We start from the raw sequence: 72,089 nt of genomic DNA, 5'->3' as shown, positions 1-72,089 counted from the left end.
TCAGCATGACAATTGAATACAAGGGAGCTTGCAGGGATGAAAAACCAAACACTATAGCAGGGCTAGAGGGATGTTTAGAGACCAAGCCTAAGTATTATCCCCCATAGGAACTAAACTGATAAACAACAAACTTAGGGGTCTGAAATTAGAAATCCAGTTGTGATTCTATGATCTTGTCACCATGTCAATTGTACATGGGAACAAGCAAAGTAGATCTAGCAGACCATATCACCAAAATGTGAAGCACCGGTAAGCGTAAGTCACCCCTAGTTGAGGATTCCCATCAAAAGTCTTGTATGAATCAATATTCTCATTTGGTAATCCTTACCGGGTATTGTGTCTCTTGATCATTGAGACCACTAGCATACCCTGATAGCCAGTTCGGGGTAGCGACCCACAATCACAAGGTACTACCACATGGTGTTGATACGATGGGAATGAGCGTTTGATGTGAGACAACGCAACTGACTAGGGTAGCCATCCCTACCCTTTGGCACAGCCCCTCCTTCGAATGTTCCGATTGGGTGGGGTTTTACAGACTTGATCAGTGAAATAGGAGGAACGAAGGAAATTCGGTGCCTCCCCCTGACTCAGTCACAGTCGGAGACAACGACGGACAGGTAGGAATACAGCTCCACCATTCCTAACCTAATTGATTTACATCTAGGCTGTTTTCCAGACTGTCCACCGTCGTTTAACTTTTTGATTATGTCAGAATAATGTGAGTAGAGACCTAGTTCATAGCTAATAATGGAATGGATAGGAGGTTAAAGTAGGAACCAGTTGGTGGTTGTTAGTAAACTCCATGTATAGAAGACCTTATGACTTCGTATTTTGCACATGGTCAGAGCAGATCAATGTTTTGATCCCTCTGTTCTCTGTATTTATGAAGTCGGTTTCTATCCTTGTAGAGCGGGGTCTCACATATCCTGAGCCAGGTCCAGGAAGAGGTGAGGTCCACTCCCCGGACACTCTGGGTGAGTAATGAAGTTGTATATACTTGAGAAACGGTGTATCTCTTTTAACAGACCATGTTAGTTGACTGTGATCCATTTGTACGTTTGTCCCCAACAGACATTACTAAGTCACCAGGTGCCGAAGAGAGGAGTTTATACAGATGAAGGAATATTATATCCTTTACTGGTTTTGGACTTGTGTGTTGTTTTGTATAGTTTTTCACACTTCTTTCACTCACAAGCAGTAGCATATATATAGAACAGAGACCCTGAAGAAAGCCTGGGGAATCTCCCGGTGTGGCTGAAACATGTTGGTCTCTTCGCAGCTATTTGTGTGGACTGCGATGATTATGTTACACTGTTCTTGTTTTTAAAGGGCAAGGGGCTAATGTTTATTAAAACTGGCTTTTGTTAAGTTCCCTATCCTGTTTTAAATCACCACCTATATGTTTTTTGCACTGCAAATTCCCATCGTATCAACACCATGTTGTAGTACCTTGTGATTGTGGGTCGCTACCCCGAACTGGCTATCAGGGTATGCTAGTGGTCTCAATGATCAAGAGACACAATACCCGATAAGGATTACCAAATGAGAATATTGATTCATACAAGACTTTTGATGGGAATCCTCAACTAGGGGTGACTTACGCTTACCGGTGCTTCACATTTTGGTGATATGGTCTGCTAGATCTACTTTGCTTGTTCCCATGTACAATTGACATGGTGACAAGATCATAGAATCACAACTGGATTTCTAATTTCAGACCCCTAAGTTTGTTGTTTATCAGCTTGCAGGGATGGCCAGGATAAATCTTAAAAACACATTCTCTACCTTTTGTATTTCATTGCACTTTTCGATACCCCAAATACCTGCTCTATATATTGCTGTGCTGATGCACTTGGCCTGGTAAATTTTAAGCAAAATTTCTGGAGGTCTCTTTCCCATCTTTTTAGAAAATGACATAAGTGCCGCAGTAGCTCTCTTAAACATCAAGGTCCTATTTCTGATGGTAGACCCCCAAGACCCAGTTTCTTCGAGTACGATGCCCAAGTAAGAAAAAGATTTGGTGGTTGAAATTTTTTCTTTCCCGGCAAACAAACGACAATCTTTATTCCCAAATTACCACTCGTCATTACAAATGTTTTGGATACGTTAAGTTTTAGGCCCCTACTGTTCATAAAATTTAGGTAAGTGTGCAAGGCCGCTTGTAATCCTATTTGAGTCTGTGACATAATCACGGCGTCGTCCGCATATAGGAGGGACGCAAGTTGTTGATGGGTAACCTGGGGGGAGTCGCTACTTTAGCCACTAATTCTTTTTCTAAGTCATTTGTGTACAGATTAAAAAGAAATGGGGCGAGTACGCACCCTTGCCTCACTCCCCTCTTTACAAGGAAAGGCTTGGTACATTCTCCTTTTGTGCCGAACCTCACTTTAGCCCTGGCCCCAGCGTAGAGTTGTCTTAAAAAGGAAATTAGCACTTCTTCCACCTTCAAATCCCTCAGGATCTCCCATAAGCCTAGTAGCTTGTCTGTTAATGAAATTGTTTTCTTGAAACAATTGCTAACTATCCCTGCTCTGTAAAATATAAAAAAACACCTCCTGCCGTTTTCAGTCGTCCCTCTTTAAAAACCGGGACATGAGCTAAATTTTTTTAAATCTGCCAGGACAGCTGATGACAAACGGGGACCGTCCTGGCAAATCTGGGACGCCTGGCCACCCTACCTTGTGTTTGCTTTGTTCACCCTAAGTTGGCTGGGTATGCCCAGACGTTTGTCCCTTGTACACTTTGCCTCTGGATTCAAGATAGCCTGCCTGATGAGGGCTGCTAGCCCGAAGTCGATCCCAGGATGCTTGTTTCCGGTCCACGGTAAACATGGCTTGGCAGTTCGGGTTGGACTGTTACCATGAGGCACAGGGTCAAGACTGATTAGCATATAGCTGTGTCTGAACTGGGGTGGTGAAGTGAGCTAAAGAACAATGATAGATTCAACCCAGATCTGTGACTGGGGTGAGTGTCTGAAAAGTTTCAGCGCTCCGTCCATCATCTCCTTGTAAAATTGAGACGAGTGGAGCTTCCAGGCACATTTCTTCCTTCAGGGATTCTATGTCTTTTTCTCTTAATCCTTTTAGTTTCTTCTGCAGTGCCTCAAGTTTCTTCTTAGTTTCATTTCTTTTGTAGTTCCTCTAGTTTTGTCTTCATTTCTTGTTCCTCATGCATGGTTTCTTTACTTGATCGTCACCAGTGTTCTAATGAAGATAGAACCTTGTATGCTTATAAAAGAAGAGGTTTATTAAGCTTGGTTCAGGTTACAGATAACGCCCCACTAGCAACTGCCACTCATCCAAACACAAACACTCTCAACATTCTCTATGACCTCACACACAGGCTAAGCGGCAGGGAATTGGAATTCTGGGGAGGATGCATAGTATCCAAGATAAGTCACAATACATATGACGTGAACACACATACAGTAACAAATCCAGAATATATTAAGAGCTTGCCCACTATGAAATGTTCAGCTTATAGGGTGAGCATGCACGAAATGAGATGGCCAGCACATGAGATTAGTATCTAATGAGATGAACATAACATCAGGGGGCTGAAATATAGAAAGTCTCCTGTCAGTGCTGCAGTGACCTTTAAGAAAGGTGCCCCGGGTGCAGACCAGGGTAGAGAGCCCTATTACAATCAATGTGCTCCTGCCAAGGCCTCTGGGAACTCGTACGTGCCCTGGGGTAAGCACATTACTAAAAGGAGGAGTGGCTATTTGAAGCAGCTTCTCCATTTACAGTGCAGGTGTCACTCGGCCTGCACTTCATAGGGGGACAGGAAACCTTCTACAGGTAGGTGAAGTGAGTGACAGCAGCCACCAGCATAGGAGTATCTGGGTATCCAATGGACCCCTTTTATTCCCTCTATGGGTTTGACCCTAGGGCACACTAAATGTATGCTACCACTTTGGGGCACACAGCCTGTGTGCCTTCTGGCTGCCTCTTTGCCTCTGTGCTGATGCCGATAATATGGCGTGGAAACCGAGAAGAAGCATTACCCTCATTTGCATGGGAAAAACCCCTATGCAAATGTGGGAATGTCCCTTTAAGATAATGCTATACGTGCACCAGCACTATTTGAACTAAAGTGGCTGCATAAGTGTCGTGGCCCCTTCTGGAATAACAAAAGTGCCTCAGGAGCACATAAAGCAGGGACATAATGCCATTGTGCTTACAGGGGTCTTTATGCAGTATGGCCCCAAGTGAGCATTCATATAGAATGAGATGTTCAACAGATGAGGTAAACATCCAGTAAGATGTAGAGCACATAAAGTGAACATTCACATACAATGAGATTTGTAGCCAGAGAGGTAAGCATGCGTACAGAGTGGTACAGCACAGTTGTATGTCAATATTTTGAGCACCACTACATTGTAGGGCAACTCTTACACATACATTGATCCTGGGTCATTGCACCTCCTCAAGGGGATGAAGAACCCTGCTCCTCTTTTGCAATTTATTTAATTCTTACTTTTATCCTTTTTCACAATCAAATTAACCCTTAACCTTAACTAATTTATATTACTTTAATGGTGACTCTGTATTTTAAAATGTTTTAATTGTGAGGACGAATAAGTGTTACTTTAATATACGATCTTACCTGACAGCACTCTGCACTTTATATAAAGTATGTACTGTATGATTAGCAAAGCTTTTATGCACTTTAATACTGCTTGCATATATGCACTTTGAACGCTATCCACAACTTTCCTTTTTAGGTCTCGCCTGCCGATGCGCTTGCGCATTGAGCTGGCGAGAGATTAAGGGGCTTATCCAGAGTTTAACCAGACTGGCGGTGTGATGCAGTGCATGTGCGCTTTTAGCTCAATGCGCAAGCGCAATGAGTTAAAATGCGAATGCACAGCATCAAATCGTCAGCTTGGTGCCGCCAGTAGCTCTTCCCGCTCCGCCCCCTGCAACATCAAAGGCTTTGCGCTCTGCCTCAGCCCAGCCATTCTCCTCCCCTAATTGCCCCCTGCTGCATCAAAGGCTTTTTCACGGCCGGCCGGCCGTGCTTTTAGTTTCACGGCCGCCAGGCCGTGTCTTCTTTTTTTTAACTAGCAGTGGCTATTGACACATAGGAATTTGGTTTCCTAGTCATTCTTTCCATTAGTTTACTTCTTGTCATCATTTGTTTGTTTTGTAGGGATTACCGTTTGCCTTCCATTTTTTTTTTCTGTTTGTTTTCTTGTTGCTGTTTTATTTTGGTTTGGTGTCATGTGAGTTGCTTTGCAGAGAGCATGACGCCCAGCCCAGTTCGCCCTCCGGTTGGGTGACTTGGCAGTGTGGTGGACGTCACGGATATGTGTTGCCCTGGACTAATGCAGCCGTTAACACAAAACTGGAGTTTGGGAGGTGCTTGGAACACATGAGTAGGACGTTTTCATGCGTCACTGGGGAATCTAGTGAGTGTGCGCTTTCCAAAACGAACCTATTCAAAACAGGCATTTAATTTGTTTGAAATCGATGACTGGGACGAATTACCTGATAACAAGGTCCAGTTTCTTTCTTTTTAGCATCACATGGTAGTCTGAAAATCGAATTCTTAATCAGTGTTGCAGACTTGTGCAATTTAATGTTTTTAGATCTTGCGGACCGACAGCTGTAGTTATTCATCAGAGATGCCATTTTACCACACAGTACAGAGAGAGTGTGCTTTTGGTTCAGCCATTTGCTGCTGCCTTTTTTATCCGCTGGTACGATAGTCATGGCAATGTAAGGAAGGCTGCATGAGTGTGACATTATTTTCCGACTGGGTGTTGTGATAGGGTGAGGTTATATTAAGATCCTTTTCTCTGTGCAACAGTTCATTCTGCACCTCTTCACAGCTCAGTGCCCTGTTGTGCAGGATGTGGCCCCTCTTTCAGCCGTTTAGCTTCTGCCTTTGCCAGTGCTTGTTGAATTGTGTCGTAAGCACAGTCCATTGCAACGGCGGAGCCCAGCCATTTGAGGTGTTATTTTTTTTCATACAGGCATACAGCCAAAGGGACTAAGATGTTGCTTCACACAGTACCAAGGCCATTTCACCCCCTCATCCTCACACACCCTCACTCACCCTCACACCCTCACCCCCCTCACAACCCTCTCACCCTCACCCTCACACACCCTTGCCCTCACCCCCTCACCCTGACACACCCTGTCACCCTCACCCTCACACCCCCTCACCCTCACCCTCACCCCCTCACCCTCACCCCCCCTCACTTACCCTCACACCCCCTCACTCTCCCTCACCCTCACACCCCTCACCCACCCACATATACCCTCACACACCCACCCACCCTCACACACCCTTACCCTCACTCCCTCACCCTCACACACCCTCAGTCACCCTCACACTCACACCTCCTCACCATCAGCTACCCTCACATCCTCTCACCCTCACTCACCCTCACCCACCCTCACACCCTCACCCACCCTCACACCCCCTCACCCTCACTCACCCTCACCCCCTCACCCCCTCACAAGGCTCTCACCCTCACACACCCTCACCCTCACACCCCCTCACCCTCACACACCCTCACCCCCCTCACCCTCAACCCCCCTCACCCTCACCCCGCTCACCCTCACACACCCTCACACACCCTCACCCTCACACACCTTCAGTCACCCTCACACCCCCTAGCCCTCACACCCTCACACACCCTCACACACCCTCACTCACCCTCACACCCCCTCACACACACTCACCCTCACACCCCCTCACACCCCCTCACCCTCACACCCCCTCACTCACCCTCACACACCCACACCCCCTCACACCCCTCACCCTCACACCCCCTCACACCCCCTCACCCTCACCCACCCTCACCCTTACCCCTCCTCACCATCACATACCCTCACATCCTCTCACCCTCACACACCCTCACTCACCCTCACCCACCCTCACCCACCTTCACCCCCTCATCCTCACACACCCTCACTCACCCTCACACCCTCACCCCCTCACAACCCTCTCACTCTCACCCATCCTCACCCTCACATCCCCTCACCCTCACACACCCTTACCTTCACCCCCTCACCCTCAGTCACCCTCACACCCCCTCACCCTCCTCACCCTCACACACCCTCACTCTCCCTCACACACCCTCACCCACCCTCACACACCTTCACACCCCCTCACACACTCACTTACCCTCATACCCCCTCACCCTCACACCCCCTCACCCTCACACCCCCTCACCCTCACACCCCTCACCCTCACACCCCTCACCTTCACACCACTCACCCTCACACCCCCTCACCCTCACACCCACACCCTCGCCCACCCTCACTCACCCTCACGACCCTCTCACCCTCAAACACCCTCACCCTCACACCCCCTAACCTTCACACACCCTCACTCACCCTCACACACCCTCACCAGCATGGCATAACAAAACCTAGCATAGCAAAACATAGCATAGCATAACAAAACAAAGCATAGGATAGCAAACCAAAACCTAGCATAACAAAAACAAGAAATAGCATAGAAAAACACAACAAAGCATAACATAACAAAACACAACAAAACATAGCATAACAAAACATAACAAAGCATAGCAAAACAAAACATAGCATAACAAAACACAACAAAACATAGCATAACAAAACATAACAAAGCATAGCAAAACAAAACATAGCATAACAATACACAACAAAACATATCATAAGATAAAACATAACAAAACATTGCATAACAAAACATAGCAAAACACAAAGCATAGTATAACAAAACACAGCATACATAGCAAAACATATCATTACAAAGCATATCAAAACATAACATAACTTAGCATAACAAAACACAACAAAACATAGCATAGCATAACAAAACACAACATAGCATAGCATAACAAAACAAAGCTTAGCATAGCATAACAAAACATAGCATAGCATAGCATAACAAAACATAGCAAAATAAAACATAGCATAGCAAAACAAAGCATAGCATAATAAAACACAACAAAACATTGCATAGCATAACAAAACATAGCATAACAAAGCATAGCATAGCAAAACACAACAAAACATAGCATAACAAAACATAGCATAGCATGACAAAACAAAGCATGGGATAGCAAAACCAAACATAGCATAGCATTAAAAACAAAGCATAGAATAGAAAAACAAACCATAGCATAGCATAACATTACATAACATAACACATAGCATAACAAAACACAACACATAGCATAACAAAACATAGCAAAACACAACAAAACATAGCATAGCTTAACGAAACACAACATAGCATAGCATAACAAAACAAAACAAAGCTTAGCATAGCATAACAAAACCTAGCATAGCATAACAAAACATAGCATAACAAAACATAGCATAGCAAAACAAAGCATAGCATAATAAAACACAACAAAACATTGCATAACATAACAAAACATAGCATAGCATAACAAAGCATAGCATAGCAAAACACAATACCACTCAGTGCCACATAATTATATGCTACATAATTACACTGCACTCAATGCAACATACTCTCCAAATACCACTCAGTGCCACATAATTACACACCACATAATTACACTCTACTGAATGCAACACACTCCACACAATACCACTCAGTGTCACATAATTACACGCCACATAATTACACTGCACTGAATGCAACATACACTCCAAATACCACTCAGTGCCACATAATTACACTCTACTGAATTCAAGACACACTCCACACAATACCACTCAGTGCCACATAATTATGTTACATAATTACACTGCACTCAATGCAACATACACTCCAAACAATACCACTCAGTGCCACATAATTACACGCCACACAATTACACTCTACTGAATACCTCAAACACTCCACACAATACCACTCAGTGCCACATAATAATATGCTACATAATTACACTGCACTCAATGCAACATACACTCCAAATACCACTCAGTGCCACATAGTTATATGCCACATAATTACACTGCACTCAATGCAACATACACTCCAAATACCACTCAGTGCCACATAATTACACACCACAAAATTACACTTGACCGAATGCAACACACTCCACACAATACCACTCAGTGCCACATAATTACAAGCCACACAGTTAAACTCTACTGAATACAACATACACTCCTCATAATACCACTCAGTGCCACATAATTTCACGCAACATAATTACACTCTACTCAATGCAACATATACTCCAAATACCACTCAGTTCCACATAGTTACACGCCACATTATTACACTGCACTCAATGCAACATACACTCCAAATACCACTCGGTGCCACATAATTACACGCCACATAATTACACTGCACTCAATGCAACATACACTCCAAATACCACTCAGTGCCACATAATTACACTTGACTGAATGCAACACACTCCACAAAATACCACTCAGTGCCACATAATTACAAGCCACACAATTAAACTCTACTGAATACAACATACACTCCTCATAATACCACTCAGTGACACATAATTACACGCAACATATTTACACTCTACTCAATGCAACATACACTCCAAATACCACTCAGTGCCACATAATTACACCCCACATAATTACACAGCACTCAATGCAACATACACTCCAAATCCCACTCAGTGCCACTTAATTACAATCCACATAATTACACTGCACTCAATGCAACATACACTCCAAATACCACTCAGTGCCATATAATTGCACACCACATAATTACACTGCACTCAATGCAACATACACTCCAAATTCCACTGAGTGCCACATAATTATACGCCACATAATTACACTGCACTCAATGCAACATACACTCCAAATACCACTCAGTGCCACATAATTACACGCCACATAATTACACTACGCTCAATGCAACATATACTACAAATACCACTCAGTGCCATAGAATTACACACCACATGATTACACTGCGCTCAATGCAACATACACTCCAAATGCCACTCAGTGCCACATTACACGCCACAAAATTACACTCTACTGACTACAACTTACACTCCAAATCCCACTCAGTGCCACATAATTACACACCACATAATTACACTAAACTCAATGCAACATACTCCAAATCCCACTTAGTGCCACATAATTATACGCCACATAATTACACAGCACTGAATGCCACATACACTCCAAATACCACTCAGTGCTACAACACATATTGTGTTACAATAGGTGTCACATTTGCGAAAGATAAAACTATTGGCATTGTAAATAACAAAGCTATTAATTTTTGAAACATTGTGATTTGTCAGATCAATACATGTAAGACAGGGGAAAACTAAACATGTACCTTTACTAATGCTATAGATGTAACATTTGATGATTTTATAACTATTGGCATTTATAATAACAAAAAAAACTTTTATAATTTGCACAACATAAAAAAATTAAATAATATTTAAATTTACCACACCAAAAACTCAAACGTTTCTATTGCGAGACCTATTGCATTTCCAATGCTTGTTCTGTTTGGATTCTTATGAGCAGGCCATCAATTCAATACTATGACAGGCTTATTTTTATAAATGCAATGTAGTTTTGAATGTAATGTTTCCTTTTATGACATTAAGTTGCCGAATAAAGCATTCTTGACTTGACTTGACTTGACTCACTCAGCAGGAATTGTAATCAAATAGTGATAGATCAAAATCCAAGAAACCACAGTTAATGGTGCCTGGCACAGCCTTCAAACACATTTGCCTTCCACCCATCTGAGTTGCACACAGCTTCTTCAGAGAATTGCCCACCGGCCAATCCAGTCCAAATCTTTGTGAATGTCAATGGCTGTAAATATCAACACATCTGCTCTTCATGGAATCCAGTCAGAACACCTACTTCCCTCTTTTCTCACAGCTGATCTTCCTTAAAGTAAACACATAATCCTCTCTTTGCACAGCTTCTCTTCAAGTGTCCAATCCATTCAGAACTAGACTCAGTTTGACTAGAATATTCACAAATTAGCTGCCCGTTCTTATCCAAACCTATGCCCCGATTATAAAACAGATATTAAAGAAAATGTTATGCAAGTACTGAAAGAGAAAGACATGTTAGTAAAGTAAGATCTATTCAGTTCTGCCTTTTGCTTTCACTTTAATTGCAATTTACTGCTTGTGGTAGGTTAGTCTGTGCCTATAATCTGATATACCACTTTTATAGAGGTGTAGATGAAACAACTGCGGGGCATATTTACAATAACTGGTGCATCCCTGCATATCAGCAGGGATGCGCCAGTTATTGTGCGCCACCGCTCCGCCACTATGGATGCACCGCATTTACAATGCGGAGCACCATGGGGCAAAACCACGTCACGCATCTGTGCTGTAAAGGTGGCGCATTGCTGGAGTTGCGTCGCTAGGGGGACCTATCTTTACAATGCTGCTTCAATCCTTATGCCTGCTTCAAGGAGGCGCAGGGTTTTGACGCAGCATGGGCTCAAAAGTGTCTGAGTGAAATCTTGTAGATTTCACTCACCCACTTTTGGAAGGCGTTCCCGCACCAGAACACCCCCCCAACGCAGGAACGTCTACTTCTGGCGCAGGGCTTTACAACATGACGCATCTCCTAGATGCGTCATGTTGTAAATATCCTGCAGCATGGTGCATCTTTTGCGCCGCCGCTGTGTCACAAAAGTGACGCAACAGCAGCATAAAAGAGGCGCAAGGGGCTTGTAAATCTGCCCCTCAGTATTTTGTGGTCTTTGGTGAGTCATTTCAATCTACAGAAGTGTATCCAATATCCCTTAGTTACATTTTTTGTTTGATTCTGACAATTACTTGGTTCAAATTGTTAGGGTTTCCGAATGCTAGTAGTGGAGTTTATGAAGGAACATATCTCACACTTTCATCTTCCAAAAAGAGGGTTAGATGTTGCTACAATTATTTTGTATGATTTTCAGCTGGAGATGAAAGTCAGCACTAGAGGGACTCAGTCATTGCCCTCTTATTGCTCCTAAGACTATTTTGGGGTATAAAGAAGTGCCAGTGCATTTGGTGGTGTGCAACCCTGCAGCAGTAGGGACCCTTTGGCAGTTCCTTCCTGAGGGCATTTTTCTTTAGGTTTCTCTCTGCTGTATCATGTTGTATGCAGTTGTAACATTGTCTGATAGCTGATGGTGGCTTTTTTGTGTGCTTAGAGTGAAAACCTATACTTTTCCTACAATAAGCATATTGCTTATTTAATCTGTCATCCTTGCAATATTACTCATGCTACAAGTACATTCCTTACATTTTTCATGATTTCTGCAGCTTTTCTAATGCCTATAGTGATTTTGCTGGTGGTACAAGAATATAGATTGTGCTAGCAATTCATTTTTCATTTTAATATCTGAAAACAAAATGCAAATGTATTGAATTAAAGTATCATGAAGTATGAAGGTTATTTGTGCAATATCACACGAGGTGAGCTCAGCATTTGTTAATTTAAGACAGGGGGCTGTATAGCATAAAGCAAGCACTAGGAGCACAAAGTTTAGATTCAAACTCTGCCCCACTTTTGGGCTGACAGGTGTCTAAAGCAGTTGAAAAGCTGGAGCAGCACTATTTTAACACATTAGACCTTGGTAAATTGGCTGATTGTCACCATACCTTTAAAGGTATGTGCAGCTGTTATAGCTGAAAATGTAGCAGCATTTGTAGAAATATCTAAATTAAATAAATAACAGAGCATAAAACAGTAACATACTTAAAGCAACATAACAACACAATTGTAACATAACATATCACATCTCAACATAACAGGCAAAACAAAAAGCAGAAAAACTGCTGCAGTACAATGCAACAAAATCACATTGCAGTATGCAGCACAAAACAGAGCAACATAAAAAAACAATAAAATACATCACAACCACAATAAATATGCATAAATGTTCTTACCACACAGTCCCATCTCAGAATCCTGTCGCCATAATACTGTCATAGAAGGTATTTAGATCAAGCACCACCTTAACATACCATCAATGACATGCAATAGGGAAAGTCAAAAATGTTTTGTGATCCTGCCTCTCACCTCTCTCACAATCTTGGACTGACTAGTGTTTTAAATAGTTGAAGAGCTTGAGCATTGCTTTTTGATTACCTTGGACAGTGATCAATGTTTGCTTGTCATCGAAACTTTGAAGGCATGTCATACCTTTAGCTGGATATGTAGTGGCATTTGTTAACATGTGTTAAATAAACAGAAGTGAATAGAATATAACGCAATAACATGCACAAAACAACATAAACACAATTAAAATGTAAAAGGACACACAAAACAGTCAAGAAAGAGAATTCAACACAATAACCACAGTACAATAGATCACATTGCGCTAATGTACACAAAACACAATGGAGCACATTACCGCCATAACAAAATGCGACACAGCAAATAAGCACCATCATTCTTGTCATACATTAGCACCTTTAGACACCTGTTTTCATAATGGGTAGTAAAAGATGTTGACACCAAGCATATCCTTAACTTATCATCAAGGCCATGAACAGTGCCAATGAAAAATATTTTGTGATTCAGCCCCATGTTTGTACGAATATACATATTCAAAAAAATTCTTGACAAATATTTTTGTTAAATAATTCAGTTCTTTAATGACTAAAACATTTTGACAAAAAAATTTACACAGTTCAAGGTCCAGCTTGATGTCCAAACCTACAAAAATTCACAATAGCAAGTGTTCCTTTCCAGCGTTATTAGCTTTTAAAGTTTTGAAAACATTTGTTAAATTATCTGTTCTACATCATGTAATATTAACCTGCCTAGTCTTGTTAAATTTTCATGAAGTACTGAGTTGTGCGCCTTGAGATCTTCGTCTGAGGCCAAGGTGAACCTTTTTCCACAAAGTGGAAACTAAACCATCTGACCACAATTCAAAGGTCTCACATCACTACACAGCCATCATAACAACCATGACATGAATGAAACCTATAAAATCTCTATTTGTTTTATATTACATCTTTGAAAAAACACATCCACACAAACAAGGACACTCACACAGATGGTTAGTGTTAGACACAAAAATGTTAAACCTGCTTGAGTTCTAGTACTATTCCAAATGTTCTTAACAAAAAGTGCATCGAATCATAAAATATGTTCAGTTATAGAATCTACCGAACTAACCTGTATACTAAAGGATTATCTTTTCAGATATTTTACCACAAATTATATTGTTTTGATTTTCCTCCGTAGATATCATTGAGTCAACGTTCTACAATATATTTTCTTCCAACAGAGTGACACCCTACCTGTACTCAGATATATGTGACTTTATAACAATGACAATTGAGTAGTTGGGGCGTACACATTCTAACATAATTTTGAATTCAAATTCATTTAGTCACACTTCTTATTGGACTTGAATCTCAAAAACCCATTCTGTAACATCAAGAATACATGTCCTCTTAGACAGTATGCTGTCGGAAACCCTAAGCATTAAAAAATCTTATATAGTATCAATTTGTGTGCTCACTAAAGTATGTTGCTGTTGTTGTCTTTCTTTGGCAAGTTTGTGATGCTCCAGGGCAGAACTGGGACTGTTCAGAAAATACTCAAACTCCATTTGCTGGGAATGGATTCCAAATCCCTAGTTTAGTCATGTTTTTAAGCAGAGCGTTGTTCTGAGGCAGAGCAAGATTTAGGCACAGCTTATTCATAGCTGTGTCCACAGACTATGAAGGAGTCAGAGTAATACAAATACTGGATAAGGGATAGTGATATAAAAAAGGAAATTATTAACCATAGACATGGAAATCAACAGAAATATGGTGAGGGAGAAGAGGTTCTCAAGATCCTTAACATGATTGTTTTAATTTTAATGCCTCTCCACTTGTCTGCAAGTTGGTTCTTTAAAATCTTAAATAGGAGATCATTTGGGTGTGTGCTTATGTGCGGAAGAGAGAGAATTTTTAACATTTAGAACCACTGAGTGGCTTTCATAAATATTTCCAGCTATTTTAGAAAACAGGAAGACCCCTCAAACTTCTCCCACATCTATGGTAACTTTCGCTGATTAAATGTGTCCTGTTGCTTTGACTCCATTGGTTGTTGCACGTTAAATGATCCTCACTGCCATTCTAAAGCGTACTATGTGAAAAATGGCTGAATTGTACAAGAGTAATGCTTGCCCAAGAGGACTAGCAAAATCCTTTTTGGGATATGCATCCGTGTAGGTGAAAATTACATTTTGGGGGAATTCTTCAGAGAATACAAGCTCAATCAGTTCTACTAAAATCCTCAGAGACTTTAGAAATCACTCCTAGTGTTACATAAAATGGCGTGAGCTCCAGGGGAGAAAATTCAAACTTGTTGCATATACAGTGGTCATTGCAAAAGCTAAAGAGTTGTTGGAAGAGATTTTTCCTTAATGTGAGTGCTGCATTGAATTGTGTGCTACTGCCAGCCATTAGGGTCACTGCATTGAATGGCCCAGTGGTACTCCACCCTTGATTAATGATGCAGGAAATGAAATTTCCTTGGATCCTTGACTAGATCTGCCACAGCTAGGGTTTAGAGACTGGAGGAGGTCATTGTGTCAAATGGTTGTTACAAATGATATGTTAAGTTTATGAAAAAACTGAACTACAAGCATAACAATATAAATACTTTTCAATGACTGTAGGGAAGATTTAGGGAAGATTGTTTACAAAATCTGAGGCTGCTTAATGCATTCCTGATGACTTATTGATGAGGGCATCATTTTCTGAGTGTATGCTGCATAAAGCTGGTTGTGATTTTTGTAACAGCCCTTCTTCTATGAATTAAAACATGAAGCAACATAAAATGCACCATGATGTATTTTAACACAGTAGCTAATGCCAAAGTAACATTCTTGGCTTGCTTGTGAGGCTAAATGTAAACGTTGGTCTTCACTACAAGCTGAAAATGACGTGGTAGGGCTTTGGAGAGATATTTACATATTACCATTAAATGTTACTATTCATAGTACATAGAATTAGAATTGAAGATCAAATATGCCAGTGAACTGAGCTTTGATTGAACAGCAGATGTATGAAAGTTGCATTTAATGACACAGATTGGAAATGTTGTGACTAATGATGGGAATTCCCCAAGGAAAGTCACTATTTTGTCAAATAATTTTTAATATGCTAATTACTGGTTTAGAAATGAATGTACAGAGCAGGGGTTGAATTGCTGTTGGGTACAAATCTTGGACAGATAGTTATTATAAAGTCATCTCTATCAAGGTTAGGGAGGAGGAATATGTGTCCAGTCGTTTCCCCAATTTTGACATGTACTATCAAGAATTAGACTAGGACACTTGTAACTACGTTACATGGAGTGGTATAGAAAACCCTCATAAACGCTATGATTTTTCGTGAGTGCGGTATGTTCTGGTTCTCCGCCCCTCATAGACGTTTGGCATTCGTCATTGGGTAATCTATTCGTGCAGCATGCCAGCCTCAAACCATGAGGACCACTCTGGAGCGGCGTAGCAGTGTCCAGAAATGAAATTGGCCGTTACCACTTTTGGTGAATGTAGAGGGTTGAGTTATATTAAAAAACAAACCTGCACCCAAGTGACCATTTAATTCAAAAAAGAGGAGTGTGGTTTGTGGTAAAAAGGTTAAATGTATACTTTCAGATCGAGTTACTGGATCTAGGTATATCTTTTAGAACATACAGTCGACATGTTTCAGCTCCGTGTTACCCAGCCGGGTCTGTGAAGCTTTCGTCAGGACAAAACAACAGAAAACCCAGAGGAAACTCGACCTAGAAAACAGCAAGGGAAACTATTTCTTGCTGAACTAAACCAGTGGAAATAACTAAATCCACAATCATATACTACACAACTAGTGTAAGTATCTTTTCTGTTGTTTTGTCCTGACGAAAGCTTCATTGACCCGGCTGGGTAACATGGAGCTGAAACATGTCGACTGTATGTTCTAAAAGATATACCTAGATCCAGTAACTCGATCTGAAAGTATACATTTAACCTTTTTACCACAAACCACACCCCTCTTTTTTTAATTAAATGGTCACTTGGGTGCAGGTTTGTTTTTTAATATAACTCAACCCTCTACATTCACCAAAAGTGGTAACGGCCAATTTCATTTCTGGACACTGCTACGCCGCTCCAGAGTGGTCCTCATGGTTTGAGGCTGGCATGCTGCACGAATAGATTACCCAATGACGAATGCCAAACGTCTATGAGGGGCGGAGAACCAGAACATACCGCACTCACGAAAAATCATAGCGTTTATGAGGGTTTTCTATACCACTCCATGTAACGTAGTTACAAGTGTCCTAGTCTAGTTATTATAAAGTGTCAAATAAACAGCACATCCTTAGAGAATTGGGAAACTCATATCATAGTGAATATACCCATGGCTATGCACTTTAATCCCTATCAAACACAAGGCAGGTGAAAATAGTTTTACAACTTTCTATACAAGTCCATAAAATAATTGTAACATGATTACGAACAGCTAGCTACACACAACTTCTGAATCTGATACTAACTCTTTAAAAGGAACAGCTGTATCATTCTAAAGTTAGTTCAATAAAAAGATGGCTTGCAAATCTATATATCGACCGCAGAAGGCTCTCCGAAAGGTCAAATTTAAAATGTTAGGTTATTTTGAGGTCCTAAACAAAAAGGATCTATAATTCACATGAGAAACGTTCAAAGATGGACAAACACATTACTTATAGAAATTAAAGACCTGAGATCTGAAGGAAATCACTACCACTTTCATTACACAAATAAAATCAGAGTTAAAGTGATTTTCTCTGTACCATGCAAAGATTCTCATAGCAAAATTAAAGATAGATTGCTTTGAGGAAGAACAATTGAGCGAAAATAAGGCCTCTCATGAAAGCCTGGAAAAACCAAAGGAATACTTACTGTAGTGTAACATGATATTTTACAGGGAGAACAGTTACAGTATGTTATTGATTCTCGGCAGACGCAGTCCTTGTAGTTTTAGAAAAGCCAATGGATACTACAAAGTTGCCTACAATGTTACTTTGGGCTGGTACTAACACTGTTATAGCAACAATTATAATGGAGTCAGAAAGGAAACAGTGTCCTCTTTCTTTGAGAAAGGTTTGGCTAAGTTTCAAACTAAGAAGTGATTTGAGCTTCCTTCTTAAAATTGTATGAAAGATCAACTCTGTCTTCTTTTTTCTTGCAACTACAGTAAATGTGTAAGTGTAAAATATATATACATTTAATAGGCCACATCCTGTGGGTAGACTTTAAAATGTTTTCTTTCCCAAGTCCCTCCAATTTCATTTCATTTATTTATTTACCCATTCTGATAAATTGCGCTTTGCCTGAGGATATCAGTGTGCTGTACATACAACTGTGAGAAGTTACACTGAACATTGTCTCAATTGCCTGATACCTTTATTTACATTTTGTGATATGGTAAGTGAAGGTTTCTCGTTGGCTGCAGTGAGTATCTGAAAAATCCTGCTACCCACTCCATGGATAACAAGTACAACCAGGCTTTATGACCAATAAATAAGTGCACTTAAAACTCTGAATTACATCACCCAATAGTTATTTGGGATATTGTATTTGTATTTCCACTTGTTTCTTTAAATATCTAATATAGATGAACATGAAATGATGTTTAATAATTAACTCAACACATAGATAGAAAGATCTAAAGTCTGCCAAAATGTTTGGCTGAATGTAGAATTTGTAGCAGTGTGATGAGCAGGGCTGTTCATGCCTGAACTGGATCACCAGAATCTGACCAACATGTAATGAGTGATGTGTGACTTTTATGGCTTTTGTTTCTCAAATAGAATTTTCAGAGTGGTTTTATGCATCAGTAAATTATATTAAACATACAATTCTATGTACCTGCAGAGTCAATTTCTAAAAGGCGATAGTTCATTTGCAAGGCAGTGACATCGCCAAGGCCACACCCAAAACGGAAGTGATGAGGCAGCATTTCCTGGGTATAATCAAGTGCTCCCAATAGAGACGTGAGAGACTCAAATGCAACCTGCCAACAAGAATATACATTTTGTATCTTGAAATCTTTGTCTTTTTGAACCATTCTTATCTGGTTCTTAACTGATGTGAACATCTCTATACAGGGGCTAAAAGCTGTGGCAATTGCACACCAGACCTGCGTATCGCTTACTGGCCATTACTGAATTTTAGGGCATTGTTCTCAGCATGGCACTTCATTTCTTCTTTCTAGGGATCCTGAGTGCTTAACTGACAATTCATACACCAGTGTAGGATGTATGTCTAATTTCAGCTGTTCACAAGAAACAAGAAGGTTCGATACTAATGAAGTTGCAATGACCATCCAGACAGGAGCGCCTTTTAATATGCTCACAGCACATGCAACCTGACATGCAATCACATAATCAGTGCAAGTGTTCAACTCACAGAAAGATATTGTACATGCACCATATGGGGCTATTCACAAAGGCATTTTAGAGTATGTAAGGTAGAGCTCTTTTATGTACCTGTGCATGTCTTTGTGAATTGATCACTTAACATTTATAATGGAACTACAACAGCAATATTCAAGGAATATTTGCAATAAATTAGTACAAATAGCATGGTCTGGGCCCTCTTCCCTCTTTCAGTAATAGGGAGCTAGATATTAGAGTGCTGCTTCACAAAGACGTGTCAAATAGTATCAAAAAGTACATAAATGAGTACTCCTTTCTACTGCTTCCCATATGTTTACATGTCAATCAGCCCCAATGTTTTCTACAAAGTCACATGGAAGACCATGCATTCTAGGAACACTATGAGAGAGAATTCACATCCCACTAACTTCTTACATTTTCATTAAATATTAAAGAATCTCACATACAGGCACATTCTCATCAGAGCACCCAAAATTAATTTAAAAACGCATTTATTGATCCATTATCCCAATGAACTGGGAATGATGTTTGAGGCTTCTTTTTCATGGGAGGCAGGCCTCCATATCAGCTGCTGTGTCAATCATGTCTTCAGGGCAGAAAGTGGAACTGTATTCATGTGCATTATGAAACCGTATAATCTCTGACTGCACACATACACTAGATTGATGCCATTAAATTGTTTACACAAAGACAAGCCTTTGTAACATACCCTTGTAAAGAAGTACAATTGTCAAGGGCACAAAAGGTGCCAAGATAAATGACCAACCGGTCCTGCAGTTAACTTGTTCATAAAAGCTAACACGCAAGAATAAGGGAATGAGAATAGGGCACACCTGGGATTTTCCCTGCTGCAAATTCAGCTGCAAATTTTTATCATCTCAAGAAGGATAGGTCTTACCCGCCCTCTGACTCACAATCACAGCCAGGCAGTCTGCCCTCTCACCATGTACATCAGATACCCAAACAAAAAGTTATTGTGTTCTCACAACCTTTGGTTGTCAGACATAGATTGGAATCAACAACACAATTGATACATGGAACGTTACGTCATGACCTTGACACCTATCATACGATATCATCTCAGACTGCAGGTTCCTCTTCACAGTAACCATTTCTTTGCAGCCAGAAGATGAGCCACTGCAATTGATTTATGAACATCTGAGGTGCTGTGCATCCCTTTCTCGTCACCAGTAAACTAAATATATCAAGAACAAGCATGATCAGCAACATCTGCAACTAACACCAAGTTGTTACCACACTCTGTAATTTGCTTCACTCACCACAAACGTTTGTCATACTCACAAAGCTCACTGACTAAGAGCCAGGTAGGTGTCCTATTCAGGGACAATGACCTATTCCTGCAAGGACTGAACATCAGTGACAGCATGCTAAATCTGCAATTTTGGAGACCCATTTCTGAAAGTCATCTGGCGCTTTAGACATAGGTCTTTTTCAGAGGCTCAGTCTAGGTAAAATGTAATGCACACACTGCACAGTGGGAATGTTTCTTGGAAGCACCTACATAGTGCCATATATAATTACAAGTTGGTGTGCATCAGCAACCATTCTAATTAGTTTTTTCAATAGAGGTGGGGAATGAATGGATTACTATTGTTGGAGCCTTAGCTAGTTACCCAGACAGGAACCCCTGTCCTAGCAAGACATCCTCCACAGGACCACCAGATTGTGGTGGTCGGCTGACCTTATTTAGGGCTGGTCTACCATCACTGATTTCCCAGACCAGTGTCCAATATGGAGGCAGAATATTGGGAGTTAGGGTCTCATACTGGGGAACCCATAGGAAGTGGCTGAAAAAAGAATTCTTCCAGGTTGGCTTCAAAGGAACATACTTGCAACTGTATTATAGAATATATAATCTGGACCACCATTACTGACTGGTCTGTTATTCTGCTACTAGTTTCCACCAAGCATACTCTGTAACACCTACAGTGTTCAGAAGCAAGAAAAAACAATGAGCAGTGCTCTAGAAATCCTCCAAACAAATACTAATAAAAGACTAATAAATAACTAAAGGGGTATTTGTGAAGGTGGACATTTTTTCTGTAATGTTTTGACAGTACAGCTCACAAGGCGATGTGGTATTTGGTTATCACACATGTCATCAGTAGAAATATGATTTCTCACCTTGTCAGCTTGTGAAGCACCATGGCGTGAATGAGGATCCAGTGTTAGAGCATCGTATATGCACTTACGGACTGTGGTGTGCATGCTCTAGCATACATTAAATATTTAGGAACACCATAGGTAGCCTTTGCAACAACTCACAACTTCTTGAGTAAAGTCACACATGAGTATTGGCTTCTATTCTGCGTACTGATGTCTTCCAGGTAGATTTTCAAATGTGAGCTAGTTGCGGACAGCAAAATATGAGTCAAGAAGCATGGCCATGCTTCACCATTGATACTATTGCAAAATACGTTTCCACCATGCTTTCTAAAGCGCTTCATACCTTGGGATAGGTGTCTAAGCAATTCAGAACGGCACAGTAAATATTACTGAATGAAAGTGTCACTCATTTTATCTTTATCAAGTTCAAAAGGATTAAAAGTTGAGTGAATTTCGGTTGGGGAATGAACCCTACTTTCAGGGGAGGGGATTCGATTTCCCTGATCCTCAAATTATAGCTGCGCTGTTGTAGCTGTACTCACCTACTTGCCTAACAGGCAGGTACTTTCATATATCTAGCAGTGAAGCTATGTGTGCTGCTGGATAAGTTGCAGCTACATACGTGACTCTGTCACCATTTTACCCTGTCTGATATTTTTTATCATTGAATGCCTCACCTTGTGGTTATGACTAGTATGCTATTTGCAATGATGCTCTGAGTTCTACAGTACCTCCTCCCAAGCCTCCAAACAAACTGCAAAGGATCTGCAAGGCAGAATCAACACGGCACCTCATGGGTCAACAAACGCGCCAGTGCATTGGATGCAAGGCCCGATGCAGACATCAGCGTTGCTTGGACAGTGAAATTCCCTCTGTTGTGAATGTGATGCACTGGAAGTACTTGTTAAAATAAAGTGCAAAAGACACCAAGGTCCCAGGCCTGTGACAGCATGAACACGGTGTGAAAACGGTCTTGGTTTGATTATCCGTTAGTGGTATCATTGCGTGCTGGCAGTCCTAGATGTGTACAAACAATTCACGTGGAACATTGAGTTTTGCAAATCTCTTTGACCTCCTTCTCCTCTGGCCTGCTACACATTACTCTCTACCATGTGACCAAGCTTTCTGATAGACTTTCCATGGAGAGATTGGGAGGTCATGTGGGCAAATCAGTTGCACACAGGCAATAAACAGATGCATTTGGGAGGATATGTCTGAGCAACTGAGCATATATGCTACTTTTAACCAAGTACAGGCTTATACTTGCATGGCTCACCTAGCCATTTACAAAAACTGCATTAACTACTGCTCAATTTGAGCAAAACATTGATGTGCATGTGCACATTTTTATCAGTCTTCGTGAATTTTGTTCAGTGGCATCTTTTCACTTGCTGCTGCAAAATTCAGCTTTTTCTGTGCATGGGTGCGGATTAAATGTAACACCCAGACATATTTCCCATGCGTCTCACCAATTGCCACAGTCGAAACATGCTAATTAATGAAATGTCAAAACGTGTCAACATACAGAGGCCAAGATCAGAAACATGTAGGAGAGCCATGTGAGCTGGAAAGGTGTCCCAACAGACAATTCTGTTTCACACTCTATAGAAACTCATGCACTGTTAACCTGTGAGTTGCCAGTGAAGTAGAATCTCCTATTATGCTTTTCTTTCGCTTGTTCACACCCAGAAAAAATGTTCACATAAAATAGAATTTGCTGAAACCCAGTGTTGTCTCGAAAAAACTTCCAGTTACTTAAAAGTGTCCAACCAACGGCGGCTAATTTAAATAGTGTCCTTTCACTTCTTCTCAAGTGCCAGCATGATTCGTCGAGTCCTTTATGTCAATCTTTTGGTCGTGTCTTCTGTAGGTGACATTTTTGAATGTTGTGGTAGAGCCCCGATACAGTGGATTTGTTCCCTGTGTAAACAGAAAAATGATGTCAACAAAGCAGCCTGACAGTATGAAATCAACATGAGCGAGGGTAGTGTGTTCATTTCAATAATATCACGTGATATTTGAAGTTTGTGTCGGAGAAGTGATTGATGTGGTGGAGCAACGCACATTAGCACCTACACTGGAACATTGGGAGATAGACAACCAATCAGAACTCTCTCTTTAGGGCTATAGCTACTGGAATTGCCTGTTTCCTGTATCCCAAGGCAGCCAGCTCACTGTCCCTTCAGTGTGCTCTCTCTGTAGGGATAGGCTAATGAATATTGCTAGGAGCCCCCATAGCCCATCCTTCTGCTTGGTTGCATCCAAGCATTGGGAGTGCAGTGGAAACTGGCGCTACCAGGGGCACAAACCAAGTCCCTGCAGCTCCTGGGATGCAGGGGGGGAGCAGACCTTCCAGCGGCCCCATATCCCTTTAGGGTGCCCCATTCAGCCCCAGGTCAATAGTTATCTGTGACATTTGGAAAACCGAGGGGCCTTTTTTGCATTCTGCAGGGGAGGCCCCATGACCTTGTGTTACATTACTGGGAGCTGCACCACATCGGATGACCCCCATCACACCGCAGTATGTGGCTCCTGCCTTTGTGCCCCACTGAGAGACTGTGAGCCCAACTGCCACTGGGCAGAAATAAAAAAAAAACCCATGGCAGTTCATTAATTTTTTTTCTCTGGCCATCTAGGCGTTCCCTTACCAAGGCACGGTGAGAAATCGCATGTAGCGATTAGCGGCAGAGGTGCTCAACAGAGCTCCATCTGGAGAGAGATACGCAGAAGGACAACAGAGGGCTGTCCTGCCATTTTTCAGAGCCCCTGGTGAGTCATAGCTCTAGCACCCACTGTGTTTCTTTTTGGGTGGTAGATAACTAATAGCTTTATTGCCCTTACCTGCAGAGCAATAAGGCCTATTAATACGCTCTTGCCCATGGCGCAGGCCCATAATTTCAGGGAGGGCAATAAACAGCCATTATTTACCACAGTTACGGGCAATGGTGGTAACAATTGGAATGCTAGGAGCTCCTTTGATAACAATTAAGTGGCAGAACCAATAATGAGTGGTAGAGACCTTCTGCTCCAACGTTTCAATGCTTGTCTTTCGGTTTCCCCCTGTTTAATGTTGACAATACTTTCCCTAGTTGGTGGAATGCTCTAATTGCATTATAGCCTGTCTGCCTCGGTCTATACTGTTCATTTGAAATCCTCTTCTTCATTGTGCGCCTTGAATGAGAGAGCCTTTAATGGCTGGTATTGCTCCTGGCTGCTATCGATAATGCTATATTGTGCGTCGACAAACACAGGTCGTGGTAGAACTCGAACAAAGCAACACACAATTTTCAAATATGTCTGCCAAGAATACAGTCCTCTTTTTAAAGGCCTTGCAACATTGACAAAGATGTAGCCATTGCATCTTTCAATATGTTTTACCATCTTCATTTAACAGTAACATGCTCATTACCTTTTAATCAAGCAATCACCTTTCTTAAACATTACCATTCAATTTTCACTATACTGACATTATGAAGCTTGGTTCCATTTAATGTCTTCAGAGGAACTTAACCTTGCTAGTTCATGTTGAATTTCAAGTCTGCAGAATAATCATGGGAGGAAGGGAACCACTGGCTCCAGAAGCTGTCAGCGGCGGCCCGTGAAGGTAAGAATGGTAAGGCCGGGTGGTGGGTGAGGGGGTGGTTAGATTTGACAAAGAACGACGAGGGAAAAATAATTATTTATTTAATTTTCCCTCCCGGGCGTATGACGAATCCCCCCCCCCTCCAACCCGCCCCACGGTTCTTACCTACACGGGCCGCTCCTTGAAGCTGCATGTTTTAAAGACATTGACAGTGGTAGAGTTCAAAGCAGCCTAGAGCTATTCATGTGTGTGTGCTTTTTGTAAAGGTACCTTCAGGCATGCCTCCTAGATTTGGAGGAGATGTAGTGCCACATCTTCATCTTGGTTGCCTAAGATTTGCAAGGGGGTATATTATCACTTTGGCCAGTTGCACCAGAGGTACAATAACTTACAACCCAGTTTCATCATATTTACGTTTAAGAGTTCACTGGAAGAATATGAAACTAAATGAACTCTGGAGATCTGGCGACTGATATGTACAACAAAGTAGTTGATATCTGTATTTTCATACTATTGTTTTATAGTAGCAAATTCAACCCCTCTGTATACAGAGGTTTATTGAAATTAAAGGGTAAAGAAGGTTTACCCCGAAACGTTTTCCCCGCATGGAATCACAACGCGGTCGTTACAACGACCGCGTTGTGATTCCGCATACCATTACTCCGCAAGTCGGAACAACTGCTGCGGAGGGGGGTGGGGAGGTGTTGGATGTAAAATCCAACACCTTCCCTAGTGTCCGCACAGACTGGAGTTGAAATAGTAAATTATACTATTCCAACATCCAGCGCCCCCCCTCCGCAAGTCGTTGTTCTGACTTGCGGAGTAATGCTATGTGGAATCAAAACGCGGTCGTTGTAACAACTGCTTTGTGATTCCCTGCGGGGGCAAAAAGGCTGCGGGATTTCGACATAGATTCAAATTAAAGAAATATTGGAAAACTGAAGAGAGTCCTTTTAAGTGGGAACATCGATGTATGCGAATACACAAGCTTCTGAGAACTGAAAAACTCAAAATAATAGAGTTTTTTAACTTGTTCCAATTGTTTATATGAAATGACACCCCCAAAAGGATGGTAGCCACGCCACAAATATGACAGTAATGGAACTGATGGGTCCAATATGTGACTTGTGACAAGACAAGTTTTTAGTTTATTTGATGCTGATATTTCATAAAGTAAGGCAAATTTTACAGATATTCATAGAGGCTACTTCTAACTTAACTATTGTAGGTAATACTTTTGCATACCCAATAAGGCAAAGGAGTCAAAGTAATTTTGTGTTCTTGGTACTGTTGATTTCCAGGGTGTTGTTCCTGAATACCAAGAAGGGAATATCGTTAAACATTATTATCCAGACAAAACAACTGAAAGTTAAGTATATATACATTTTCTGTACCCAACTTCACATGTATGTGCCTTGATTATATATATTTATATATTCATAGTATGTAGATGTGGAGCGAAGAATAGAAAATCTACACTTCCTTACACACACATAACTTTCAATAATTTAGTCCTCAATATTTTGACTATGATATTAAGGTATCACAATATTCCTATATTCGATAGTCCAGAGTACAACCTATTTCAAGAGTGTCAGTTTTAAGTCATTGGAAAGATGCAAATCCACATATGATAGTTGAGTGGCATATGAGACTGAGAACCTCAATGGGTCTAAATCACAAACAAAGCCAAGTGCAGGGATTTAATTTACACATACAAATACCCTGGTCTACAAGCATACAGTATATCCAAAGTGACCTTTTTGCCAGCTTTAATATACTCATGTGACACTCCTCGCATGGCGCACCCTGTATACCTCATTCGTCACTGGGCTTATGCATCTACTAGGACAGCAGGGATTTCTCGAAGCCCCTATCTCCATGGAGGAGTTTCAGCATGCCCTGAAGAGCCTCCGCCTTAGTAAAACTCCAGGGCCCGATGTCCTACCAGTGGCCTTCTTTTGAAAATTCCTTCTGCAATTGCAAGCGCATCTGCTGGCCCTATTCTGTACCTTCACTGCTACCTCAGGGCTCATCCCCATCATTGCTGCAGCTGAAACCTGGCTGATGTCAAAAGCAGGCAAAGACCCCATCCCTTTGGGCTTCTGATTCGCCCATTGCACTTTTAAACATTGAAGCAAAACTGTACACCAAAGTCTTAGCTAATAGACTGGAGCTCTGTCCCCTGGGTCCTATAGATCCAGGCAAGTAGGCTTCATACATACCAGACAGGGGGAAAACAATATTCACCGCTTGGTCCACCTAATGGAGAAGTCTCACCGTCATGCTATCTATCCCATCTTGCCTCCTCTCGCTTCATGCAGAGAAGAATTTTGACAGGGCTAGCTGGCCCTTCTTAAAGGCACTGCTCCTGAGGATAGGTACGGGTCCTGCAATGACTGACATGATTATGGCCACCTACACCGCCACAGCTGTGAGAATCCAGGTCAATGGAGGCTTATCCAAAACTATACACTGAAGGCAGGGCACCAGACAGGGCTGCCCCCTTTTGCCCCTTCTGTTTGCTCTAGCAAAAGAGCCCTTGGCAGCAGTGATCTGGAAAATGGAGGATATTGTAGGGATATCCTTTGGGGTTCGCACTCAAAAGATCGCCTTATTCACTGACAACCTTCTCCTGACTCTTTCTCAGCCAGAGACATTTCTCCCGGTGCTTGTACAAACTATTCTTGCCTTTGAGGAATTCTCAGGCTTCATGATCAATGTGTCTAAGTACCAAATTTAACTATCCTTCCCGTAGACCTTTCAGCGCTACTATCCCTTACACCCTTCCAATGGGTCGCTCACTCCATCCAATATCTGGGCCTCCAGCTCACTCAAAAAATGGCATATCAACCCCTCTGGGACATGTCGTGGCTCCCCAGACATGTGAGGCCACCAAGTGCCTATATTGCCATCCCTACAAAAATGGTCCAGGCAATATGGGACAAGCTTTCAGTAAAACGAGGCCCTACCACTTTCTCCTCACCCAACGCTACCCTGGTGCTCAATCCACATTTCTCTCCTGCCCTGCAGCCTCCCTTCCTTGGCAATCTGGGGGGGGCGTGATAGTGATGGATGGTTATTTTCAGTTTAGAACAACATGCTTTCGTTTAGATCACGCTTTTGTCTTTTCTTTTTATCTCAATTAAGTCATTTTTTTCTCGGGAATACGCTGCTCTATCATTACCCCAGTTTTCATGTACCCCTTGGTCAACTTACTACCATATGTGAAGTATGCCATTTATCTCACTGTCTCTGGTAGTGTTTGTCAGCATAATGTAATGGAATACTGTTGACTCTTTTTGTTTTCTCTATACCACAACATTGTCAATAAATTGATGTTTCGTAAAGAAAAAACCCATAAATGTTCAGAATTTTTAAAAACTATCCAACTTTAATCACAATTGTGACAATAGATTAATACCTTATTATTTTCTCATAGGTGAACAAAAACAAATTCATGGTAGCTGAACTTTAAAAGAGAACATGTATTTATTTGAATAACGTTGTGAAGCAAACACTGACTGGCATGAAAAGCTCTACCACCCTAATAATAAAATCCACATTATATCACTTGACAGCAGATACGTCAGTGAGAACACTGGGTAAAATACCTAACGGGTGGATCTAAGTGGCTGCCATAAGTTAATGGTAAAAATGCACATGATTGTCATGAGTGATTTTTATAACTACGTATTTAGATAGGTTTAGATGGGTCTCGCGTTAGGATTGGTAGATTTGTAGGAGTCAATATTTTACTAGTTCTGTGTTGTGCTGTGCAAGGGGATTTCTGAAATTGAAATGCAGAATGAGGTATAAACAGCTGTTGGTGTACACAATATTGTGCAGCAGAACAAAAACAGCTTTAAATAATGAATTGGCTTTAGGTGCTTTACTTTTTTTGCGAGTGCTTTCCCAAAAGAACAGGGGTTTGGTGGTCTTGTTTGGAGGTCTATGCTGTTCCAGTGTTTTGCGACTTGCAACGAGAAGCACTGTACTCCTAGATTACAATGTTGGTGGTTGGGTGAGTTAGTGGCGGGACAACGCCAGACAAAAGCTTGAATGAGGCATAATATTTTAAAATTGATCTGTGCCATGCATGGAGAAAGATCAGATCTCTGAAACTGAGGTCCTGGCAGACCTTTTCTATAGACCTGCACGATATCTGTCCAGCACAATTTAGACGTTTTATTGTTCTGGTAGGCGATAGTAGTGGCAGGTGATATTATTGAGCTTTAGCAAGATGCCATTTGCTGTGGTTCATGGCTCACAATAGATTTGAGCGCTGCAAAAGCTTGGAACGACCTTGCTTTTTAGGTCTCGCCTACGCAGTGCACATGAGCTGCATAGGAGGGCCTTTAGCCGTCATTCTTCACTTTTTCAAGCACTGCACTTGTGCTTGTGGCGGCATCCACCTTGTGGGAGCGCACAGCGGCACGCCACAAGCACGAGTGTAGTGCTTGAAAAAGTGAAGGCTGCTCTCCCAAGCACGTGCACCACTAATGGGTGCACCCCTCAGCCTCTCTCTCCCTCTCTGAGGTCCCTACTGCTGCAGCCTGCACGCTTTATCTTTTACTTTCATCTCGAATCGCCCGTGCTTGTTTCCATACAGTAACTATTAGATAATGGCCAGATGCGATAACAGCAGCCGGTGTTTACTCAGCATTTGCAGTGAGCCCACCTGCCTGTAAATGGCTGCCTTGTGGGACATTACTACTACACAGCAGGACGCTCGCATATCAAGCTGCAAGAAGTGGATTGTTATAATCATCGCGACTTCATCAACATTGTAGCTTGTTTACTTTTTGCTCTTTTTAGACCCAGGGAGAGTGCTTCAACTGACTCCACTGTTTTCCTGAGCTGCATGTCAGTGACTCAACTCGCACTGTTCGGAGTGTCTGCTTTTAGGGAGGTTGTAATGGTTTCTGTCATTTTAATTCTTGGATTTGTATTTTCATGCGGGAATCATCCTTTTGGACTGCAGCATACTGCCTATGCCCAAACTAGATCGTATGTTTACTTTCAGTATTCTTCCAATGAGGGCAGATTTCTCAACTCCGTTCTACTTGAGTAACAGCAGTGGAGGCTGCAGGGATGGGAGCACAATAGATACCGAAGGCACGGAGATATTTCAGATCTTTTCCATGGATGACTAAATTGAATTTCTGAGGACAGCCGGTAATGGTATGCTCCTGTTTGGATGTTTATATGTTCATAACAATGATCTTTTCCCTTTCTCTTGGTTTTTGCTAGGGTTCGCACATTCTGTTCTGGAAATATTTTACCGTGAGATTTTGGCCACTTCCCATTAAATTTTTTTATCCGTTTATGGTCAGCACAGGTGGTTTAGGGTACTTCTGACTTGATTTTTCCATCTTGTGCATGCCTCACTTCCAAAGCCTGTAGAGTCTATCTGCCATATGTCCACTCCTTTTCGTACAATTCAACTGCACGTTATCTGCTTCTATGAATCCTTCTGAGGCCTTACACCTGGAAGAACCTTGTAGATGATGGGGCCATTAAGACTTGCCCCATCTCCTTTCTAGAACAATAGTAGAACAGTTTTCTAATGTAAGCCCACTGCCCACTCCTCAGGATAACCTCAATCTCAATCTCTTTCCGGCTGGCATGTAGCACTTTGTAGAAACAATGGACATTGGCATAGCCAATAGGTCTCACCTTTGGGACCTTATAAGTATTTAGTTATGCAGCACTATATCCTTACTGCAACAACATTAACTGTTGCATGGCTAAACACTTATAAGGTCTCAAAAGCGAGACCTATTGGCTATGCCAATGCTTGTTGAAACAGCACAGACCTCCTGACATTTAGGAAGAGCCTAAAGACCCGGCTTTTTAACCTGTAATAGCAGTCTACCGTTTCTTTACCGAAGGGATAATAACTAGCGCCAGGACACCTCCGGGTAACCGCTGCGCTTTATAAGTTTCTATAACATAACATAACATTTAGTGGAGAATTTATTCAATTGGTTCAGTGGGAAGAAGGCCTTGTTAGTGGTTGGCTATATTGCTGCCACTAGAAGTTACTATTACAGTATTCCACACAGATTTACTCAGTCTGAATGACAGTCAGATGAATACTGTATAAGTAGTGGAGCATGCAGCAAGATCCCACGATTATAGCTTCTATCAATAACTATTTCATTTTTTGGCTACTTCTTGTCATTATTTTGTGGAGGCTACTTTGGTGGTGGTGGAGTTCTTTCATTTGGTAAATCTCTGCGCCATCTACATAGCATTCATGGTATTTGGTCTTTGAGAATGTCCATGAGGAGGAGCCTCCAAAGTCCAGTAGCAATGAGCGAGTGTCTTTGTCAAAGACTGCTGTGATATGGAACACATGTGTATTGTAAAGAAGTTATCAGTTTGGGGTAGGATGTTTTCACACATGGGTAAAACTGAAGTTTCATTGCTAGTTTGTGATGAGGTTGTATAATTCTTAATTACTGTAAATAAATAACTTTTGTAATATTTTGTAACATAAAAGAGGAAACAATAAAGGCAAAGGTTATTTGTGTAAGGGTGATGGTAGGAGAGGAAATGCGAAAGTGGGAAAGCAATTTAAAGAAAACACAAAATAATACATTCAAATTCAATACTTTATTGTTTAAGTTAATAAAAAACATAACTATATTAGAGTGCAACAGAAAGAGAAATATTTGTGTAGTAAAACTTCATGGCTATCATTATCAGTGGAACAGGGTGTTATTGCACCTGAATCAGTTATTAATATGACATTATGAACAATCTTTTAATCCAAGCTTAAACTGCCATAATGTCATCCATAAAGTGCTTTAGTGCCATTAAAATATAGCCAATAGTAATTAAATTAACAATAGAAGTAGCGTTGTTACTTTCATCTAGTTTAAACCACCATAATACCATTAATATATTAATCCACAGAAACATCACAATGCCGTAAAATAAGTTACATGGTATTGTTAATTCTAAAAAATATTAGTTAATTTTAGCAATCAGGAAATCCTCATAATTGGGCCGTTTGTACTGAGGGTTCAAACTGCAAGGGTGTTATATGTCTATAGTGTTTTTAAATTATGCAATCACCATAGGTTGTTGAATGATGGTCCCCATAGAATGCCGTTCTACTCCTGAATACCACAATCTTTTAGGTACTGGTCTTCTTAGGAAAATGATAAACATCGGGATCTGCGGTCTTTAACCAACTGTAGTTCTTATGGGCCAATACGTGGTTATGGCCTTATTAATTTTTCTTATAAAACAAGAATTTAATCATTTTACTATAAAGCTGAGCATCAGTTAGATAAAGACCTTTTATTATGGCCATTCTACATGATTGTATGCCCCAGTTGTTAAAAGCTTTTTTCAGTTATAAAACACGAGCTGTTGTTAAAATTGAGCATAGGCAAATCACATGGGTAAAGAACTCCTTTCCTGCACTGTATATTCAAAATGTCCTTTGGCCATTATATTTCCATGATGGTTGATCAGCCAAGGATGGTAGAGTGCTGAATAGAGTTGCTATTAGCTTTCTCCTTAGATGCACTAGGATGTCGTACATAATAGGTGGCCAGTTTCAGTGTGGGATATGTTTTCAGGACCATCCAGGCGTGCACATGACTGGTTAGTCTGTATATATCATCTAAAAATTAGTGCATTTTGGCAACTTTTCATATTAACTGGCGCAATGCTGGAAAATAGAGGTTCTGATCCCAAAGATCTATACTTGTTGCTGTCAGTGATGATCTCAAGTATTTGCTATGAGTTGAATATGGGTCTGCTTGCTGGGCCAGCCATGCGGCATTATTTAGTAAACTGGCTCGGTTTGACCTGATTTTGTACCATGTGCTTATTGTTGAGTATCTTCTCCCTAGAACATGTTGCGCAAGACCAAATTCCAAGCATATGACACTGTTGGCAGCCGTTTAGCTGCTATGACTGCCAGTAGTGGCTTGAAGGAAGGGCCGCCTAGCTTCTTTGCCAGTAAACAGAATGCGTAAATCAGGGCGTTCTTTTTTTAACGATGTACAGTTTGTGCCTTTGGACGTTTAATAAGGTATCTATGTACAGACCCAAGTATTTGTAACTGTTGACCTTTTGTAGGATTTCTTCACCAAACTTTATTGTGAGATGTGGACCAGGCTGATTCGCGATTAGCATTGTTTTTGTTATACTAATTTCAAGCTTGTTAATCTTGGCATAGTTTGCTAGTTCACTGAGTGCTCTTTGAAGTCCCACTCTTGTTTGGCTGAGTAAGACTCTGTCATCTCTATAGCAAAGATGTGTCATGCATAAAGTGCCCAGACAGGGAGGGTGGGAATTTACTTGATCATGTCCTGGGGAAAGATCTGTCATGAACAGGTGTGGGGCTAAAACACAGCCTTGTTTAAGGCCTAATTCGGTCATGATTCTCCTTGATAGTGCCGTAAGCTAGTTTGACTTGTGTCCAGGTTTTGATGTATAGCTGCACTATGGCTCGAAGTATTCTATCTCGGAGACCCCAAATCCTTAATTTTTTCCACAACAAGCTCCGGTCTACTCAGTCAGAGGCCGCTCTAAAGTCTATGAAGCATAGATGTAACTTTTTCTGCAAGCGCTTGCACTTGTCTGCTATTAATGTAATTGCTAAGATGTGTGTGGTTGTTCCAAATCCTCTGTGGAACCCTGTCTGTTTCACAGGGATTAGATATTTGTTTGACCATTCAACAAGCTCTTCTAGGATCAGCGATGTGAAATATTTAGCTTCAAAGTCTATGAGTGCTATTAGACTATAGTTTGCCAGGTCAGACCGGTCTCCACCCTAAAGACTGGATTTATTATTTATCCTCTCCAGCTTCTCAAAACTGTATTCATTAATGCCACCTCCTTGTATAGTGCAGATAACGTGAATGCCCAGTATTCGGGGTCTAGTGTGAAAAGAGCCAGAGGAATGCATTTAGTCCTGGAGCTCCATCCCTTCATTCTGCTTTTATTACTTTTACAACCTTCTCTCGTTGGGTAATACTGATTAGCTTGCCCAAGTGGACAATCCAGAGCAATGCATGAGTTGCTCATATCTGTTATTTTGAGACTAATTTTACTGTATTGCTTCCTGTGTTGTAGCTATTGTCCTGCTCTGGATAATCTGGGGGTGTACCTTTGGTTCATGATTTGGTTGAATGAACAACCCAGTCTTACTCCGATAAGCTTGAGTTGTTTATAACTTGTGAGACTTTTGTGATGCCGTGCACTGTTTCCCAGAAGGCTCTAGTATTTGATGTTCGCCATTACAAAGAAGTTTTGTCAAAATAATAGAATTTATAAGGAATGTGTAGAATTAATGTGCAAGTTTAAATAAAAGAAAATGTGTTTTAAAATTTTACCTTTTCCATGAATGTGTGCCTGTTTCCATACATGTAATAGCAAAGCGTGTGGGATGCAGTTGAGAATGGAGAACAGAAAACAGTATATGTTGTGAGCAGGGAAAATAACTCTACCAGTCTGACAACACACCTTAGAGTTACCGCATTACATTTTTTGTTGCCTGGATAAAGAATCAGCAACGTGGCAAACACGTAAGTAGAGTGATATTGCATAACGTTATATAAGAGTTAAAAGGGACACAGTCTACTGCTGAGTGCCCTGGTCTGTAAGATTGGAAAATTAATAAAACAAAAAGGAAAGGGGGCTTCGTTGTCATTATCATGGCGAGAGAGAGAGAAAAAGAGAGAAGTGAGGCAGGTAGGTGAAGCCTAATAAAATTTTGAACACAACAAACAGAGGTGCACTACTTTTGCAATATGTATGTTGGTTCAAAGTATATCCACAAAGCTGGATAAGACATCAAGGGCCTGATTCCGATCCTGGATTTTTTTTTCCATACAAATTGGATTTGTAGTTTTTTTCCATACAAATTGTACAAGTTCCTTCCAAACCGTGTAGTACGATTCGTACGGGAAAAATACATACAATACAGATCGGCCCAATCCTTACAAATCGGATCGGGAAAAGCTGTACGACACGGACTTGTAAAAAAGACCATACAAATTGTAAAAAGGCTGTCCAACCCGTCAAGTATGATTCGTACCAGTTTGTCAGCATACGATTTGTATGGAAAATGGCCTATATACGGGGAATCGTACCGGGCAACGAAGCGAACCCCTCTACGCCTCATACCCTCGTATGAATTGTTTTGGGGGTACGACTCATACCGGGGTACGGGTCGTAAAGAGGTATGAGGCGTACAGGGGTCCCCCCACATGCGAGGCATGTGTGTGGTGTGTACACCAAAATCGCATATGTGCGCACCGTACCCCAAAATCGCCCGTGTACGCACTGTACCCCAACATCGTGCATTTACACACCGTACATACGCGATTTTGGGGTACGGTTTGTACATGGCCGATTTTGGGGTACGGTGCGTACATACGCGATTTTGGGGTACGGTGCGTACATACGCGATTTTGGGGTACGGTTCGTACACAGGTGATTTTGGGGTACGGTGCGTACATAAGTGATTTTGGGGTACGGTTCGTACACAGGTGATTTTGGGTACGGTGCTTGTACGGTGCGTACACGACCAGTACCCCTTCATCGCGTATGTACGCACCGTACCCCACTTTCTGTGTCATCCGTACGCACTGTGCATACGCACCGTACCCCTGTATTCATGGGGTGTATGACGCGTACATGGGGGGGTCTGTCTCGTACTGTTTTAGGGGCGTACAAGGCTTTTCCCACACTTTTTGGCTCTTGTAAAAAAAGAGCTGTACCGCACGCTGTTTGTACGAATCGTACTTGCCGGGTTGTAAACTGCTGCCGGGAATACATGGGAACGTCGCGTACCGAGCAATCCGAATCGGAATGGCTTGTATATACGAGTTGTATGGTCTTTTTTACAATTTGTATGGAGTGCCTCTATTTGTACGGATCGTACTTCCTAGGTTGTAGGGGCCTCCTTACAAGTACGAGTTGTATGGAGTACACGCTCCATACCACGGTTTGTACAGCGTTTTTCAAGGATCGGAATCAGCCCCTAAGCGTCTTTTCTTTATTGTAGATGCCAAAGAAATAGTCAACGCTTTTCGCCAATGTGAAAGGGGACTTCTTCAGGGCACAGAAACATTTAGCGAGAATCTATTCCTCATCCATAAATTGAGATGAGTCCATTCATCAATAAATTCAGAAATAGTCATAAAAAAATCCTGAAATGGCCCATCCAAAGAGACAGAAATATGGAAGCAATCAAAAAATACACGATGTCTCCTTCATCATGGACATCATTGGATCTGTATATTCTACAGTCCGGATAGGTGTATAAGAAAAGAGGGGGAAGATCCACCCCTCGTCCAGCACTACAGTTGATGCAGATCCCTAGAGAAATTGACACTATGCCCAGTCCCGTAGTAAAAGTGAAAGTTAATGAAATGTTGTGTTGAATCCTGTGGACTTTTGTGAAGGAGAATGCTTTCTCCCACATCCACCAAGGGTCTTGGGGCAAGATCAGTCAAGTTAACCAGGAGGGAAAGAGCATGCATTGTATTGTCCAGCCAGGTTTTACAATGTATCTGACATTCTCGAAGCAAGGAAGAATTTTTAGTTGTGAATGTGTATATTTAGTAGGCCTTTTTATGGTTAAAGTGTGACTGTTGCCCATGGCAGGCAATGGGCTGATACCCACTGAGATGTGGAGTTAGATGGGATTGATGGAGCAGGCATTTGTTTATATGTACTGGACATTCTTATCAGTTTCCAAGTCAGTATTTTATTTACACTTCTGGTGGTGAAGTCAGAGGTGAGGGAGATTGGAGAGTAGATTATTCACACAAGTCATGTATTTGAATAAAATAATTTGGCTTTGACATTGAATACACATTTGTGGCCCTTGTTTCTTGTACTTTGAGTCATCTATGTTTTTTTGGATAAGAGGGTGATGATGCATTCTGTCCAGGTCAGAAAATTGTGCTGAAAGAGCTGAGTAACAGATTTCTGAAAGGTGCAAAGTCTAGACAATGAGCTTCACAGGGTATAAGTGAAGATGAAAGGAGTGAAATGTAATGAAATATTGTCACCACATTTTTAACATTGGTGCAAGCCTAGGCAGTACATATGGTGATGATATTTCACAACACTAAAATATGGACAGCTGTCTGGGTTCAAGAGACCAGATACCTACCAAGAGGCATCAGAGAGGTATAGCGTTTACTGTGGTACGAACATTAAGAGAGTAGGGTTGTTATACAAACGTTGAGGAAAGTGAAATAAACGTATCCTTGATTTCAGAAATGTGAATGAGGTGGATCTGAGTTTGTAGCACAAAATATAGAATATAAAATTTACTTACCATTTCCCACTTGGCTTTCGATCTTTCAGCTTCAAATTTAGCAACCTCTTTACGATCATGAACCGAAACAAGTAACTTCCATATGCATAGGAAAAATATTCCTATAAGAAGAATTGCAAGTGAAACACCCAGAACTATCATTGGGATATTTGGAGGCTCAGGACAATCTGCAAGAGGAAAGCAAAAGCTCAAGTAATATGGTAAATACATTTAAAAACGCCTATTTCTCTGCAATCAGATAAGATAACATAATCAAATACCCAGTCAGTGATTGACGTGATTGTTGAATAAGACCCTTTACATAGGTATTTTACATTGTTTATGTAGTAAACATGTGACACATACAACATTAACAAACATTTTATTAGCACTTACTAAGAATCAGTTAGCAATGAATGCTATCCAAATTAAACAGTGATGATTGTATCTGTACCTGCAGGGATGCAACCCCCAAAACAGTAAAGTACCTGTTGATGCTTGATGTGATCTCTTGCAACTCAGCGGTACATACAGAAGACCACCAACATGGCAGTGCGCGCGAGATAATGCACAGCCTACCTAGAAATCTGACAGGCTAATACTTATGCCTGTCTTGGCCTTTGCACTATATCTGCTGACATCCATGGCCTGTGTGATAATCGAAATTCGTGTTTCTTCAATGAAGGACTGAAGAAGACACATTTTTCCTATCCCCAACTAAAATGAAGGACTGATCACTTTTCAACACTTTCTTAAATTTGGAGCACAGCCTTCATATTCCCTAATGCATGCCTCTCAAATGACTACTTCAATCTTGACTAAAAACATGCTGCGTGGACCTATTCCATTGAGAACTGTTGCAATTGTAAAATCTCCTTTCCCGCCTTAACATTATCTAAGCCACTTTCCTTTCAGCTTCAGGAGATGGAAACATGATTGACCTTTTCCTGAACAGTCTTTCTGCTAAAGCTAAATCATTTTAGGATTCACATTCATAGACCTACAAAGGGCAAGTCAGTGCCCTTTCTGACTGATGTTTCATAAGACAATAACACCAAATGATGTAACATTTAATCATAACTCTGTTTCCCTTGTCCTTGAAATAATGTATTTCCTATTTGTAAAGTTTTTCAGTTCATCAATATTCTTTAGTCCACATTATCTGAAAATCGAAATTATATTTGAAATGGCTTTGCACAATGGCAAAATGTCTTCGCCAACTACTTATCCTATTTAGCATTTAATGCAAGAAACAACATACATTTGCTTGAAAGCTGCAGCATAGTAACATGCTCTCTTACCCACCACGTTATTTATGAGTCCCCTGATCCTGGTTCTGGCTTGCATTCTCAAGAGTCAGCCCATTTAGTTTTGTGCTTGATCTGTGCATGTTTGTGAATCATTTGTATCACCTGCACCTTCCCACATTGATTCACTGTTGCTTGATCCAAATAAAAAGATGCCCAGACGAGTTGTTAACATTAGTATTAAGTTAATATTAGTGTCATTTACTCTGACTTTAAAATCCTACTCACTGGTAAGTTTTTAAATCACAGGTGGACGTTTTCTTCTGAATGTTTTTTTCAAATGTGTTTGGTTTCTTCTTGTGGGTGATATTTTGTGAGATTATCCAACATGCTTTGTAGTTTTGAACTACCACTTCATCTGAAGAAGCTATATTTAAGAGACACAATTCCTCTAAAATGTCCTTGCTCCCTGAGTCAATAGATCATTTTTTAGCTATACCTTATTAAAAACCCATCTTATGGCTTTAGTTCCATTCAAAGACATATTTATATTTAGTTAGGGTGACCAGAGATTCAAAAGGAAAAACGAGGACAGGCCAAACATAGAAATAGGACTGGGTGGCAATGAAAATAAATGGGCATGGAGATTCAGAGAGGGACAGAAATTAGGACTGGACACCAAAATTAAAGTGGCCCATTAGCAATTATTAACAAACCACTCAAAGCCTGTTATAAAGTCTCATTAGAGAAAGGACTTAAATACTCAAAGACACTTCATTCTTATACTTGCGGTTGCCTCTTAAATGCATTTGAATCTGAACTTTCAGAAAATAGTGCTCGAGTTGAAGCCATACCTCACAACATGTGAAACTGATCCCTAACACTTTTTATTTAGCAGGTTGCTTTAGTTTTGCGTGTACCCCCTTGTTTATTTAACTTTAGTCATTAGATGCTTTAATTCTCATCTTCTCCTGAACGTTTCATAACTGATGTCAGAGTATATAGAAAAATGGTATTCACTGGGAACTTGAATGGTTCTTCTCTTGGTAGACTGCATAGGAACATTTTATTTTATTCAGGAGTCCATAAAGATCGTATGTGGCCTGGCAATTGGTTAGGGTTGGGGAAAGGTACACAATGTGTTCTTCAGAGTCTGTATAAATTCTTTCACTAACCTATTTCTAAATCAAACTGGACATAAAGTTAATCATATCTTGGCCTACTTCCTTGCCCTCTGGAATACCCACAAACCGGACCATTTTTCTAAATCCTCCAGTTCATTTTGCAATACACCCAGATCTGTAGAAATGTATAAGCTCTGGGAGTGAATTTGGCCATGGGTATCTTCAATTACTAACACAAGATATTCAAGCTAATCAATGCACCCATGAATTTTAGATTGCTAATATTGTCAATCTTTATTTAAATTATATACACTGTCTATGATTGGGTGGATTTAATCCTGTGACTCTCCTGCAGTAGTTCATAAAGTAGGTTCAAGATCCATGTCTCTGGTACTATGGTGTCAGTTATGTGCTGGTGTTCCCCTGCAAAATTGGACCCCACTTCGGGATTTGACTCAGAATTTTAATATGTATTCATCTGAGTTGCCATTATTTTTGTAACCAAATTTGTAGGAGTGCCACCATTTTGATCAAGTTACTAAACTACTGAATTATATAAATCTGTTGTTTTTAACAACGTGAGATTTTTTGCTAATGAACTTTTTGGTGTGCTTTTTGATAGAAAAACCAAATAGTCTAATGCACTGAAAGTTGCAGCAATGTTTACTGGATAAGTTGTTTCGTTGTCTCTGTCCTGTATTAACCCCATTGACCATTCTTTCCTATTAATAGGTTTTACTCCACATTATACTATAGAGTTTGGTAAGGCTTTCCCTGTGCCCAAATTCTATCTACGGATATTTGAAACCTCAGAAGCCATTACGATGTCTACAGTTATGTTCTTTTTTTCTCCTAATCAGAGGTATAGCATTTGGGGGGGGGGGGTGTTCCGCCCCGGGCTGCTCTGTTTTTGGGGGCATCGGGGGTGAGCAAGTCATGTCTGTCAAATACCACCATCCCCCAGCCCCCCAAGAACAAGTCATCCGTCCGCCACCCTCTCTGCACTTACCTGCACCGGATGGCCAACTTAGGGTCTGTCCCAGGTGCCAGTAGGTCTAGGTATGCCACTGCTCCTAATGGAGAATCTTGGCTACCTGGAAATGCATGCATATTATGATCCAAAGAGTCAGCCAATAGGAAGGCACAAGCTTGCTTTAAATAAATAGACTCTGTGCTGTTATTTCTGAATAAATCACACGAGCAAGTGCTGCCATATAGCTGTACTATGTGTTTTTTAGGGCTGTTGAGTGCTAAAATAGACGAACATATTTCTTTCTGAAGCTCATTTCTGGTAAGCATTGATCAGTAAACAAGCAGGAGCTACCACATGGAAAGATGTTAAATTTTGTCTTTTTCCACTGCAGCGCTCTAAACTCATTTATAATTAAGTAAGCAAAAGGGAAGCAGCTACACGGTTTCTTCTCAAATAGAAAAATGAAGTGAAAACAATATTTAATAAAGCGCACTGCTGCCAAGCGGCTTCCTGGCGCTGGGGGACCTGGGTCAGAACTCACAGAGGGGGACACAAGGGAACCTAAGAAGGGAAAGCCAAAGAAAAAAGAAAAGTTTTTAAGGCTTTACGGAAATGGCTAAGAATAGGAATGGAGCGAAGATGAAGTGGGAGACTATTCCAGAACTGGGGAGCCAAGACGGAAAGACGAGTGCCCCCGGACCTGGATTTGCGGAAGCGGGGAATGTGAAGAAGGGAGAGAGAGGAAGACCGGAGGGTGCGACTGGGAGCATAGGAAGAAATGAGGGAAGTGATGTAAGCAGGGGCAGAGCGAGAGTGGGCACGAAAGGCAAAGCAAGCTAGTTTGAAAAGGGATCTGAAGCGGATGGGGAGCCAGTGAAGGGATTTCAAAGCCGGGATGATGTGAGAGGATTTGGGGAGGGAGAGAATGAGACGGGCAGCTTAGTTTTGAATGGCCTGTAAACGTCGGGATTCGTGGGAGGGGATGCCCACGTACAGGCCATTGCCGTAGTCGAGGCGAGAGATGACTAAAGCCAAGACTATGGTTTTAAGCGCGTCGATGGTGAAAAAGCGAGAAATTTTCCGAATAAGACGGAGGGAAAGGAAACATGAAGACACAACAGAGCTGATCTGGCTGTGCATGGTTAAGTCAGAGCTGACTTTAATGCCAAGGGTACGAACAGAGGAAGAGGGCGTGGGGGGGGGGGGGGCAAAAGAAGGGGGCCAATGTGCAGGGGACCAAGGGTTAGAAGGGCCACCCGTGAGGACAAGTTCCGTCTTATCGGGGTTGAACTTAAGATGGTTGGCGCTCATCCACTCAGAGAGAAAAATAAGGGTGGAACTGAACTTGGGAATAGAATCGGGAGAAGAAGACAGATCAAAGACAAGCTGGAGGTCATCTGCGTAATTATATACAGAGACCCCCAGCTTGAGAAGAGACGAAACAAGGGGACAGATGTACCGATTAAAGAGGAGAGGGGAAAGAGAGGAGCCCTGAGGAACACCACAGGTGACCGGACAGGAGGGGGCAGAGAAACCAGAGAGATGAACGGCCTGATGCCTATCCTGAAGAAAGGATGCTAGCCAGGAGAAGGCCGCGCCCCGAATGCCCGCAAAACACTGGGCCTACAAAGCATTCGGCCTTCCTTATTGCTGTTCAATTGATTGTATCAATAGCAGATAAATAAATAGAGTTCAGGAGTGAAATCAATCAATCAATCAATCATGGCATTTATATCGCGCAGTACTCACCCGGAAGGGTCTCAAGGCGCATGGGGATGGGGGTCTGCTACTGCTCGAACAGCCAGGTCTTGAGCTGTTTCCTGAAGGCGAGGTGGTCTTGGGTCAGTTGCAGGTGGACTGGCAGGCAGTTCCATGTCTTAGCCGCTAGGTAGGAGAAGGATCTTCCTCCAGCGGTGGCTCTCTTGATGCGAGGCACGACGGCGAGGGCGAGGTTCGCCGATCGCAGCTGGTGGGTGGGCATGTAGAAGGTCAGGCGGTCGTTGAGGTATCTAGGGCCCAGGTCGTGGAGGGATTTGTGTGCGTGGGTGAGGAGTCTGAACGTGATCCTCTTGTTGACAGGGAGCCAGTGTAGGTCTCTCAGGTGGCTCGAGATGTGGCTGCGTCGGGGGACGTCCAGGATGAGTCGGGCGGAGGCATTCTGGATGCGCTGGAGTCTCTTCTGAAGCTTGGCTGTTGTTCCGGCGTAGAGGGTGTTTCCATAGTCCAGTCTGCTGGTGATGAGGGCCTGGGTGACCGTCTTCCTTGTCTCGGCGGGAATCCATTGGAAAATCTTGTGGAGCATGCGGAGTGTGTGGAAGCAAGACGAGGAGACGGCGTTGACTTGCCTGGTCATCGATAGGGAGGAGTCCAGGATGATGCCCAAGTTGCGTGCGTGGTCTGTTGGCTTGGGTGCGGTGCCTTGGGCTGGGGGCCACCAGGAGTCGTCCCATGCAGAGGGGGATGTTCCCAGGATGAGGACTTCTGTCTTGTCCGTGTTCAACTTTAGGCAGCTGCTGTTCATCCATTCGGCGACGTCTTTCATCCCTTCGTGAAGGTTCGCTTTGGCGGTGTCGGGGTCTTTGGTGAGGGAGAGTATCAGCTGGGTGTCATCGGCGTAGGAAATGATGTTCAGGTTGTGGTTGCGGGCGATGGCAGCTAGTGGTTTCATGTAGATGTTGAAGAGAGTGGGGCTGAGCGAAGATCCTTGTGGGACGCCGCAGATGACTTCGGTGGCCTCCGAGCGGAACGGTGGGAGGCGTACTCTTTGTGTTCTTCCGGAGAGGAATGAGGTGATCCAGTTCAGGGCCTTCCCCTGGATGCCGGTGTTGTTGAGTCGTTGTACTAGGGTGCGATGGCAAACAGTATCAAATGCAGCGGAGAGGTCAAGGAGGATGAGTGCCGCTGTTTCACCGTTGTCGAGCAGGGCTCGGATGTCGTCAGTGGCTGCGATGAGGGCGGTCTCGGTGCTGTGATTGGCTCTGAATCCGGACTGCGATGGGTCGAGGGATCCGTTCGTCTCGAGGAAGGCGGCCAGTTGCTTGTTGACGACCTTTTCGATGACTTTGGCCGGGAAGGGAAGGAGCGAGATGGGGCGGAAGTTCTTGAGGTCGGTCGGGTCCGCTGTTGGTTTCTTCAGTAGTGCGCTGAGCTCGGCGTGCTTCCAGCTCTCAGGGAAGGTGGCTGTGTTGAAGGAGGTGTTGATGATGTCTCGGAGATGGGGTGCGATGGTGGGGGCCGCTTTGTTGAAGATGTGGTGGGGGCATGGGTCGGTCGGCGATCCGGAGTGGATGGTGTTCATCATGCTTGTCGTGTCTTCGGGGGTCACCTCGGTCCATGTCTGGAGGATGGCGGCTGGGTGCGTAGGTTCGACCGGTGGGTGCGGGGGTTGAGCGCTGAAACTGTTGTGGATGTCGGAGATCTTGCGGTGGAAGTACGAGGCGAGGGAGTCGCAGAGGTCCTGTGAAGGGGTGATGTAGTTGTTGCCGGTGCTGGGGTTGGAGAATTCCTTGACGATGTTGAAGAGCTCCTTGCTGTCATGGGCGTTCTTGTCCAGTCGTTCCTTCAGAAATTTCTTCTTTGTGGTGCGGATGAGCTGGTGATGTCTGCGGGTGGCGAGTTTGAGGCCGGTCATGTTGTCGGTGGTCTTGTTGAGGAGCCAGGTCTTCTCGAGGGTGCGGCAGGCCTTCTTGGAGTCCTTGAGTTCGTCTGTGAACCAGGGAGCCTTCTTGCTTCTTGGTCTGGTGAGTGGGTCCTTCAGTGGGGCGAGGTCGTCAGCACTTGTGGTCAGCCACTGCGTGAGGTTGCAGGCTGCTGTGTTAGGGTCCATTGTTCTGACGGGTGGGTTCTGGCTGAGGGAGGTGGCGAGCTGGTCGCGGGGTGATCTTGCTCCAGTTCCTGTGGGGAACCTGCTTCGGGTGGTGGCGGAAATGTGATAGGATTGGAGGAATGGTGTGCCAGTATGGACCTATACATGGGGGCTGAAAAAATAACTCATGCTGCCAGAGGATGTCCCCAAATATTCACTAACATATGGCGACCATGGCTTAGATATTACAATTTAGAGATTGAGAGGTCTGGACTGGTGTGTACACAACACACCACTCAAGAGTGATATGCAACATATAGACTCTCACACATATAAGATGTGTAGCTATGGGGAGCCAGGTTCAGTCTGAGGAGAGGGAAGGGGGAGTGGTGACGGATGATGGATCTCCCGAATGTAATCTCTATATCGCTGAATGTGCCTGTGGATTGTATCATTGTCAAATCTACTGTATGTAATGCTTAGCTACTGATGTTTTGGCTGTTGTTTAAAATAAAAATATTTATTAAAAAAAAGAAAATGTGAGGGACTATTGCCACAATTTGAAACTGAAACCGTCAACTTGCAGCCTGCCTAGTGGATAGCCAAGTGAAAGCAGCTGCATTCAGATTACTCTGCCTACCGATCTCTTAAGGGAGCCTCTGACTACTCTTTCAGCGCCACTGAAAGCTCGAGCCAGGCTCGAGCTTCATCCCTGTCTGTGGCTCAGCTCAAGGTCTTCATGACCCTTCAAGCCCAAAACGAGCTGAGATTTCATGTGGCTGATAGATACAAATAGAGAGGCTGACACAACCAATTCATGAAAAAAGTGAGTTCAGAATCAAGCGAATACAAGTAGCAGGTCCTGCTTGATGTGTTGGTTTCTTTTCTTTATACATTTTTCTTATATCTATATATAGGTAACTGGTGATTCGTGAAAGATATGCCGACCATTACGCTTCCGAACACGAACACATTTTGTCTTTTGTTCTGACTCCATGGGGCTGTGAGGACACGTGCATGGGCTTTACTTTGCCTATATCCTCGAGTTGTTTGAAGCATTGAGAACCCGTGGTACTACAACTTGTAGCAACTGTAAAAGAGCTCAGAAATAAGAATGACTATCTTTTTGAAGAAAAACACTGTTTGTCCCTACCCATTCGTTTATAAGCCCTGATGAAGCCTTGGATAAGGAGAAATGCATTGGCTGTGCTATGTCTGTGAAAAACAGATATAAGAAAAATGTATAAAGAAAAGAAACCAACACATCAACCAGGACCTGCGACTTTTATTCACTTGATTCTGAACTCATTTTATTAATGAATTGGTTGTGCTTGTCTCTCTATTTGTATACATTTAATGTTTACATTTGGTCAATGAGCAGTTAACCATTGAGGTGGGCAACGCACATTCATAATACACTGTATACGTGACATTATGCCTGCCTCTGAGACTGTCACCTCATGCACCAAGGATTCAAGACAAAGCATTGATGACAAGCCTTTAATGTAAAAGAGACAAGAGAGAAACAGATACCCCTCTAGTAGTCGAATCACACAGTGTAAATGAAGAAATCTCGCTTTTCCACTTGATGAAATTGTGTGATCCCAGGCAAATATTTAATTTCACCAACACACCTTAATATATTATAATGATGGTCCGTCATCATTTAAAAATATAAACCACATATATAGGGTATACATGACAGCTGACTTGTATCTTAGTTCACGAATGGCATTGTAACCAGGGATGCTTTTAAGTTAATGCTGTCTCTTTGAATAAATATTTCTCAATGTGGTTGAAACTCATCCATATGTTTAAGAGTACACTTTTTTGAATTTTTAAGTAAAATAATCATATTTTAACATGACCTTTCTTGCATAAGTTACATGCCAAATATTTTCAGGGCTCGGCTCGTTCATGGAGTCTTAGAGCAAAGCCAAGCCCTTGCTTCGGATCTAGCTTTGCTCTTCATGTTAATTTGTTGGTTCGCCCACCTCTAACCCCATGCAGCATTTCCAAATTCAAACAGAACGCGGCCTGCATCCATGAAAATGCACTTTCACAGACCCCCTCTTGAAAGTCTGCAACAGCCGGCTAGAATTAAAACAGAATGCTATATTTTGAAATAGCTGTTGAAGAGAAAGAGTAGTGTCCACCATAGAGTGAAACCTTCCAGCACTGCGGAAGGTCGGGAGATGCTGTGCTAGGCGTATTTCAAAAACAGAAAGTCCTGGCATTCCACACCAAAAACCTTTTTGGAAATATAAATTTTAATTTAAAAAAATGTATGTTTGAGATTAATATAATACTGCTATAAAATTAAAAGGCTCTTCAAGTTCGATTTTCTTTAAATCGATGCAATCTGAGCAATTTATGTAGTAATCAAAATAAGGTGAAACAACTCTAATGACTGTAGTAGTAGTAGATAAGCTTTATTTGCTAAAAATTTTTATCATAAAAGCATAGCATAAAAAAATCCAATTTGTATTCATATAATCAAAAATCCATTAAAAACCGCCATAATATACATTGAATTCAGGACCATTAAAAACTACAATATATACAAGTTAAAAGAATATACAATAGAAAAGTGGAAATCTATTGTCGTAAGACTAAAAAGAATAGAATCGCAGCTTTTACATTATAAATCTTTGGCAAAATTCGTTTTGACAAATCTATCACCCAGAATCTGTCAGATGTTAAGACCTATTGCATTCTTGCCTGAGACTTTGTTCGTAACAACCAGGCGCATCCCAGAAATTTAGCTACTCCACATATCGGTGTCAAAGAGGAAGTATCAGTTTTCAGGATGCGTAATGCAGCACAATAATCCGTAAGGCCCAACGTTTTACAGACTGGTTTAAGCCACTTAGCTCTAGCCTTCCCGTAAGCCGGGCATGCTAAAAAAAAGTGGGCAATGGACTCACTGGTATGGGCACAACAGGAACAAGGGACTGGCACTAAATTAGGCCCCTTCCATGATGCTATCACATTATTAAGTGGCAGGGTCCCTAATCTCATCTTCATATATAGGGCCCTGTCCCTGGGAACCTGCATGAAGTCGAGATAGGGTTCTAATCTACAGATGTTTTTATGTTCAAAGAACCCTTCTGTAAGTTTCCCAGATTTTGGATTGGATAGATGACGCATCTGCACCCAATCCCAATATTTTAAATTCTGCTTGGGTGGTGGGATCTGACAAACCCATGCCTCACCAAAGCCAATATCAGCCAAGAGCTGCCTAAGGTTCACTATCCATTTTACTTTGCTCCCTGTATCAACGGAAAACAGCTCATCAAGGGCAGCAGCGTAATCGGACAACTCAAAAGAGCAGGGGGCGTAAACGTGCAATATCTTGAATAGAACACCTTCCCATATCATAAAATAAGGGTTTCAGGGGAGTAGAGGTGGGAAGTGAAGTGAGATCTCTTAAAAACTTGTTTTCAGACTTAGCCAACTCACTAGTGTTCTCCATACCCTAGAGCTCTGCCCAGTAAAGGGCCGAAGATAATGCTTTACCATCATAAATAGCGAGCGCCGGGGCGATTCGCCTGCTCACAGACAGATGTTGTTCTCTAACAATCGCCCCAGACACCCGCTTATGATTTAAAAGCATCTTGTCCAAATGGGAAGCCCATTTCATATTTTTCGAAAAACTGATTCCTAAATAATCAAAGGACTCAACCACGTCCAGGGGGGCACCATTCAGACTGATGTTGTTTCTAAAACGTTTAGTGGGGTTGATGGTCATTGATTTGTTTTTACTTGTGTTGATTGTCAACCCCTGATCGTTGCAGAATGAGCTAAATCTATTTAAAAGCTTCTGGAGGCCGCCAGGTGACTTGAAGATCAAGAGAGTATCGTCGGCAAACAAGAGGGTTGGTGTCTTCTCCCCCACCAAAGTGGGAGCGTCTGTTGGCTCCCCATTAAGGTTATCCACCCCCCGTTAATGAATAGTGAAAACAGGGTGGGGGCCAACACACATCCCTGGCGTACCCCCTTGCTTACCACGATCCTCTCTGTCAACTCCCCTTGGGATCCCCACCTAATTCTTGCATAGTTACCACTATGCATCCTTTTAAAAAATCAAGAATCTGAGGGGGGATACCCAGTTGCTGGACAACATACCAGAGCTTGTCCCGAGGTACCAGGTCGAATGCAGTCTTCAGATCTATGAAGGCCAGATACAAACTGCCTTTCCCTATAATAACTGTCTTCCAAAAGATCGTGAAGAATCTGAACACCTAGTCCATAGTTCCCACCTTCTGCCTGAAACCTGCTTGAAAATTGGACAGGATGTTTCCATCCTCTATCCACGTTCTAATCCTCATAAGGAGAACCCTGCCAACCACCTTTTGTATCACATCGATCAAACTGATCGGTCTGTAGCTGGCAGGGTCCTCCCTACTCCCTTTCTTAAATATTGGTACCACCTCCGCACCTTTCCAGGAGTCCGGAACGGCCAATCCTCTTGCTATCAAATTCATAGTTAATAGGATGAATTGGGACCAAAGCTTGGGATCATGCAGAAGTAGGTCCCCGGGAAGTCCGTCGGGACCTGCTGCCTTTCCTGGAGCAATACTATTTATTGCTAGCTCCACCTCATGGAGTTCAAAACTGTCCGCTAACTCGGAGGCACCTAAGATATCTGGGGAAATTTCAACGTTTGGAGACACAAGGCATTCTTCTTCCGAATATAAATTGGAGAAGTGTTCTTGCCATTGCTGGCCTGTTATATGATATGGGGTTGGGTCAGATATTTTCCTATCCCTACAATTAATGAGATCTCAGAATAGGGTAGCGTCCCTCTGCATTGAGGCCTGCTTCAATTCCTGCCTGTGGGCCTCCTCCCAGATACGTTTTGCCTCCACAAAAGCCTTGGAATATTCTCTCCTAGCTATTTTAATTACAGGCGAGTCCTTCATCCTAATTGCATGAGCTAGTGAAACCCTTTTTTCCCTACTGTTAGAAGAGTACCATGGGTTAGTAGGCCTTGCTTGGTCGTGCTTCCGAGCTGATTTCACTTCTACAATAAAAAATGAACTTAGCTTATCAATTTTATCTCGATAAAAATGGTTAAAATTAAATTGCTTCCCCGTTCCACTATAGAGCAACATTAATTCTCTGTTCTTAGCTTCGACAACCTTCCTAATACTTTGCAGCTTGTCTTCTTGTTGGGAGACCTTGTTCCATTTCAGGCGACGCTTACAGTTGGTAGGGATTACCTCTCTGGTTGTGGTCAGGGGGCGGTTACGTGCCTTAGACCCAAGTGGTTGCCAAATGTTATTTACTTGTAGACAGAGCGGATTATAATCACTGTCTATAGATGGCACGACTACCATGTCTTCTAAATCCCCCCAGAGTTGCACATCAATAAGAATGTAGTCTATTCTGGACAGGGAGCTTATCCTATTAAAAGTTTTAGCACCATATAAGTCAGAGTGCGTTCTCCCGTTCACTTCTCTTAGACCATATACCAAATTGAGGGCATTAATTTTGATGGCTCTCTGGGACCACTTTTTAATAGGATCCAAACTAATGGGCGGAATAGCCCATTTTGGATCTTCTTCAGCAATTCCCATAGGATCGCCCACACTCAGAGGTTCAAATGTAACATTGAAATCCCCAGCTAGTATAATATTAGAATGTAGCGAAATTGCCGATAGCGTACTTCCTAAAGAGGATATGGTGGATGATATCTGAGCCTCTTGCATAGATGTTAAACAATTCTAAAACCAGACCATTAGATGAACTTTTAACAGTCAGATGCAAAATGTCCCGAGATGGACAAATATGGGTAGAGATCGTCCTGTTGAGTTCAATCCTAATATAAATTTGCAAACCCCCAGATGGGCGCCCTCTTCCTGAACGAGTTGCAGGGATACAATAAAAAGTGTAGCCGGACTTGTGCAGAGGAATTAAGCTCCATGTCTCCTGAAATAGACGTAGCTCGTGTTTCTCGACAAATCTATTCCATTCAGGGAGCTGTAATTTCTTCTCTAACCCTGCTATATTCCACGAAAGAATATTAAGAGTAGATGGATTAGTCTTTTTAATCATGGTTTCCGCTGCTACGCTATTTACAACACCGAGTATTGCCTGGGCATTTCCTACATCCTGACCCTGTCCCATTGGAATCCCTGGAGATAGTGATTTTGCTGAAGATTTTACCTCCCTGGGCCTTGCTGAGATTAAAGTTGAAGTACTACTCTCAGTGTCCCTGGATTTTAGTCAGTCAACCCTGTTCAACGCAGACCCCCCCACACCCGTTCTCTTGATCTGCCACCCCCAATGTCGGCCAAAGTGTAATATGTCTAATCTGAATGGCTGTATGTTCGGGAGAGGAGGTGCGAAACTCCAGGGCCAGCAAATTATCAACAAGAGTTGCATCTGTTAGCTTTAACTCAATGCAATCTAGCTCTGAGTTTCGCGAGGTAATCCTCCTTGCTCTGGTGATATCCTTGCGGGATTATGGACCTGCAACCCCTTACATAGCGAAGCCAGTGTATTGCCTTGTTACAGAGAGACTCGCTACTTTCATATCCCTGTCTACTCAAGGGTTTTGGCACTCTCACCATATAGTTTAAAGAAAAAGGGGTAACCCTGTGTCCCTCAGAACCTGGGAGAGTGTGGTTAAATACAAAAATGGTTCTGTTGGGTAAGGCAAATCATTTTGACAATGCTAATTAATGCAAAACAAACGTATAAACAAAATCTCTGAAACACATATGCAATGAGATAATGAATACTCAAACAATCTAATAATCAATTTCTTAAAGCCAAGGGGTGATTTGCAACAAATTTATATTGTAATTCAATCATGTTACATTTGAATTGATTCATTCAATAATGACATTAGATACTATTGAGCAGACTGTCAAACATAAGTGAAAATTATGTGACAATTGGTGACAAGTGCTTGGTGCATGAAGCAATGTACAGTAAAACCGAAAATTACATATATACAATTATGTACAGGGGTATAGTTGGCAAGAATCTATTTCACATCCAAGGAATCCTAGCATTCATTTCAAGGATCCTGGAGTTTCTAGACCATAGGTGAGCGTCGACGTTTCGACCCTAATGCGCCCCAGTTGGTGGTCGCGTCGGGTCTTTATCAAGACAGGAGGGATGGGAGTGGACAGTATGGTAGTCAGGAGGATGGATCTCTGCCTGATCTGGAGCCGCACTGTCAGATCCGATCTGAATGGAGGTGGAGACACGGTCAATATCTGGAGAGAGATGAATCAGCAACTATCCTTACTCCCCTATTGAAAACTAATATAAATAACTCCATTGATCATGGTAATGTCCATGCCTCCCTTACGAATGGTTAAGCACACCAATAATAACCTCCCCATTTCTGTCCTTCACTACAATGACAATTACTGCCCTGCCTTTTGAAACAACTAAAACATTTCATTCATAAAAACAATATCTTGCAAAGGTACCTATCAGATTTGGGCTCAGGGTGAAGAATTAAAATCACTATACATAACATGTTATGTATGTTACATATACATGTTAATACATTTTTTAGAGCTTGTAGCAACCTCAGCTATGGGGCTTCCCAGCGCTTTTCACCAAACAAGTATTCTTGACCAAGAGAGAGAAAGAAGGGGAAACAGGACTACCTAATAGATGAAAAGTCAGGTTTTTAGATTTTTCCTGAAATCAAAGTGGTAATGGGTACTTTTCAACTCGAGAGGTAGGCTGTTCCAGAGTGCTGAAGCTAAAACTCGAAAGGAGTGGCCACTGGCTCATTTCCTATGGAACTGTGAAGTTGCAGCCAAATTTAGCTCGGCTGTGTTGAGTGCTCAGTTTGGAAGTTAAGGTTGCATTAGATCAGACAGGATAGGAGCACCTAGTCTTATGAGCCACACTAAGTGCTTTATATTGAATTTTCCTCTACATCGGCAGTCAATGGAGCTTGTGAAGAAGCCTTGAAGAAGCCTTGAAGTGGGGAAAAACTTAGGGGCTTATTACGAAGTAGTCCGTCCGATATCGTATCAGGGAGAGGAACCGCCCGCCTACAAGGCAGCGGTCCCACAGGGGCAATTACAATGCGACCGCCACCATGGTAGTCGTAATGCCCACAGTTTACATTGCAGCGGGAGCAGCTGTCTGCAGCACCCACCGCAATGTAAAAACTGGACTTTTTACATATCCCTGCACTACGTGGCAGGCACCATGCAGTGTCTGCTACAGGCCCCCAATGTTCCTTTCCGCCAACCTTTTCATGGCAGGTAACCCGCCATGAAACAGCTGGCGGAAAGGAACATTGTAATCCCTACGGCAGTGCTTGGTAGACACCGCCAGCATTGTAGGGACTAAGAGCCCCTCCACCACAGACCGTCAGATGCGTGGTGGTAGGTCTTTATGACCGCCACATGCTTGCCCGCCACCAAAATTTGGCAGGTGGTAAAGGTAGTTACAATGGCGGGGAGACCGCCAACGTCAGTGGTGGTCTCCCCGCCATTGTAATCAGCCCCTTAGGGAGGGAAAACAACAATGTGGCTGCCTTGTAGTGGACCTACTGTAACCTGTTTAGGATTGATTCCTTGCAACCCAATTAGAGGATGTTGCCGTAGTCTAGGCGAGATAGAATAAGAGATTGGATTATCACCTGACAATGGTGTGGTTGAAATAGGCCAATAATGAGTTTTAGTCTTCCCAGAGCCCAAAACGACTGCCAACCAGAGTGGTTACTTGTTTCTCGAGACTGAGCAAGTCGTCCAGCCAGACATCCAGGTCTTTCACAGATGATTTGGGTAAAGGGGGATGCCCCAGGCTGTCCAGCCACCAAAAATCTCCCTACGAATTAGTGTGTTTACCGAACAGCAAGATCTTTGCTAAACTGGAATTTAATTTTAAACACTTGTCTTCCATCCAACTGGCCACTGACAGCATATACTCTGGAAAGTAGTGATGTTCTTAGAGGAGTCAGTGGAGAAACAGAAGAGAAGTTGTGAATCTTCTGTGTAAGAGAAGCAGATGATACTCAGCTTATCTTCTCCTTCTCTTCCAAAGACATCACTAATTTCATGATGCATACCAAATGCTTGAGAAGAATGAAACATACCTGCTAATCCTGTTTGGCCTGCTAGCTGCTTTTGACACAGTGGATTATGAACTTTTGCTAAACACAGGACCTTATTTTGAGTTTAGCAAATGTGATACTCCTTCACAAACATGTCAGACATCCCACCTGCTGTATAACAAGTGCCATAGTCTATAATGCTCTTGTAATACGGAAGAGGCGATATCCGCCATGTTTGTAACAGAGTATCCCATCTGCCAAAGTTCAAATGAGGTCCTCAACTTCTCGTGTTTTGGTAGTGGTGGGACAGTTCTTCACTGGGGCAAATCATCACGGATGAATTAATACCAACAGCTGAAAATAAATGACACGTTCTCTCATCTTGTGGAAACACAGTTTGAGGTCCCTCAAGGAACTATGCTAGTCCCCATCATATTTTAAGTTACATCTTGAACTTCTTGAGGATTTCTTAGACTTCACACAGCGGCAACACACATATGATATACAGAGTTACATAAAACTTAAAAACAACACATTCACTGACCACATATAAGACTGTCTCTCGAAAATACGAAGCTGGATGTCCACATGGTATGTAAAACTTAATGAAACCAAATCTGAATGTTTTAAAAAAAATCTTTTTATTAAACAAGTTCATCATACAGTACATAATCTGAAAGCACATTATGAGTACACTGATACAGTATAGTACAAGTGGCACATCATGGAGTGGCCTTACCACATTCCTGAAATATATGAGTAAGGAGTCGTTTCTGTCCTGTAACTCCAGTTTTGTAGTAGGGGTATCTCTGTTATAGTCATAATCTAGTGAATAGTCCCGCCCATGTGCGTGGACCCCGGAGCAATCAAAAATAATCTCTTAAATTGTTAAAAAATTGCAGAACTGCAAAGACACTTCAGAGAGAATTTAAAGAAAGATAATGCAGCCTATATCCACAGGCTACACTGTCTAGTACTTCAACTAGAAATTCCACCAAAAAAAACACACAAACAGCACAGCCTGCCCAGTTTCCTCCACAGAGAAACTTGCCTCTACCAGCAAAAGCCTCTGGAATGATAGAGGAAGGTATAGACAGACACGCCCCATAGGCTGCCATTATATGGCTCAAACAGGATACTGTGCCTTTAAGAAAACTTTCCAGAACTCTCTCAGTATCCCAGAATGCACAGCAGGTCCCTTTTACTTTCAGTTCTTTTTGAAGGCGTAACACGCCAGACCTGTAGCATTCCTTACATGAATATCTTTCTCCACCGGGAAGGAGGGCGGACGCTTATGACTATAACAGAGATACCCCTAATACAGAACTGTAGTTACAGGACAGAAACTACTCCTTCTGTAGTAGGGGACCTCTGTGTATAGTCATAATCTAGTGAATAGAATGGCAAGCCCATCCCCACACCAAAGCGGCGGTGGAGAATCAAGACATAACACCACTACTGTACGAACAGATTTCGCAGCGAAGCCTGCCCAACCTGAGCGTCTGTCCTGGCATCAGTGTCCAGACAGTAATGCTTAGCAAAGGTATGAACCGACTTCCAAGTGGCCGCCTTGCAGATTTCTGCAATTGGAACATTACGCAGCAAAGCAGTCGTGGCAGCTTTGCCCCTGGTGGAATGAGCCTTAGGTTTACCTCCTACGGTCTTATTAGCTTTTTGGTAACACAATTGTATACAGGACACAATCCACCTAGAAATGGACTGTTTGGAGGTAGCAAGACCGGTCCTGACTGATCCATAATTGATAAACAATTGGTCTGACCTATGAAAATCTTTGGTTTTATCCAGATAAAATTTCAACACCCTCCTAACATCCAGGGAATGTAAGGACCTTTCCGCTGGAAATGAAGGATTCTGAAAAAACGTAGGCAAAGTTATGGTCTGGTTGACATGAAAATCAGAAATAACCTTGGGAAGAAATTTAGGGTGAGTACGCATAACAACCTTAGCAGCATGAAATACAGTATAAGGTTCTTGGCAACACAACGCCTGAATTTCACTTCCCCTGCGGGCCGATGTAATGGCCACGAGGAACATCGCCTTCCAGGACAGGTGCTGCAATGAAACCTTATGAATAGGTTCAAAAGGCTCCTTCATCAATCTGGACAGCACCACATTCAATTCCCATGAAGGCGAAGGAAGCCGGACAGGAGGGAATACTTTCTTCAAGCCTTCCAAAAAATCTTTGATCACAGGGATCTGGAAGAAGGAAGTCTGTGAAGGGCATTTCCTGTAGGCAGTCAGCGCAGTGAGATGAACCTTAATGGAATGGAAATTAAGGCCAGACTGCGCCAAATGTAGAAGATAAGGAAGGATGACATCCTCCTTACACGTCGTAGGGTCATAGTTCTTGGACTTGCACCAGATGCAGAATCTCTTCTACTTGTAAGCATAAGAAGTCCTAGTAAAGGTCGCTTAGCCTCCTTCAGTATGTCCATACAATCTTCGGGCAGATTCAAATGGCCATATTGCACTATCTCAGGAGCCAAGCCGCCAAACTCAAAGACGAAAGGTTCGGGTGCACCATCTGTCCCCCGAACTTCGTGAGAAGGTCCGGCCTGCACGGCAACCGTATGTGAGGAAGGAGAGACCGGTGAAGCATGGCCGTGAACCACCACTGTCTGGGCCATTCCGGGGCGATCAATATCATCCGCGCCCTGGAGCGGGACAGCTTGATGAGCACCGCCAGAATCAAGGGAATGACCGGTGACGCCTGTGATGGGTGGGTGTACAGTGGGGTTACAGCACATGGCTGAATACTAGAACGTGTCCAGCCGGACACTACACCAATCGTTGCTTGCTATCAGTAAGGTGAACCAGTAAATCGAGCAGGTTGCAGGCCTCTCTTGAAGAATTACAACAAAGGATGGCTTTTCATTTGTGTATGGGCCGAAAGGGGGCATGGGCCTCGTTTGGAGGAACAGTCCCTTCCTCAGCCCTTTTACACTCAGGCCTACTCATATGTAAGTCATTGTAAAACGAAATGCAGTCTGTCTAAAGGGAAGAGTTTGGAATCTGCATACCCCAATTTTAGGAGTGAAACATACTACAGAACTGTCGAATTTGTGACCCAAGTAATATGCAAATTAACTGGAATTTAAAAGTGGAGGTCTATATTAAAAAAAATATGAAAGACAGTAGAAAGTGGTACACCCTGTGCATTCTTTCACAAAGGTGGGCCAAAAATGTAGGGCCTCATTTATGAGGTTTTGCCGTCTTGTAGCGCAGCTGGCCTTCCTGTTGCATTTCCCTACAGCAAAAGAAAAGGGCAGGAATGCGCAGTATCTATAAGATACAGCACATTCCTGCCCTTTTCCCCTGTGGGCTGCCGAGCACCAAAGCAGGCCCCTTTGCACAATGGTGTAAGGGTGCCGGCCTTGCAGGGATGATTATTTTTGTACAGGAAGGGAAACCTCTCTGTACAAAAATAATCACAAAAGGCTTTTCCTCTTTCTACGTGTGCTGCAGCAGCACACGTAGAAAAAGGAAAAACAAGGAGAAATAAAGATATTTCTCCCCGTTGCGCCTCCCTTAAGCCGAGGCGTAAGCTTTTGGCACTGCCTCAGAGTTACAATTTCTCATTAATCTGGGGCAGTGTCAAAAGGCCATTGATGTTGCTGGGAACGCCCCCAGCAACACCCATTGCAAGCCCCTTTAACGCAGAACACTGCTTTAAAGGGACTGATATTTGTCAGGCAGCATTAAGCCAAAAAAATGTGGCTTAGTGCTGCCTGATAAATATCACGCAGGCTTGTGCGTCACGAAAGTCACAAAAAGTGACGTTCCGATGGCGCAATCGGCCTCATAAATGAGGCCCGTCGTGTTTTGGCCAAAATCAACAGTTAAATCTTAAGATACATGCCAACTTACATTTAGGGCCAGATGTATCAAAAGGTTTTACCCATTCTGTGTCTATGGGAAAATATGTTCATACATATGGCCTTTACTAAACTGTGTTGAAAATATCTCTGGTATGTTTCTATCCTGTGTTGTGTACACATTGGGAGAGCAAATCTTTGCGGTAGTGCCTTCAGGGCGAATACATTTGTCAACAGATTTGTTCGTCTTTGTTGCCTGAAGACTGTACTGCATCTCTTTCACCACCAGAGAGAAGACGTGAGCCATTTCTATTCTTACTGAACTGTTAGCACATGTTAATCAATCACTTTAGTGACTAAATAATTCAGATTCTATTACTGTCCAAACAGCGCAAAACACCGCTTCAGTTTTAGAGTCATGAGTCGAGTTTTGTAATGAGTGAAACGTAACTATAATTTAAATTCCTGCAAAAAATATACACGAATTAGATTGTATTGGCTTTACATTGTATTGGTTCCTGGTGTATTTTTGATTCCTCTGTGTATTTTTCGCGGGTGAACATTAAATCCTAAACGTCAGTTTATAAGCTAATGTTGACTAGGTTGAAAACGAAACACTTGCCGCAACGTCATTACCCATAATTTAGGTTTCGTTCAACTAAAGGTACAGGTCTCTTAATTTTCGGGTTTTAGTTCAGTTACAGAAATCTGAAAACGAATACCTGTGCAGGCATTGTTTTTTTGTTTTGTAAAAGTTGTAATTTGTAAAAAAAAAAAAATACTATGTAAAAATTGGAAAAAGTAATTTGATTTGTAAAAATTGTAAAAATATTTGTAAATAAAAATTAATTTGTAAAACTGATAGAAAATATGCTACTTTACAGACTTGGGATCAAATTGGCTGCCTCCAATTTCTCTCTAATGCAATAGTCCAATTTTTGATTCTTCAGCTGCAACAATTATGCAAAATTAATGTTCTCGTTTAAATCTCGATGCTTTTTTTTTATAGAATATAAGTTTTTGTTTTGATGGGGCTCCATGGACCAGAAAACGAGGAAGCTTCCAAACAATTAAAATGTCGAATAACATGAATTTTCTAGTTAGGTCTGTACAGAGTTCTCAAGTGTCCATGTGTGAGTGACTTTTAGACATTTAGGGGCTTATTTACAAGCCCTGTGCGCCGCCGAGATGTCACTTTTTTTGACGGTCCGGCGACACAGAGTACAGAGCTATATCTGCTTGGTCCCGAAAAGCCACCCTGTGTGGAGGTGTAACAATTGTTTTTGTGCAGGAAGCTCCCCCTTCCTGTACGAAAACAATTGTGCCAACAGCACAGACACCCTTGCACCATGGTGTCTGCGTTGACGCCAGGCAGCCATTTGTGCGCTGGCGCAGTGGAAGAGGACAGGAATGTGCGGTATCCCAAAGATATGGCACATACCTGCCCTTTTCTTTTGATACAGGGCAGTTAAAAAAAGTGACATGCATCTCTGCCCTGCGTCAAATTGTTGTAAATGATGGACTAAGTTGCACTTATTAACTTTCTTACTTTTTGTTCTCCCCGGGAGAATCATGATTTCCCAGGAAGGAACCAGTGTGGCTGGAACATTATTCAGAGTTGGGGTGCTGCCATTAATCCTGTATCACTAAAGGCATAGGGACTGTGAAAAATTCAACCATCACACAAAATACAAGTGTAGCAAATATTTGTTGCCCATACAGCAGCAAAGTGGTAAGGGCGTGGTATGTAGCCGGTTGTTGCATTTTGGAGCACTGGTATGGTAGCCCACTATTATTTACAGGCAGTACATTCGTTGAAAGGACCACTAAATGTTGATATGCAATTTTTCTGTGAAAACCATGTAGCTCACAAATGATAAAGTGTGGAAATCATGCTTCAGCGAATATTTATCATTTGTGCATCACCAAGTACAGTGTCTCGATTGCTTTGATCCTATTGACATCTTTGTTTGCATCACACTTCAGAATTACAAAAAATGTGCTTCATTTCCTCTTTCCTAATTGCTAATAGATTTTGAAAGATGTGTATAGTTCGTTTACCGGTATTTAAATGTTGATGTGTGTTAGAAAACAAAGGACATCCTCACTCTTTCCCTTCATTTCCTCTGCCTCAGCAAGATTGCTATCTAGGTTTACAAAATCCTCTCACTGTTCATTTAGAGAAATAAAAGTAAACACCAGTTTCCAGGTAAGCATCAATTTGTCAGAAAACATAGCCTGGCGTTCGAGCCCTGTCTGCAGTGGCAGCTCAGTGTGGGAGTGCAGCGGGCGGTGGAGTGGGTGGGGAGGGTTAGGGTGCGGGGGGGGGGGGGGGGGTGGAGTCCGACCTACGATGGACAGGAGTAAGGTAAGTAATTAAATAAATAAAACAATTTACCGTGGCGGGCAGCATTGATAACTTGGCGATTCAGCGCGCGTAAGGTTAATTGTTTTATTTATTTAATTACTTACCTTACTCCTGTCCGTCCAGAACCCCCCCCACCCTGCCCCTCCCCCGCTCCACCGCCCGCAGCACTCCCATGGCGAGCCACCACTGCCTGTCCGTGAATGCAAAGGAAATGTGACAAGATAAAAGCTACATTTAAAGGCTTCTTTATTGCTCATTCACCATCTGTACTCCAGCAGAGTTATTTTTGGGGGTACTGCAGCACCCATACAATCAGCGTTTGTGGGAGAAACACTATCACCTCACACCACACCACTTGTTGTGTTATTTGTATCAGTTTCCACCCTGGAAGGGGATTTACTTCTGCTCTTGACAGAAGTGAATCTCCTCAGAATGGGTCAGAAAAGGGCTTGTGACTACTCACAAATGCATACTTTTGTGGGACGTGTACACAAATGTGCAGGGGCATTCCTTCCCTTGAATGGTGGCTCCCTGCCCAGAGTAGATTTACTCACATGGAAACTTAGTGCAACTGAATCTTTTAACAAGGGCAAAACCACTTTCATGAATTACAAAATTATTTTTGGAGTAGTAAAAAAAAGCAATGTAAGCATGCAAGTCTGACTTGGACATGCAAATAGGCTTGTGAATTGGGCCTAATGTGCTGTGTATTCACAAGCATCTAGCCTCTGAACCTTCATAGATTTGACCCGTGCAAGCGATAATGATGTAGTTACGTAGCACCAGCTATGTAAGTAGGGTTCATCAATAATCGTGAAAACAAGCACTTGCCAGAGTTTCCATGTAGCTCCAAATCCTCCTGAGTGAGTCTAGCCTCAGATTCATTATGCTACTTCGGGACAGATGTACAACCCACCAATTTGCGACTCACAAATTGCGTCGTGTTTGCGACTCGTAATTTGTGATTTGCAAACTGGGATGTACAACAGTGTCTCAGACACTGTTTGCGATTCCTTAAGGAGTTGCAAACTGCATGCTTCATTAATATTAATGAGGCATGTGCAATTTCCAACCCCATTAGTAATGGTTAGCACTCACCGGGATGGTGGCTTGCTGGGGTCAGCAGACCACCATGTATGTGACTGCTTTTAAATAAAGCAGTTTTTTATGTTTTAAATGCAGTCCGTTTTCCTAAAGGAAACCACTGCCTGCCCTTAAAAATATTTTTGACCCATTCACAAAGGGTAAGGGGTCCTGGGGACCCCTTCCCATTTACGAAAGGTTGGTAAATTGCGAGTGTTTTGCAACCGCAAGTGGGGACGCAAATCATTAATACATACAAATGCAAGTCCCTATTAGGAATGGATGCCCTTGGCACGCCCCTTCCTAATAGCGAGTCGCAAACCTCATTTTGAGAATTGGTAAAATTTACTGAATCACAAAATGAGGTTTGTACATGGCCATGCCATAAATTACGGTCACAAACGGGCCGATTACCCATTTGCGACCGCAATTTAGGGTCGTACATCTGCCCCTTTGTGTATCTAGTGCAATTAATGTGAATACAGGGTTGCTTCACTAAGGTAATAGAAATAGGTATATCAAGACCTGCATAGTTTACACCAGTGCATGGTCAAATTTATAAGTTTTTGGACATTTACAACAATCTCATCATAAGCTGGCATTACAGTACACATAAAATAATGTATGTGCAAATATGTTATTTTCCTAACCCTGTATTCATGTGTGTGAGCGCATGTGTGTGGATGTTTAACTTACACTGTGAGGAGCGCACTGGTCCTCATAGTGTGTGTGTGTGTGTGTGTGTGTGTGGTTGTCAGTGTGTGAGTGTGTGTGTAAGCGTATCTATTCTGAAAATTCTGTCAATGACTACGAAAGTTGGGCATCTTCCTGAGACTGTGTTTTATTTTCTTGGTGGAAGATGGATGTTTTGGGGCACATTCCCACACTTTCTGCACCTCTTAAGTCTGGACCATATGAGTGTAAGTTAAATGAGCAATTAGAAGTAGGGAAACCCTATTGGAAAATCTTTGTGAATTTCCACAAGGTATGACAGGAGGCTACATGGAAGAAAATGCCCAAAGGTGCTTTTAGTTTATGCCACTTCGCTTGTAGATCTGCTGGTTAGCCACACGGCATGAGAGGAGTGGGGTGTGAACCTCATAGATAGTACAATGCTGATGGACTCCCGTGGGCTCAATACCCCGAATGTCAAGCTGAACTCTTGGCGTGGCTGCTGGCTGGGAACATTAGTGGCCTACATAGAGCCTGGACAAGGTTGTGACATGCTGCTTCTTGGACCCCAGGTACCAGAAAGTTTAGGAACAGATGTGGAACACCGAGAAAGCCTTACCAGAGGGTTGACATTGTCTCCCCGCTGTCTAATGGGAATCATGACCTGAAGACAGTAGGACTGCCACAGGTCAAAGATAGTTGCTCGGCATTGCTTTACTTTCTTGTTTCCAATAGTGTATCTTGTTCCTTGGTTTTGACATTTGCATAGTTTCCAGCTGTTTTTCCTGGTGATATTTTCCTCTATCTGTTCTTGACCCAAAGGTTCATTTGACAGCATGTTGTCTGGATAGATGGAGGTCGCCCTCCCCATTCATTCTCTTCCCTGCGCCAAAATGTGTTCCCTGTTCTTCCACGCCAGCTAAATCTTTTGTACATTATGGCTCAATGCTAAAAAAAAACTTATAGCTAAACCTAGCTTAGAGCAGAAATTATATGGTCAATGGGAAAGAACAAGGAGCTAATAATGGCACAGGGAAGAAAATGAATGAGAACGTGTGGTTTGACAGAAATAAGAGGTTTTCGGATGAAGAACCCCATCTTGCCTACCACTTTGCACCATGTTTGCCCTACTGCTATCTGCTCCCAACTGCCTGCCACCTGCAGCATTTTACCAGTCATCTCTCCTATCATCAACCCTTATAACTCAACAAATTCAGTATCCCGATGTTTCCCCTTACTGGAAACATTTATGGAAGCTCATAAAACATCTGTTTGTCTGGCAAAAGAAAAGGGCAAGAAGAACTTGTAGATTCTTTCCCTTGGGCTCTATTTCAGGACCTTGTGCCCAAAATTCCCACAACGGCATTGCCTTACTGATACTGCACGAATATTTCTGTCAATTGTAACTGCCCCTTGCAGTTGTTTCAATATTTAAGTCCCTTTTTGATAGTAGTTGATTCTGTATTCAACCAATCAATCAATCAATCAATCAGAACATTTGTAAAGCGCACCACTCACCTGTGCGGGTCTCAAGGCGCTGGGGGAGGGGTGCTGCTACTGCTCGAATAGCCAGGTCTTGAGGAGCCTCCTGAAGGTTTGTAGGTCCTGGGTCAGCCGAAGGAGGATGGGGAGGGTGTTCCAGGTTTTGGCGGCGAGGTGGGAGAACGATCTGCCGCCGGTGGTCACTCTTCGCATGCGGTGGACGGTGGCGAGGGTGAGGTCGGCGGAGCGCAGCTGGCGGTTCGGGGTGAAGAAGGTGAGTCGTCGGTTGAGGTACTCCAGTCCGGTGTTGTGGAGTGCCTTGTGTGCGTGGGTGAGGAGCTTGAAGGTGATCCTCTTGTTGACGGGAAGCCAGTGCAGGTCTCTCAGGTGGGGTGTAATGTGGCGAGGGATGTCGAGGAACAGGCGTGCAGAGACGTTCTGCATGCGGTGTTTCAGGAGTTTGGCCGAGGCTCCTGCATAGAGGGCGTTTCCGTAGTCCAGCTTGCTGCTGACGAGGGCCTGGATGACCATTCTTCTGGTTTCGGTGGGATTCCACCTGTAGATCTTGCGGAGCATGCAAAGGGTGTTGAAGCAGGAGGACGAGACAGCGTTGACTTGCTTGGTCATGGAGAGTGTTGAGTCGAGGATGAACCCCAGGTTGAGTGCATGGTCGATGGGTGTCGGTGCTGCTCCCAGTGCGGTCGGCCACCAGGAGTCGTCCCAGGTCAAGCGGGTAGAGCCGAGGATGAGTACTTCCGTCTTGTCTGAGTTCAGCTTCAGACGGCTGTTCTTCATCCATTCGGCGACTGCTTTTATTCCTTCGTGGAGGTTGGTTTTGGTGGTGAGGGGGTCCTTGGTGAGGGAGAGCATCAGCTGGGTGTCGTTGGCATAAGAGATTATGTTGAGGTTGTGAAGTCGGGCGACGTGAGCGAGCGGTGCAAGGTAGACGTTGAACAATGTCGGGCTGAGTGATGATCCTTGGGGTACGGCGCAGATGATCTCGGTGGCTTCGGATTGGAAAGGGGGGAGGTGAACGCTCTGGGTTCGGTCGGAGAGGAAGGTGGTGGTCCATTCCAGAGCCTTGTCTCGGATCCCTGCATCGTGGAGGTGTGTGCATAGGGTGCAGTGGCAGACCATGTCGAAGGCGGCTGATAGGTCCAGAAGGATGAGGGCTGCGGTTTTGCCATTGTCCAGCAGAGCCCTGATGTCATCAGTGGCGGTGATGAGGGCAGTTTCGGTAATGTGGTTGCTGCGGAACCCGGACGGGGACAGGTCTAGGATGCTGCTCTCCTCGAGGTAGCGGGTCAGTTTTCTTTGGATCTCCTCGAGGTAGCGGGTCAGTTGTCTGTTGAGTATTATTCCTATCTTGGTGATGTTCTGCAGATTGTTTCTCTGCAAGATTGCATATTCCATACTTACCAATTTTTGAACTGTCAAAAATTATTAAACATAATTCTTTATGAGCCCATCACCCACCTCACCTCTTAAGGCAAATGTTTTCCTTTTGCCATAGTGCTTAATCCTATCCATTATTCCCAATTCAGTACCTGCATTGGTTTTTTTTGCGGGCCCCAGTTTCACAACTTCAGAGGGGCGTCCTGCATAGGCTGACCACCAGTGTTTGAGTTTGCAAAGTCTGCAAAGAAATGTCCAGCAGCGAAAACAGAAAATATGGCAAATACAGAGGCCAGATGTACTAATATTGGAAATAACGATTTCCAAGTTATGATTTTCTCTGAATCACAATAAGGAAATTACATTTCCTGATGCATGAACCTTTTATTTTTAAGTTATTAGTTACTAGTGGTTCGCAAATCGACCTACCTCATAAATATTAATGAGGTAGGTCGCAGGAAAATGGGCTGCATTAAAAAAATAAAAAATTAACCTTATACTTTACTTTTTGAGAGTAAGCAGTGGACGGTGTGATCACTGCTTACTCTTAAAAAATATACTTTTTTAAATTCTCTAAGGGGTAGGGGCCCCATGGAAACCCTGTCCCATTAGCGAATTGGCTTACCACCTCCTTTGAAGAGATTGTAAAATAGTAAAGTTTTTCAACTAGAATTCAGTCGCAAAACATTAATACATACCTCTGCGATTCACAATTGGAAGGGATGCTTAAACATGCCTCTTCCAAATATATAATTGGTATTTGGTCACAAACTCAAATTGCAATTCGATAACATGTTACTGAATCACAATTTGGGTTTCATACATCAGAAAAAGACTTTGTGCAGTTGCAAACATCCCAATTCTGCAAATCGAATCCTTTGCAACTGCAAAAAGTCTTCATACATCTGGGCCCTGCCATGTTAGCTTGCTCATCATTAGTGGCAGGCTTTGCCTTAAAAACTTGAAGTAAATGTTTCGCCACAAATATGGGGCCCTAAAACAAAATGGGACATGGGATAATAACACCCTCTCTAACCCCTCCCTTATGACCGACATGCACATACGTATATTAACTCTTTGCTGGTCCCACAATAAACCTCGACTGACAGAGCCACTGCCTACCAACAGGCACCGATATGTGGACAACCGCAGGATGATAAAAGATTAACAACTTGTGTGCTAAAACTAAAATTTCCATTTGCACAAATGTTCCCTTTCGTTTTTAATTCTCATTCCTTTAGCCAAGCAAAGAATGGTCAGCCTGATATTAATGAAAATCATTTCCCTGCGTGTAGCTCTTCTCTGTATATTGGCTATTACTAAAACTGCCCTACTTAAATGTACCTGCTCTTTCCACACAGGTGTATGCAATTCTACTAATCATGTTTTTTTTCTCGAGCAAAGTCAGTGCTTTTGTCAAATATAAATATAACAGAATGTAATATAATTGTATTGACTGTGATTGGCCGATGCATTTGAATTCCATTTTCCTCTATGACACTCCCCAGGGAAGAGCACTATTCAAATGTAGGTCAAAACTATGGCTACCCAGTGGCGGATCCCCTGCGAAGGTGGAGGAGCGTCGCACCACAGGAAGAACAAAATGATAATAACGCCACATTATCATAATAATATTAATAATAATAATAATACAGCTTATAAAGCGCCTGGTTACGCCATCTCGGCGTGTCCCCGCGCTGGGTGAGCCACAGCAGCAGACAACAGAATAGAGAACTATGCCACAAACAGGTAGGTCATATTTTTTTTTTCCAGAAGGCTCTGAAGGTGCAGGTCAGGGCTACCCACAGAGAGGGAGGAGGAGTGGTGAACACTTTCAAAGTGTGTGCATGTCGATTTTGCTGGCTGTCCTCTTGTGACAGCCAAACAGTCATGCACACTTAGCATGTTCTACACCAGGATGTAATGCACAACCTAGGTGAAGAACATGCACAGGCTACCACTGCCTGTCTGAGAGGCGAACCATGGTGCTCAGACCAAATCTCTTCCATTTAGCTGCATAGCAGGCCCTTGTAGTAGGTCTTCTAGTCTCCTTAATGATGAGAAATATCTTTATTTCTCCTTGTTTTTCCTTTGTTTATGTGTGCTGCATTCTGCAGCACACATGGAAAGAGGAAAACGCCTTGTGTGATTGTTTTTGTGCAGGAATGTTTCCCTTCATGCACAAAAATAATCACCCCCACAACGCAGGCACCCTTGCACTATGGTGCAAAGGTGCATGTGTTGGAGCATGGCAGCCCACTGTGCGCCAGCGCCGGGTGAAAAGGTCAGGAATGTGCCATATCTAATCGATACGGTGCATTCCAGCCCTTTTATTTTGCCATAGGGCAGCGCTGCAGGAAGACCTGCGTTGCTGCCCTACGGCAAAACCTCATAAATTAGGCCCTGAGAGTCCAACCACATAACCATCCACCCCATCCAGCCTCTGCTTTTAAACCTCCGCAGTGCAGTCACAGAGTGCATTTTTCACCAGGACGCCATTTACCTTTTTTATATTTCTCTACAGCATGAGTTCAAACCGCTGACATCATAGTTGTTAGGTTACCCTGGTCCATGCGTGATGTGTCGTTCCAGTCCAGGTTGTTTTCCTTTGAACTCTGTGATGTGTAGTATCATAGACTAAACAAGACTGCAAGTCACAGAATTCAAAGAATCGCGACACAGACCTAGGAAGCTTGGCAGGGCTATGACTGCCAGCGGGTTCGCACTGAAGTTCCATTTTCGGATCCAGTAGTGTGCTCCCAGAGGTTAGATGGGAACGTGCAGGCGGGGTGAGGAACCCAGAGGGATGAGAGGCCAGAGTACAGCAAAGCTGCTGGGTGGACAGTCATTGGGCTGCATGGTGCAAGGATGCCGGCGCACCATCAGCATCAAGGCCTAGCTGGCCAAAGAAGGCCAGAGACTTGAGGCCGGAGCTAGGATCTACTGTAAATAAAAAACAAGGGTGTGTCTATGTGCTGCAGCTGGAACTGCACTGAGCACCTCCAATAAAACTAAAAATGGTTCCTTAACCACATTATGTGATTATGAAATACAGCGACACACTGTTTCCAGGTTTTAATATATTTCTCACCAAATAATGGAGATTATTGTTTGATTTTCCTTTGAAGTGGGCAACGGTAACAACAATTAAACAGCAATTACCTGGCTTACTTTCATTAAGTGAATTGTGCAGATTTAAGGCATGTATGCACTCAGTTGAAACAGAACTCTGTTTATAAAGAGAAATCAAGTTACAAGAGCACTCCCCAAACCTTTCTGTAATGTTCAATGACAATCCTCCTGTGCTTCTAATGTTATTAGTATTGAAATAAACACCAAATCAAATAAGATAATTAGTATTGACCACCTCAGTTCATCAGGTACGATTGCTCAGGCAGGGGTGGCTCTTCCATTGGAGAGGAGAAGCGTCGCCCCGCTTAAGTTCCTCCAAAAGCCTAGTGATAAAAAATAAAATGGTAATACATTATCATTTTATTTTTCATCGTCCCGTCCTCAACCGAGCATCAGGACGGGGCGGGCCTGCTGAGTGGCGGCAGGGATGAGTCGTAAGCAGAGGGCTGCCTTTGCACTGTTTACAGTGCGCATGTCCCTTCGGCCAGCCGTCTTGCGAAGGCCAGCAAGCAACTATAGCTGCAATGCCACGGGCACACAACTAACTATATTATTAATAAGTCTCCCCATTGCCACATCATTTATGGCTCAGATATCAACTTTAAACATATCTTGCAAACTCAACCATTTTCTACAAACCTGGGCCACTGTATTGCGAAAACACACACATTTTCGTCTAAAAACTCGCCATTCAATTTTGGTATACATATATTAATTCAACCAAGCAAAAGCTTCTAATTTGGTAGGCTGGGCTGCACCCAGGAGAGCTATTATATATAGCCCCCGAGCTACTCATTGCAGAAGCCTGCACTAGTGAGTCTGCACAGCAGAACACTCACAATGCAGCACTCCTGAGCTTCGAGGAAGTTAATCGGATAGAAGTGAAGCCTGTCGGACTCCGCCCCTTCGCATGCCAGATGAAACGAAAGCCAGACAAAAAGTGGATGGAAGTGGAGTAGGCAGAGTCCACACTTACACTGTTGCCACTCACTCCTCATTGCCCCCCTGGGCCTACCCTAGTCCATTACAGGCATGAAACGTTGCGGAGTCCCCCTGATGGTAGGACGACGCACCTCACATTCTTTTACACCATCTGCTCCAGATCATTCAATTTATGGAAATGCATTAGAGACCTTTGAGGCAATGTCATAAGTTTAAGAAATTATTCTTTTGGAAAACTGTTTTATGACAATGGTGGATTTTGAAAATGATAAGTCTGAAAAGACAAATTATGTGGGCAAAAAACACTCCAACCTCATTTTAGCCACTGCTACTTCAGACATTTATATTTCATCTATGTCAGTATGCCAGATAATATTCCACACTTACCTTTCTGGCTAATGTTATAAATTACACTCTTTCCCTGGTCATCACTGGCCATCCTAAATATGATGAGACAATCATTTTCACCTTGGACAGAGCAGGAAATAGATTCATCCTCTGAAAACTCTGAAAGAGAAAGAGATATGTTGCGGGTCAAAATAGATTCATACTGCATCTCTGTAACGGATGGGTTATGATGAGTTTACTGCATGCTCAAAACAATGCAGCCTATTACAAGTACCCCAGTAATCCTGAAACAGGCAGAATCAGGATTACAAGATCTGCTGTAACTCTACAGATCGGTGGTGTTTCACCCAGAGACTCCCACAGTTGTTGGTTCTAAAGCTCACTGGCAGATTTTTCATGAACAGATCTGGTGTACAGCACTTAGTTAACCAGATTTTCTAATTTTTGACAAGAAAGTTGAATGCTGGGAATGAGCTCCATAGCCTTAGATTCAACGGTTGTATGTCAATACAACACGGGCTTTTACCCCGCATGTCATTACAACGTGGGCTTTACAACGCAAGTCGTTACCACGACTTGCGCTGTAGGGTGCTGGACTTAGGAATAGTAAGATTTACTATTCCAACACCAGCCTACGTACAGTAGGGAAGGTGTTGGAATAGTAAATCTACTATTCCTTAGCCTAGAGAGCCCTCCAGCGCAAGTCGTGGTAACGACTTGCGTTGTAAAGCCTGCGCTGTAATGGTACTGCGGTGTAAAAACCGCGTGGTAATTGATGTTCCCAGATTCATCAATCATAGACTCAGGGTTTGAAATTATCAGCGCTCTGGGAGCTCCAGAGTCCCTAAGTGCAGGCTCCCTTCTGTGCTACGCAGGACGCTCGGTCGGTGACTTGAATTTTCAGTTTTTCTTGGTTTCACAGAAGCTTTGGAACTTGCAGGAGTCGGCTCAGGTAAGAAGTGTGCACTTTTTGCCAGCCCTAAGGGTGCTCCCTTGAACAATGTATCATCGTTTAGAGAACTTCTAAGAGTTAGCCAGTGGCAGGTTTCCTATGTAAGTAATGCATAAGCTACTGGGAAAGTCCTCCAGTCGCACCTCTCTGACACAAAAATCTCACACCCACAGTCCACTGGATTATAAATTGCAACCAAACAAGTGGATGGACTAGAACACAAAGCAGTGCTCAAGCATACTCACTGGACAACGTGGACTACTGATGAAAACCTCAAAAACACGAAAGCAGCAAGAATAGCCAGCAGCTTAGAAACGATGATGAGAGAAAATTAGCAAACTGCCACTGAACAAAAACAAACATTTCTGGGTACAGGAAGAGGTTTACAGTTTGTGAAGCCGTCTGTTACCTCCACCTGTCCAGAGGCACTGACCGGGTGAAGAAAAATCAAGGGTACATTTTTGTTCTCGGTGTGACCCTGCTGCACCGCTCCCAAGACTCTATTTCGGATGTATGATGTTACAACGCATGCTTTTACCACGCATGCTGTTACAACGCAGGTTTTACTAAGCATACCATTACAACGCATAGCGCTTTGGGGTGCTGGATAGTGAATAGTTTAATTTACTATTCCAACTCCAGTCCCCGTGGACACTAGGAAAGGTGTTGGATAGTAAATTAAATCTATCCCCTATCCTAGAGCGCACCCCAGCGCAATGCGTTGTAATGGTTTTCGTTGTAAAACCTGCGTTGTAATAGCACTGCGTGGTAAAAGTTGCGTTATAAAGGATGTTTCCTCTCTATTTCGTCTCCCCTGAGAATCCCCATTTCTTCCCTAAGCCTACGCGGAGTTCGGATTCCTTACCTCTAAGGAGCATGACTGGTAGGTGCACAGAGCGGAGGTGCATGAAGAAAGCATGCCTCGGGGATGTTGGGAGCTGATGGTGGGGTTCAAGGGCAAGAGAAGGTGTGCAGAAGGCTGCCTATGGCGACTTGAAAGTGGGTAGGCATATGCGACATATAACTATGACTGTGAATTGTTTCAAGGGCTGCACAGAGTTTGCCAGGAGCTGGCTGTGCAAATCGTGTTGGTGAGGGTGGGCAAAGCATGGCTTGGAATTTCTGGGATTGTTGGGGGCATTGCCAAGGTCATGTACAGCATGGCTGATGGGGTGCAAGGTCTGTCTACGTGTGCGCACAGCATGGTTGTAGGTGTGCAGAGTGCGAGTGACAAAATGCAGAATAACTGCTTAACATGGCATGTTGCATATGGATTTAATACAGTGGCATGCCCATTTTTCAGTCTCCTTGCATTTGATGGGGGCTTCTTTGAACCCAGGGGCATTCTTCCTGGTATTCATTAAGCAAAATGTTCTTAATTTCTACTGTCAAGTAATTGCTAATTTTCCCCTCAAACCCACATCTACTTCGCCATGGTAAGTTTTGGCAAAGTTCCTCCACTTCATGATGTCAAAATCGATCGCACCTTGTAGATTAGGTTCATTCCATATCTATTCTAATTATTAGCTTCTACTTCATAGTCTAAAGTGTATATTATGTCCCTGCATTCAATAGCAAAGTACTGTCTGAGCCCAGATACGAGTCTCAGGCCATTATCATGGGGGGCCTGGTGTGTGATAAGGTATTGGCCACAATAAAAAACAATACACTCGGCTCTGGTATCTATGGGGTTGTTTAATAACTGCTATGACCAGTTTTCCCAAGCTCGTGAGTTTTTAGATAGAGAAATGATAAAAGGAAGCTTTAGCCAAGAGCATCATCATCTTGTTAGGATTGAGGTGCAGAATAGCGGTTGAGGCAGAGTGGTCCAATTCCATGGATTGCTTGGTGTGCAACTCACATGCTTAAAGGTGACACATCTAGCCAAAGGCAGCCAGTTTAGGACTGTGAGGGCCAGGGCATCTGTCAATCTCCACTGCCCACTGCACATCTGTTGCACCCACTTATCGGGGAATATCAAATTCCGCTTTCAGTCTTTGCTGGTCATTTTGGGCCCTATAACATCTTAGGAATCTTCTGGTCTGCACTAAATACCTAATATTCCTACCGCTAAAACAACCATGCGTATGCATGAAGCATTTTCAAAATTAAATTAATATATGGCCATCTCCTGCTGCTTACTACCTCAGACAATCTACTCTGACTACATACTGTGGCTGTCAATCTTTACTGATGATATCAGATTTAAGTAGACACTATCGACCTTCAAAGGCCTTTAGTGCAAACAAGAACTATCACAAAAGAAATACATAAAGAAGTACTTTTATAGCATATACGGTAAAAAGCACACTCGAATAAATTCGAGGAAAACATGCTTTTGTGCCCGTTAC

The 72,089-nt window shown here is 42.7% G+C and overlaps 1 protein-coding gene across 1 annotated transcript; it reads right to left on the bottom strand.

Moving 5' to 3' along the window:
* Positions 1-17,834: 17,834 nt before the first annotated feature.
* On the bottom strand, positions 17,835-68,941 carry LOC147665127 (integrin beta-6-like). Its single transcript, XM_086949754.1, has 3 exons — positions 68,826-68,941; positions 37,361-37,527; positions 17,835-23,375 (listed from the first exon to the last, which is right to left on the bottom strand). The coding sequence occupies exons 1-3, from the start codon at positions 68,875-68,877 to the stop codon at positions 23,265-23,267; spliced, it is 330 nt and encodes a 109-aa protein (XP_086805880.1). The 5' UTR covers positions 68,878-68,941; the 3' UTR covers positions 17,835-23,264.
* Positions 68,942-72,089: the final 3,148 nt, after the last annotated feature.

The sequence above is a fragment of the Lissotriton vulgaris genome, unplaced genomic scaffold, assembly GCF_964263255.1.
Source record: "Lissotriton vulgaris unplaced genomic scaffold, aLisVul1.2 SCAFFOLD_3389, whole genome shotgun sequence".
NCBI classification, from domain to species: Eukaryota; Metazoa; Chordata; class Amphibia; order Caudata; family Salamandridae; genus Lissotriton; species Lissotriton vulgaris.
Note: the sequence above shows the minus strand (reverse complement) of the source record. Positions and strands in the feature narration are given on the sequence as shown.

Coding starts and splice junctions, on each gene's coding strand:
- LOC147665127 (XM_086949754.1), bottom strand. CDS start 68,877: ATGGCCAGTGATGACCAGGGAAAGAGTGTAATTTATAACATTAGCCAG. Junction 37,528..68,825: donor TTATAACATTAGCCAGAAAG/GTAAGTGTGGAA, acceptor TTCCTCTTGCAG/ATTGTCCTGAGCCTCCAAAT. Junction 23,376..37,360: donor CGAAAGCCAAGTGGGAAATG/GTAAGTAAATTT, acceptor CTGTTTACACAG/GGAACAAATCCACTGTATCG.